Source organism: Dermacentor andersoni, chromosome 4 (assembly GCF_023375885.2).
Source record: "Dermacentor andersoni chromosome 4, qqDerAnde1_hic_scaffold, whole genome shotgun sequence".
NCBI lineage: Eukaryota > Metazoa > Arthropoda > Arachnida > Ixodida > Ixodidae > Dermacentor > Dermacentor andersoni.
Genome location: NC_092817.1, coordinates 144,407,365 through 144,470,798, shown reverse-complemented (window position 1 = coordinate 144,470,798; position 63,434 = coordinate 144,407,365). Strand labels below are relative to the sequence as shown.

The following is a 63,434-nucleotide window of genomic DNA, read 5'->3' as shown; positions in this document are numbered from 1 at the left end:
TGCAGTTTGTTATTGAAGGAGTAATTCACCTATTGTGTATCAGATTGCTGTGCAAACAACACGTTTTTAAATTTTCGCTGTGTCGTTATAGTCCTAATTCTCTATTTACCGTTATCATTAACTTAGGCGAGGCATCAGGCAACAGAAAGCAACGTTGTCATTTAATTATCCATTATTTACTATATTTGAGGCGAAATGGCTTTGACCTGCCACTTCGGAGTCCCATGCGCGGCTATGTTGCATTAGAGCGGTCACTTTCTTCTTGCTTTATAAAAACTACACTACACACTTTATTTTGAAACATCCAATTGATTCAAACCAGTAATTCAATAACGAAAGAAGGCTGCCGACACTTCATGAGTTTAAAAACCTAACGCTAACACTTCAGCGTAGAAGCCTCAAAAAAGTAACTAAGAGCATAGAAAGAAAGACGCCTGATAAACTAGAGAGTTTCATCCGAGCAAACAATGGGAACCATGCTTACAAATCCTTGCAGCGTTTCGTTACTGAAAAAAAATATAAGAAAAATAGAGAGTGAACAAGGTGGTTGTTTGTTTCTTTTTGATTGTCTATTTTCTAGTTAGCTTCATACTTTCCCCGCCGTTCATTTTGGCACCGACTAACATAATTTCACGCGTTGCCTTGCATTCTGCGTCGGTACATGTGTCGACCACGCAGATTAAAGAATCGACGAGAGCACTAAGTTGTTCCAAACCGGATGGCTCCTGTGATTCTCTCTGGTCGTGTACTGCAGTCCCGCTCGTGTTGTCCTGACTCTCGCTTCCTTGAAGCCCCGCCTTTCACACGGCTTGCCGCAACGGGGAGTCACTCATTTGTCTCCCATGGCTTGGAGTAGTTTTACTAATGTGTACTCCTACTTCTACCTCATCGGAATTGCCACAAGTCCAGAATGTTAAATTTGTAGCTTCAATGAGACTATAGCGCGCCTCCTGTGCGATTGTCGTCGTTTCAATGCACGAGGTCATCAGCATGTCACTCGAAGAGATCGACAACAATCCCTTTACAGAAGCCACATTTCTTGGGCCCTGGTCCCAGCCGACGTATTCTTGAACTGCTTTAGAAGCCCTAGCATGCTTTTTTAAAGAAACGGGGCTCGTTGAAAAATCATAGAATGTGCGAACTGATGCGTGCCCCCCCCTCTTTTTTTTCTTGTTTTCTTATCTTTTCTGCCCTTACCCCATCCCCATGTCCACAGTATATATAGCGAACCGGACACTTAATCTGGTTAACCTCTGTGCCTTCTACCTCTTGCTTTCTCTCCTCCTCCTCATTATCTCCAGTGAGAGTTATTACATCGACAGTCTCTTAAAGCGAGTGTATTATACCACATGCGTTCTCGTCGCCTTTGCATCTCTTTTGGCCCACGACCGCAAGCCATGAGTGAATAGCCAATGTCCACTCTTAGTTTCGTTCCAGTAATTTCCTCTGTCGTGCTCAAAGCTTGTCAGTGCTTCCGTTCGGCGTTCTTGACGCAACGTCTAGTGGTGAAGGATGTGTCTGCACTTACGTATCACTCGCATACACCTTTAACGGTATCTTCTCCGCAGTAACAGCCTTTGTGAGGAGCAGCTAGTCCTATTTTGTAGAAGATAGCCTGCGTCCGCCTAATCGATGAACGCTATCACGGCAATGATAAATGTTTTCAAATGTGGTAATTAAAAAAAGAAGTGCAGATAAGATTATATTAGCAGATCGACAGCGTCAGATGCCTGACGCCATCGGTTGCTATAACAGCGCTCAAACAGCAGTAGCTTAACACAAAAACTGATGCTTATAAAAGAAGGATCCATTATCTCACGATTTCTCTGTGGTACACGCACATGCTGAACGCTGGAAATGACAACAGAGGGATACAGAATACCAGGTAGCAACAACCAGCGCCTAATGAAAACTCCCAGAAATGCAGCCAATACATGTGTGTAGGTGCATTGAAAAGTCACCAGTAGTCAACAAGTTATTTAACGTATAGCTAAAATAACTTGAAGGTTGTAAATGCGAATCTAACGAAACTTTTGGCCATCTGAACAGAGCGCAGTCGCAAAGTGCACGAGCTTTCGAAAATCTGCCACGTGTCCACTGTTTGTGTGACACCGCAGTGTCGTTTCCTTCGAAAGCAGAGGCAACGTTTAGACTGGAAATCACAATAAAATCAATTGCAGCGATATGTAAAAAAAAAAAAAAATTGCCATCTAGTCCTAGGTAGTACGAAGCTATCAAGAATGGTCGAGCAATAACTTAAATAAATATCTAGAGTGGTCGACCTAGAGGTCGAACGTAACGACGCTGGTCCCGGGCTCGATCCTTGGATTTTTCACCAATTCCAAGGTTCCTTTTTCAGAAACCTGGGGTGGTGTGCAGGATGCCCCGATTTTCTTGCTCACCAGAGTTTGCTCGATGGCAATCAGTGAACAAAGATAGCGCGGAATTCGCGAAAAAAAGAGCAGGCAATAAAATGTTGAGAGTCAAGAAGGGTGCACCCTCTTCACGCCGTTTCCTCGTTTCAAGCACAGAAGACTGGGCACGGTAACACGCCAGCGCGGCCTATCGTTATCTACTCAATATCGCAATATTACAATACCGTGACCGTCCAACTATCTACCTACACACTCGGCGCCACTCACCTGCCACGCCTTTCTGGGACGCGTCTCCTTTTTGGGACATTGTCTCTCCACCGTCGAATACGAACAGTGCAGACATGGTGCATTCTCCCTTTCCATTATTTAGAATGTACCTACTTGCTCAGGTCATGCACTGTGTTTAATGGCAAACAAACGAAACAAGGCACCGACGGTTTCACGCCGTGTTCCTTTTCGGCCGCCTATAATGCACCGCCCAAATGATGATAACCCAAGAGTAAATCGAAATGAGCAAATAAAACTGGGGGCCTGCGACGGTCGAGTTTTATGTCTTCGTGCCATTAGCTCATTCATCTGAGGACGTCGCCAGAGCTCGCGGCGATACCCAACCTTGCCAAACTCGGACGTGTACCTGCATCGCACCGCTCTATCGGTTTTCTTATCAGTTAGCTGCTGTCCCTCTGCCAAGCGGATTTCTGCAGAGCTGATTAGTTATACATGGTATTCGGCTTTTCGTTAAAATTGCTGCGATAGGCTGGCTGGTATAGAAGCGCATCTTTTTCGATAACAATGGGACGCTGCAGTGATCTTGGGTGCCGCAAGCAGGCGCAACAAGAAAGACAGAGTTTATCTGCTCAGTCTGTCGCATTTGTTTGTTGCTCTAAACTAACAGGCGAACGCGTCATCATATATCAAAAGGGCGAGCACAACAGTTGCGCCTGCCCTTTCGGTGTAATAATTGAATTTTCCAACTCTAATCCAGTGAATCAGCATCTCTGGATCTATTCGCAGAGAAGTTCAGGCGTTTGGAGGGAGAAATTCGTGCCGTTTCCCCGCTTCCATAAAAGAAGCCACGTGACAACTCTTTTTTTAAATACAACAACGTTTTCTTTATTTGACATAATTGGTAATAAAAAAAAAACAGGAGTAAAAATGAATTACATATATACACAACTCAGAGGAATGACAGGAGCAATGCACACAAGTACACTCGTCTCGGCTTAATCGAGTATTGCGATTCTCTAATAAGGCTTAACACATATCGCAAAAACACATGCGCATGCAAATTTTTTTTTCTTTTGCGTACCGATTTTTCTTCGCGGTATCATACAGCGTGGCCGGTTTCTGCGACAGCAAGCAGAGAAATGTTTGGTATACATGTACATCATTTCATTAGGAATGTTCAACGGCACCCGTGAGATACCAAACGTGGCGAGCCCTACGGTGCGTGAACCATTTGAAATTGCACGTGCTCCTATGACAAAGAACTAAAGAACAAAACGCGAAAGGTAAACGACGTGAAAAAGAAGAAAAGGCAAGGAAGAAAATACAGCCGAAAGGTTCTTTTTACAGAAGCATGAACGCTGCAAGTGCCGGCGAAGAACAGGGAACAACAGAATAGATGAATGCTAACGACAAGAGCAGGTCTCCGCAGTCACTTTCTGACTGACCCAGAGTGCTCGTTGTGACAAGAAAAGAAAGTGGGGAAGGGGGTGGGGGCAGAGTGGAGTGGCGCAGCGGAGGGCAGACACTGAAGGAGGCTCGAAAGAAGACTGGTCGTCTGAAGAACCGAGGCCTAAAGACGCGTACTAGTATACAAGACGCATCCCCCTATTCTCGAGTTCCTTCCTACTGGAAGTCAAGAGCTAGCTTTACACTTTCAGTTTATTCTTGGAATGCGTAAAAAAGAATTAACAAACATAACTTTGACTGTGCTAGCAACAAGCAATATATTTAACTAAACTGTTGGGGTTGCGCCCCGGTTTCATAAGTCCTTTTCTTTTTCTTTTTTCCTTCGTGCTTCCGTTTTACAAGAACGCATCCTCGACTTCTCAATCGTTATCATTTCCTTTCACACCTCGTGAATGACGGTCTGTCTGTCGTCCGCGAGTGCGTTCTCGATCAAGAGCTTTGAAAACAAAGTCTTACGAGTGACGTCGACGCGGATAGCTTGAAAATCAAGCAACAAACTGCCAATGGCACTTCTCAATCATACCCCCCATGGTTTCGGGCTGTAAATAACGCAAATGAGTGTACATTCATAATTAAAGGAACACTAATGGCGAAACTACGTATGTAGTTGCGATTGCTTTCTACGGTTGCACAAAAAAAAAGAAAGGAAAAGAAAGAAAAACTTCAACAAATTTGAGAGCGCTCCCTTCCGAGAAAGGAGTACTATTGAGTAATCTCTTTCTCTCCTCACGCTTCCCAACTCTCCACTCGTCGCCGCGACCAGCACTTCTTGACGTCATCACGCGATGACTGCGGCATGGCGCAAAGAGAAAGCGATGGCGAGTGGAAAGTTGGGAGTCTGTCACAGTGTTCGCTTTCTTTCTTGTCCCTAAGTTCCCTGCTGGGGTTGATCCGAACGCATCTAGGGCGGTCGTGGCACTTTCTGGACTGTCGCAGCTCTTTAGTGCCAGCCGTGGCCGCCTCCGTAGCCGCCGCCTCCATAGCCGCCGCCGCCGCCACCGTAGCCTCCGCCGCCGTAGCCGCCGCCGCCGAAGCCGCCACCGCCGTAGCCTCCGCCGCCGTAGCCGCCGCCGCCGAATCCGCCTCCTCCGAAGCCGCCACCACCGTAGCCTCCGCCGCCGTAGTGCGTGTGCTTCTTAATGTAGACTCTGCAAGGACAAATGAGAGAGAGGGGGGAAAAAGAAAACCCTCTCGTTAGAAAGGCTGGTAATAAAGGATACAGCACGGAGACAGTATTATGGAAATCATAACGAGGGCAAATGCAGAATGCAAGAAAAAGAAAATGATTCCATAGTGTGAGCATACACCACCACCCTTTTAGTCGAATTGCCATTAAGGCCCTTTCATCATAAAAGGAAAAGTTTTCATACATCGAGATGTTAGCTTTCAATGGTATAAAGAAATGACAATCAGAACAGTTATCCCTTGCATAGTAACTGATGCGACTTGGCTTTAGTGAAGCATGTGCCGGTTTGCTTGCCTCCTTTACGACATGGATGTATTTGTTGGCAAATCGGTTCTGCCGAATCCCGCAAGGTGGAGGAAGGCTCGTGAAAGGAGAAAAAAAATATATCTCCGGTAGATGACAACGCTTTCTTTCACGAAGTACCTATTGCGCAGCTTTCGCCGCGCTTAAAGAAACGCGCTCATAACATCATTTCTTCCAGCGCAGACGTGAATATGGCGCGTATAGCACAACAGACACTACGTCCCCGTTAGCCTCTACAGCCAGCATTCGGGAACGCTGCCTTCTGCAAGCTCTCTCGATTGGTTGTTTCAGGATGTCGCCCGCACCGGCTTCGGACCCACGAGCATCTTTTTTGTCGCCGTTATGATGAATCCGCCAAGAACGAAACGAGGTGCAAATAAGACCGACGGGCAGTGTACCGGCCCAAAGAAGCCAGTAGAGGCAAGCGTAATGGTAACACATGCCAAAGTGACCAATACACACTCAAATGTATGCACCCGGCCACAAGAGTTTGCGGAGCACGGGCTCTCAGAAAACGCTCAATTTCCAAACAGCCTGTAGCAGTAGCCATTAAAAATTTATGCGACAATGTTATTAGCACAATTCTAGTCGAGGCCCGAAATGCAAAATACCAGGCTGCGTTGTGAGGTTCCGGAGATGTTACGTTCTTTTTTTTTATTTTATGGTCCGTAATATTTTGTGGCCGGGTGTGCCTATGGAGGAAAAAAGGAAGAACGAGCGATTAAAGGGGGTTCTCTGCACGACAAGATCACGGACGTGCTACGTACGCTTCCGCAAGGAAGGAGCACATGACGTGCGTCGTTTGAGAGTCGCACAGCGAAGGAAAGGAAGCCGAGAAAGTTGGGGAGAAAAACTGAAAATATAAAAAGAACACTGTGACAAATTAGCTTTCTCCGTCCTCAGTTGTCGCGTACACGCCATCCTCCGTCAGTATTCTTTATTTTATAACTTGCTTGCTTTTTTTCTTCCTCGCTCGTCTTCTTCGTTGCGTTCTTTCGCTGTGTTTCCGGCCAAAAAACGCCACCATTCCCCTCGTGTGACGCGCTCGTGATGGCGGAACGCACGTCGTCACGCCGCGTGGCGGAGGAAATACGAGGCTGGAGCCAAGGCGGAGGTGCCTGTGGTTGCCGGCACAGCTAGCTAGCTGGCTGCCTTGCAATGCAGTAGGGCATTTCCGCGAAACGCCGGCCGCTGCGATGCGCAAAATGGAACGAAAGAGTTGAGGAGGTTGTCCTGGTGCTCGGCGAGCCAAAAGAGAGCCCTGCACCGCGTAAACTATATATATATATATATATATATATGTGTGTGTGTGTGCGTGTGGTTGTGTGTGTGCGCGTGTGTGTGTGCGCGCTCGCTCCGTCTACCAGAGCATTCATTATTTTCCGTGACGAGGAAGACGTCCGGCGCAGACTGAACCGTACGACGACCAACAGAACTGAGACAGAATTATCGCAACAAACACTTTCTTGCTGCTTTTTAATCCTTGCGTGTTGGTTGAGTTGTTTTCGGAAGTTGCAGAAGGTGCACCCGCGGCAACAACTTATGCTGCTGTAATGTCTCGACCTTGCGACGCTCTGAAGGGGCAAAACTGGGCGTAAAGCTTTGTTGGCATTCAGATGTGACATTCTTAAGTGTTTTAATAAAGCGCTGTTGTTTACTGCAAATACGGAATTATGAAACCCCTTCGACGTTGTTGAGCCATTCGTGTAGGTGCATAACCTTGCTTCGTTCTTTTCCTCTTTTGAAATAAGTTTCTTCCTTCTGAGCGAATCCAAATTTGTACGTGGAAGGGAGTGTGGCGGCATTTTGGCCACGATACGCGCTGAAAGAGAAAATATAATTGCACGAAATTTGGTAGCTGGATAGACACGACACTAACTGGGGGTCGTTTGGGTGTTGAGGATGACAATTCATTTAACAATGGCGCGAGCCCACGGTGGGGTATAGGCCACGCACCGGGTTTCATGACAGTACAAAAAAAAAGTGAGAGAGAGAGAGAAAGAATGTGTGAACGAAGATATGAAAAAAAGAAACTGATCATAAATAAGATAAATATAATCGGTAATGGAGAAGTCATCTTTCCATAAACAGGAAAACATGAATATAACGTATAAATAATACTAATACTTTAGGTAAAATGCGTGTTACACGCACTGGCGTGAGCTCGCCTTCAAATTCACGCTGAGCAATACCCGCTACAGGCCGTAATAAAAACGTAGTGTATTTCAGATTGAAGTGCCACTTTGTACCTGCCACAAAATTGGTTGTTTAAGAACGTCGCTTAATGTCACCGCCACCAGACCCTATGATTAGAACGGCGCATTTCCCGTCGCAGCGCCTTAACTCACATAACACACACCAGTCTAGAAGAAAATCATAAGGTACACAGGCGCGATTCCGCTGTTCGAGCGAAAACGCCTTTTACGAAACACAAAGCGTTACTCGGCGTTTCGTATCTTATAGCCGAAGAATGCAAGTGTGATGAATGCACACGAACGCCTAATTAAGCCTAGCAATTAGCACTACTGTCGCAAGCCGCAAATGAAAGCGAGAGGCTGCAGTCGAAATGCTAAGGCAAGCAGCCAGCAATATGCTAAGGCACTGCGCAACCAAGAATGATTGTGTGTATGGAAATAATGTGGTGGCGCAACATGACGTATGGTTGTGGTGTGCCCAACCATGTGTAAAGGTTTTTCTTTTTCATTAAAGGATGTTGCCAGCCCCGGCGTGACGCTCGTGATCATCACAACGTGCTGTTGAAAATTCCACACGGTTCGCTGCACGAAGGAAAAAAAAAGTACAAAAAACCAACGACCTAATCGTGCCCTTCGGCTAATGGCACATCCGTGAGGCACTGTTCTTGTGAAACTTCGTACGAACTCCCCCCCCCCCCCCCCCCCCCCTCCCGCACACATCCATAGGCGTTGTCGGCATCGTTGCCCCGTCTTTGCACACGCTGAACTGAGAGAACCAATGTCAGCTAGGAGGGCCACGCCTTTTCTTGTACCCTAAGTCACAGTCATGTTTTTAAACACTGGCGCCTGGCGTAGTTCCTAAGTTGGTGCGAGAGGCTTTTCTGCAAGAGCGCAGAGCTCTCAGAGGCTCCAGTGAAAACAAACTAAGCAAGTTTAAGCCGTATTGATGCGAAGAGCACTATAAAGACAGGTCAGTGATTGAGAGAGACAGCAGTTCACGATTAAGAGCGACGTTAGCGTGAAGGTAGGTTAATTCCGGCGCCAGCGAGAAAAAGGAAAGAACATGCGGGAAGAAAAAAGAGAGAACGGAATAGGTGCAAGGGATCTAAACAAACGCGATGCCGTTAATCAGCCAGGAAGTGAACTCGACGGGTTAGTGTCTTCCTCGATACAAACCAGAACTGGCCGGTCCTCTTGGTCATCGAAATGACCAAGAGGAAACGGCAGCTAGAACAGGCACTCGAGGAAGTCGGCGATGTTTTCCGCGAGCTATTTAACGTACTGGATCCTTCGCTTCCACTTGCGAGTCCCGCCCTCTCTCGCGCATACAGTGTACGTCTCCATATAGCGAACCTATATTTGCGCACCGATGTCGACTGACGGAGCGTCCGGACAGCTGGCGTCGGGTTTCGCGAGCGCGATAAGTATCGGAAAGGAGGTCGTTACTAGAAATTCCCGTAACAGAATGCGCGCCCCATTTCTCTGGACACCACGGTCGCTTTTTCCTTCGGGCGCACATACCAGCAGTTCCTGAATGCAAATGCCCCCTCAGTTCCGGGATGCTTCCGGAGTTGGTTCCCGCGGCCAGTCCGGAAGTACGACCGACTCCCCGGCTTCTCCATCGCGTGGTTGGTTGAAGGAAGTAACGTTGTTGGACATTTTGCACGGTGCCCTCAGAGATCGCCGCATTGCCAAAGCATGTTGCGGCAGCTCATGCGAGGATAGCTAAACAACCGCGTTCTAAACAAGGCAGGCCACGATGCAGCGGCGAGTCTTTAGGAATGCGGACAAGAGCCTGCCGGCCAAAGGGGGCCGAGGGCGAAGAGGAGCTCTCCCCCTCTTCGCCACCCCTCACCGCCACCTTCCATCCAGTTCTAGCACGTCACTGCGCATTGTTTTTGCGCGCATTGATGTCGTCACGCGCCAAGGGAGATGCGTGCCTGCGTAGTTTGTATGCCCGTTATGGTAGGCGCACGCTTTCTAGGGAGTATTTGCGGCCGCTAATCGCACCAGAATAGATGCGCAGTTGCGAGGCCCGCAAATACTTCACTTGTTTTCCCCTACTTCATCTTTTATGTATGCCTTCGATGTTCTTTTGGCGCTGGGAGAAAACGGTGTGTATAGAAATAGTATCGATTTGAAGAGATAATGAGAAATTGGTAATAAAGTACAACTTGCACATGACAACCGAGTGGGAGCTATTAAATTGGAAATTCTACCGATGCAAAGTAGATGGGAGTACATTGAGTGGAAGGACAAAAGGTATGCGAGCTGAAGTAACGCCAAGAACACCGCTCCACACGTATCCTTCCGCAGGCTAAGCGAATCTGTCGCATTCAGCGTGTCCGTGCTCAAAGCTACTAATGCGGAAACTTGACTTCTACGTCGGAGGTTGTCAGCGGTCACTGTTGGCGCTGAGCAAAGATGAAATTCATTTCCGTTTAGGTTTCTTCTTTCACTTAGTATGCAATGATGAAACCGCAAGAGCTCGCTAGAATGTGCCACTGATTTAAATAAACATTGCGAATCCAACAACAACCTTCTACAAAATGGACTAGCCTATTTGTAGCTTGCAGTGTGAAGGCACTTATCGAGTGGGTAAAATTCTCAGGTGTAGATGGCAGGGTGGGTTAAAACAGTACCACTGCCGGAATAAAGCACGCGCAATTTTATTCCCCCTGCATCCTAAACAGGACCGCATAACCTACAGACTTCGTCCACACTTTTTTCTACATCAATGAAGTGGCGCGATGCAAAGAAATTGACTTTTGGGCGTTGCTGACCGGTTTAAGAGCCAAGATTTGTGTGCATCGAAAATGACAAAAACACGTGGGCCACACAGCTGCTGAGCCCTGTACCTTCAACCTCACAGCTGGTGTCAGCTGGTGTCACATAGCGCTCACACGTTCTGGACGGAAGTGTGGACGTCTGCGCAATATAAGCTTGAAGAGATGCGCGATCTTCAAGAGCTGTCGTTACTCGACACCCGATGCGAGCCTATGACCCGATCCCGCAGACCGCCTGAAGCTGAACTTAATTCTGGAGTGCTTCATACCGTCTCGTTCTGAACTGCCGGTGTAATTGCGAACTGGTGGTAAAGCCCCGAGATTACTTGGCTGCGCAAAGAAACGCGTCATTCGTCACTCTATACCTCGTCGGCGCATTCTCTCTGTAAATTGGATGGGGAGCCCGGTTACAGCGCGAACATGGTTTCTGTAGCGTACAGGGTGGACGATATAGGACGGCAAGATCTTTCGCGTGCGCCGTTAAACGCTAAAAGCGCGGCAAAGACAAAACGAGGCAATCTGCGCGCTATAGATAACATAAGTGTGGCCACAAGCTGATGCGCCGCGGAAAACAGATCACCCTCGGGTACGCGCTTACAGAATAAAACGCGACGGTCGCGGATCAATTTTGCGGCGTCTTTTCAAGCAACGTCCCACTGGCACCGACGATGCCCCGAGGCACAGGTCCCGAAATAATCCTCGTAGCGGCAAAATCGTTCGACAAAGCCGAGATGCACACTGGCGCAGGGTGGAGAAAAAGCGCGCCTCTCGTGAGCGATGATTAGGATGACAAAAAAAAAAAAAAAGCGTATACGAACGATGGTTAGAAGCAACGTGGTGCTTCGGCATATGCCGTATATAAGAACACGGCGAAGGTACTGCTTTCTTTCTTTTCCCTTTCCGTCCGATGCGGGGCGCAACTATATTACGCAAAGAACCCCGCGAGGCGAGTAGATGATCGAAAAGTGTGTGAGCGCAATGCGCGGAAAGCCGCCCGTTCGAGAAAGGAACGCGACGGTCCCTCGTCATAGGAGAAAGAGTAACAGAAACGGGGACGCCAACTTTGGGGGGTCCGCGCCGTTTCTTTCTCTTCGCGACTCACTTTTCGCGCTTCTCTTTTTCTTTCCTGCGCACACCTTCGGGCATCGAGCGATTCAGAATCGCCGCCCTCCTTTGAGCGGACACCGTAAGACACAGAGCAAGAATAGAAATGCGTGCTCGAGAAGACGAGCAGACTCGCTGCTATTAACGTCTTCGAGACATATTTTCCTCCCTTTCTTTCGTGAATCGCTTACGACTTTTCCTTTTTTGACTGCGCCGGAGTATGAATGTTGGGAGAAAAAGAAAAGAAAGAAACGACAAGTAGGGGACCCGACCTGCTCTGAGGAGCACCTTCAGTTTCTCTTATTTTACGAGGAAACAAGCCGTCTCGAAGACGCGCAGTCAACCATTATGTCGACCATTGAATCCGCGCAAAAGTGCTTGCAACTTGCCGAAAGCAAAAAAGAAAAAGGCGATACTACGCCTTGAGCTTTCGTCTGGCACTATTGGCGGGGCAGACGGCAAGAGCGAGGGGAGCGCTATGGGGGCAGTGGTGGGGGTACGAGAACACTTCGGAAGCGGGAAAAGAGAAACAAAAAAGGAAGGAAAGAGGGACGACGGGAAAAACAAGGTCGTGCAAGCTAACGAACCTAGAGTGAGTGAAAGGAGGCTTTATAGACCGTTCTTACCTTCTTACGTTCGTCCCTTCCATTTCCCTCTTTCTGTCGCTTTTCTTTCTTTAATGCGGCACTCGCACAGTCATAACCGGCACTCTTCCTTCTAAGGCCATTCCTCGCAACAGTCCTTTCATTTTTCCTCCCTTCGTCTTTTGTTCTTGTCCTATTCGGCGCATTTTTGGATTTCGCGATCCACTTGCGGACCAAGAAGGGATGAAGAAATAGCAAGAAAGAAAAGTGGCTTCTCCGCGCATGGAACGACGGCGATAGCTTACTCGCGTTCTGGAACGGCTCGGCTTGGCCAGCGGCGCGTGGTCGGCGAGGGTGGGCCGTCTGGCGGCAAGGCGAGAAACAGCCCCCACTGCTGGCGCCCCTATGAAGCGTCGGTTTGAGTACTACAAGCCGGCGCAGTCATTCTTTAGGCGCCTTCGTCGTGTCCGAAGCGCGAACAACGCGCGTACTAGACGCGCACACAAAAGGAAGAAGTGTGGAAGAGGGTGTGTGTGTGAGAGAAAGGGTGACGGTGCTGCTTGTGTACGTGTATGCTGCGGACGTGATTTTCTGTCCCCTTTGTTGCTCTACTCCGCCGAGTCTGGAACGTGGAAGCTTCCTTCGTGACGTCTTCGCTCCAAAGCACCCGGCCACGTGATGGCGATGCGACGCTCTTCTCGCCAGAAGCTGTACTCTACGAAATCTCCAATGATATGCGTTCTGCATCCACGTTAAGTCGGTAACGCAGCAAAGAAGGAATCACAGCGACAAAAGCGAAAAAAAAAAGACCGTCTGTTCACGCTCTGTTGATTTCTACTGAAACCTGTACATCAGCCCCACATAAGTGCAGACGCGAAACGGTGGGTGAGCAAGCGCTTTAAACGGCCGTACGAACAAACTGTTCATCGTACACGGAAAAGGGAACGTTTATACCCATGGCGTGAGCATACTTATTCTAAGCGGCCCAGAGCTCGCGACCTAAGAGAGCTCAAGCAGCTGCGGCCAGTATTGAACATGCAACAGTGGATGCTTGGATTTGTTGCAGCTGTATTCCTAAAGTTAAAAGCTGTAGTTTTAGAGCGCTCTGAGTAATAGCATTGGAGGTGCAAAATACTTTAGCTGCAGCGCAAATATAGTCGCAGAACAACGCATTTGCTAGAACGAGTAAGTGTCCGGGAAGGCTAACCGGAGGATTTCAAGCTCAAACATTCCAGGCAGTGCAGTTTGAATTAGGCAAAAAAAAAAAAAAACAGCAACAACAAGAACTTTTGTCGGCGAGTCGTATACAGCAATTTTTAACGCAGGAGCGGATGCGGAATCGAAGTGGACAGAAAGCAGGAATGACATGAACATTAAAAGCAGTGTTGTTAGGCTGTGATAGCCCACCTGATCGAACGCATACAGCCATTGTCTCTGCCTCTCTTCGTCGAAAATCGCCCGCGCACGTGAATGAGTGGACCTCAAACAATAAAGTTAAATTAGCTTTGAGTATGCCAATGCCACCTTAAACGTGGGTTGCCATCCCGGCTCTTCGCTGTCGGCAAGCTATGGAAGTCCTAATTGCAGAAGCTGTTCATTTGTGCAGTGAGATACGTTGAATACTTCGCATTATTGCAGCTTCAGCCAGGATCTCAGGTTAGCTGCCAGTCGTGACACGTAAAGCTATAAGATAAATGGAAGAGGTTTAATCTCGCGGCTGCCAAATGCCAAATTAATCTTCCAATAACTACATTTTCAGATATTTAGAAAGTATCATGTGTACGAGGAACTCAGTCTGTCCAACTCGCAGACCTGTCCATAAGAACGCGAGAGCTGAGCAAACAAATCAAAACCGCATTAGAGAATGCGGAAGTGGCAGGGCAGCAGGGAAATAAACACATAAAGGGGCGTCCTGATCTCGCGGTGCGCTGTGGTGTTATTGACGATGATATGTTGAAAAGTTCGAGTCCTGTCTAGATGATCACTGCTTCTCTGTTTTGGAAGAAAACTGCCTGTGATCCCGCTGTCCTGAAAAATTCGCGCTCAACGTTGTGCGAGAATATACAATTGCAAAAAACGATGATGCCATTTTCCTTTGCAATTTAACATTATGAGACAAGCTCATATTGCGGTCATCATTATTATCATCTGCTGAATAAATCATGGCACAAAACGCATAGATGTTCTTCCAGAGCTGTCTAAGCAAGCCTGCCATGAGTGGAGATCCTGGTCGTTTAATACGGAAAACACAAGTTCATGACGCAAACCGTCAGTAATCAACGCAGCCTTGGTCTAATAACTTATGCCGCCTTGCTCGATCCTTTATTTTACTTCCCCTAGCCCATCCCCGTTTTCTGAAGTTTTTTTTTTTCTTCTTTAGACGTTGAAACAAAAGAAAGTACACATTTTCCTCCACTTCCAGGATTTCGCCCCACAAGCAAACACTGTGAAAAAACGCATGTACTGATTAGAAGCGTATTTTTCTTTCGGTGATATCAGTGCACCTGTGCAATACGTGGAAGTAGTTAACGGTGTTCGTTTCGCCGCCAGACCTTGGATGTTTATAATACAGACGAATTCACTTTGTTGATAAGATATGGAGGACTTGTCCACCTGACGCATGAAACGATTAGCCTTTAAGGTTCTAATCAGGCGGCACTCAAGCGCGACTGCCGATTCAGGGAAAACCGTGGTGGTTAATAATTCCGTGGTCGCATTTTCTTTTAACAACCTCGAGGCGGTGGCTTGAGTTCTATAGGTCTTTCACTTTTTCCTCCTCTGACCCCAACTATTCCTTTCCTCGTTTCTTCGGTCTGCTGCTCAAAGCGCTGTTCCACCCGTCTCATGCAAAACGCCGAATAAAGCGGTCTAACTGGTTGAAGCAAAACATGTCGTGCACCATATACAGACGGCGCGCAGCCAGCGTCTGTCAACCTGTGACGCGTCCACTCTCGCGAAAATTTTTTTTCTTTGATGCTTCTCAGGCGTCGCAGTGAAATCGCTCGAGCCGAATCTTTCGATCTCCTCAAAACGAAATGTAGGCCGCCCTGAAGACAACGCGGCGCTCAGTAGCGTACAAAACTCGCACTTGCTGTCGTCGTCGTCTTCAGCCTAAGAGTGTGGCTCTGTGACAGAAAACAACGCCTCCCCGCAGTGCGACGCTTGTGTTCCATAACCCTGTTGAACGCGTGCAGATTGTCTGGCGCAGCGCGCGTTCTTTTTCATTTTTTTGTCTTTCGAGGTCACTTCGCCGCCAAGGCACATTACGTGCGGGCCTCACTCTCTCGACAACGAACGAGCGGGCCTGGAGAACCAGCCAGCGCAGCGACTTCAGCTCGACGCAGTCAAGTTCAAGGACGAGGCCGATCGCTCTTTGCGAGAGTTCGCCGTTGACGGACAGACAGCGTCGTCGTCGGCCGCCAGACTCTGGCGAGGTATATCGCCAGAGATGGAGAGGGCCACGCGGTGAGCGACAGACTCTGTTCGAAGGGGACAGCCTGTCTCTTCTCCTCCGGCCACGGAGGGCCCGCCGGGGGCCAGCCGGCAGGCCGCTTTGCTCTCTGCGAAACGAGGTCGCCGATTCTCCCGCCACCACGCAGGCCATGCACGCTCCACTGCTGCGAGACACGGATCGACACACGCCAAGATGGCGGAACGGCCGCCCCTTCTCTTTTCGTTCGGAGAGCTACGCGATGCCGACTCTCTGTCGTGTCCACCCACCCGACTTGGCTAATACGAATGTTCGCCGCGTATCCCCCGCTGCTCCTTCCACTCTCTTTCCTACTTACTCGCTCTCTCGCTCGCCCGCCTGCCACACACCCACTTGCAGCGACGTCGTCTTCTGCTGTTGAACGACTTCGAAAGCGGAGGGATCAGCCGCGAGAGAAGTCGCGTTTGTCGGTCAAGGGCTGACTGACCCTTTCTGGTCGCTGCAGCGAGTGACCGGGAGGTCCACTCTAGGCGCCCCGGGCGGCGGCGTCGCTTTCTGCTTCTGGATTCCATAGCCGTTATACACGCTTCGCGCCGCTGCTGCCGGCGTTACCTCGCGCACATCCGCGTGCCTCGAGAGCCGGCAAGCGCGCGCTTGTGTTTCGCTTTTGAGCAGGGTCCTGGAAGCGTACGGCTCAGAACGCTCAAGTTCGCGCGGGTCGAAATGGAAAAGACACGACTTCGCCTCCCTCTTTGAAGCCGCCCGTTGCTCCGGCTGACCTACAACGGGCTCTTATTGCCTTCTCTGACACTAACTGGAGTCTTCTTACTGTGGAGAGCCTGGCTGTGTTTAGGGTGGCGGGAAAGAGAGAAGTTTGTGAGAGGACGCCGATGGAGAGAGGTAGAGCAGCGCGTCGCTCTTCTGGAAGAGACGTCGGGGGCAGAGGCGGACCTCACGGCAGCGAACTTTCCCAAACGGGGACGCACGAGAGCGCCGAACAAGACGACGAGAGGCACTCACTGAATGACGGGGCGGACGAGGCTTGCCGCTTGTTTGAAAAGCGGATCGAGAGAACCGTGTAGTGGGGACAGCGTGCAAGTCTCTCGAGAGGCGGCTTCTTTCGCTGCCGAAACGTTGCGACGATGACAGGCTGGGGTTCGCGTGGCGGGAATGGCGACCCGAAGAGCCACTTGTCTGCACGACGGCGGCAGAGATACAGGCAGTGGTGACGCCCCACCTAATATCGAGTGTTACAACAGCGAACGGCGTCCGAGGTGTGATGTGTGAACAGGCGGCGTCGCTAAGACATTTTTCCTTTACTGCTTAGACTCAAGCTAATAAGAAAAGGAAGAAAAAGCGAACGGTATCAATCACTTCCATTGTGCCGCGCAAGAAGATGTTTCAGTGTGAGTGAACCTAAATACGGCAAATATAAATCGCCGCGAAATTCGCCTATGTAGTCCTGTGAAAGAGATGTTCCGATTTTGAACTAAGAAGATTTAACAGTATTACCAAGATTTCATGTTTCCTACCTGACTTGCATGGTGAGGTGTACCTCACCACGCATCTAGACCGCTGTATACGCCAAATAAATGAAAAATTACAGAAAGTTTCTGAGCTTTTAAGGCAATACTCGACGTCTTTGACAAGGGCTGTGTTGCAGTCAGAGATTCTCCACCGCGTGGAGTGTGGGGATGTGAATGAGCTTTCCTAGTGCCGACTGAAAAGAAACGTTCGTTTAGCCAACACTGTGGTCATGCATTCTCGAAACTCTGGCGGGATCTTACAAAAGTCTTCAAATGACTTAAGAGAAGTCAGACACGTAGTTATATTTGTCTTACGACACGGTGCAGAAATTACGGAAAGCAAAGCTAGAAGGGAAGGTGAAGAGGCTTACTTAGTGCCCCCATTGAGCGCTGTAAAAGTCTGGTAGCTTTAAAAACAAGTATTGGATATAGTAAGTATTCAGTAAAGGTTCTGGCTGTGACTACAATAGTACCAAAGCCTAGAATATGGTGTTCGCCTGCTGAGCAACTAAAGATTCCGAAAAGATTGTCGAATGACCCGAATTACACCAACTTGAACAGTTCTTATCGTCACGGCTTTAGATCAACAGGCAGCACGGCGTACGTGACGGCTCAGTCTTTCTATCTTTGACAACCGTCGTTCTATCTATTTTTAGGCGTGCGTTCATGCCTCAAATACGGTGCAATGTGAGAGAAAAAGAAACAAGAAAGAAAGAGCCAAAGAGTGAAACCGTTCGTACCGGTACATCGACCGAGAACGTGCGCGAAACAGCAAGCAGAAACACTACGAAGCACTGACCTGAAAGGGAAGACCTGGGAGGATGCATAAAAATTCATTTCGCGTCGCGTTTCATATATCTGTCCGTGTTTCGCCTTTCGACTCTTTACCTCCTGAGGTGGTATACTGGCTTCTTTTAACTCTCAGCTTAGAGGAGAAAAGCATTCTAAGGAAAAAAAAAAAAGAAGTGAGAGAGAGAGAGTGTGTGTGTGTCCTGAGTCAAAAGGAATCGGGCACGTCATGCATTATTGCTGCCACGTGGTGCCACTCCAGAGGTGGCGCTCGAGTCAACGAGCTTCTGCAGTCATTGACCCATAGAAAGGCGACGCTGAAGGGTGCGCATGCCAGGTCCTCGCGGAAAGGGCGGTGTTCGAAGAAGCGGTGCTTCAAGTTCGGCAGTGCAATGTGACTTCCTCGACAAAAAGAAAGAATAACATCGACTAGGCAGGAGGACATGTGAAGCGAAAGGAGAGACGTTACAGAACCGAACTGCATGACAGGTCACAATCGCTGGCGTGAATTTCTTCCATCCCCGACTGAGCGCAGTGTAGAATCCGCAAACTCATTTCATCCAGGCGCCCATTTGCTGTATGTGACGAAGACATGTGAGTGACGTAGGAGGTGACAGGATCGAACACGTGCTGCAGCCCTTTCAGACCTGCTTTTCAGAAGAGATCGCAGACGTGCTGTCTCCTTTTCTTTTCTCCCGTTGTAGGAAAAACAGATAAACTGGTTCTTAGTCGATCTATTCGCAGTGATCATTCCAAGCGCGTCTGCATGACTTTCTAGGCCTGCTTGCTTTTTTTTTTCCCCTTCGTGTTGTCGCTCTCCGACGTGACGCGTATATATATACAGGACGCGGAAGCAAAGCGCCACTGAAAAGGCCGGTGTTTGCATCGCCGTAGCGGTGGCTGCTGAGTAGGATGGAAGGGGGGAGCGGCCAAGCTCATACGGGGCACGGCCGCCTCTAGGAACGGGTTCTTCCGTTTTCACTGCTAAGTCGAGCAGCAGCACAACGACCCTATCTGTTGCTCGCTTCCTGCTTTAGTTTATATTTTTTACCCCTCATACGCGGTTTGCGGGAGTGCCCGCAAGCCGGAGCAAAACATGACCTAGACGGTAGAATGCCGCGTATGTGAGGGAAAGTGGAAGTCATTTCACTAGACAGCTTTGTAGGCATAACGTATGTCGTCACTGTGCCCTTCTGTTGTTGTTTTTTCGTTGCTCTCCTAGTGATACATTTTACAAGCGTACGCAAACGTGCAAACATAAGCGTTTTCTCCACATTTATGCTTTAGAATTGCATTAAACGTAAACTACGTACCTGTGGTCAATACGAAACAGTAGTAATGCGACGCGTACCACACGTCACGAACCACAGCGCATGTTCACAAACTTTCCATAATCTCCATCAAGGACAGGGACCCGTATACGGAAGCCATCGATGCGGCTGTGGTGCTCAGTGAATATTGCCATATGCGATCGTTTAGAGCAGGATACCAGAGAGCCATCAAGCAAGCTCCCTGGTACGGTTATTGCTTGAGCGCTGTTTTCCCTCCAATACAATTGCGGCGCCACTATGCATGAGTAAAATTATACATTATTTCGGCAGTTGTAACGAAGACTTTCGCTTTTCGGTGTCTTTCCACTATTTTAATGCACCGTCGCACTTTCGCCTATTGGCAGTCTGTCACTTCATAGGAGACATCTATACACCAAAATAAAAAAAAATGACAAGTCGGGTCACTGACCAAGTTAAAACAAAAATGCGTCTTGGCGTTTCGAGCGTCATAGGGAAAGCGAAACAATGACGCCTGCTTCCAGGAAGTTCTTCTTTTGAGTTGGTCAGTGGTTACAGCAATTTTGCTCTTCACCTGACAAAATATTATTCCGTCAAACGCTCGATTTCCTCATAATCATAGAAAAGTGCACCGGTCATCACGGTTCAACAGCGTAGGTAACAGTGAGGTCTCTTTGTTTAAACACGATAGTCTGCCTACCTCTGAGAAGGAACAGGACGAGGGCTTGCTAACATACCCTTATGTGCAGGCGTTATCCTCCCTACCGACCGAGAATGGCGATAGCTCTTGGGCTGGGGTCATGTTTACGGGAATCAAACACACTGGCTCTAAAGCTAAGTCCCAATACAGAACGAAGGAAAGAGCCCCGAAGCGACAGTCAGTGAAAGCGTTCGCGGTTTCCTCGTCATTGCCACCAGACTGAAGTGATCATGGGTAATGGCCTCGCGTTCTCAACACTACTAATCAAAGGACAAAAAGAAGAGAGAGAGATAACGAAAGGAAAGGAGTGAGGATGACAGAAAGAAAGGACCGTAGCACCCGACACAAGCTCGGTGGAACGACGGCTGTCTGCTGTACCCTCGCCGGTGGCTCTCCTGAAGGGCGGTCGTTTGCTGCTTTCAATGACCGTCATTAAAGGCCACCAAGAAGGAAGATTCCAGCCGCGGGACGGGAGAAGAGCCCTGATCGCGCTTTGCACGTTTTCTGTTTCTTGCCTTGCGGAGGAGTCCTCCGTTGTCGCTTTCTCGAGAGCAGCGGCAGGCCGTCATAAATGCGAGCGCGGCCGGCCGCGTCACAGAAGGGGAGTCACGGGGTCAGGCAATCATTGAGACCCGCCAGAGAGGCCAGAAGTGCCGCTCGGGCAGCGATCTCTCTTTCTGTTGCCTCAGAGATGCTGCCCAGTCGGGAGGAGAGAGAATCGGCGTGTAGACCCAAATAAACAAGAAAAAAAAAGAGGAATGGAAAAAGCCGCACTTCGCGTATCGCGGCGCACGTGTTGCTGTCGTTCAGGGGGAAGAAACGAATCGGACGGCTAAGTCACGCGCCAGTGGTCACGAGCCGTATTTGCAATTGGGGTGAACAGCGCGTCAAGGACCTCTCGTGCTTTTCGACGTGACCACATGTCTCGTCTAACTGTGACCCTCGCCTTTCTTTATCGAACGCTTAAACGCTATACTCGCGACGTTGAAGCGACAGGTGAGAACATCTCGAGACGCGCCTGCACACCATAAAGAACGGTTAATTTCTGCACCAAAATTACACACAGAGTCCGTGAAATTGCGAGTGCGGTCTGGTCAAGCGTTCGCCTGTAGGCGTAGGTGCGCCAGAAATTACTTTAGAGGTTCTGAACTTAAATGAACAAAAAAAAATTCGGCAGAACCCATCTCACGATGACAGTCGTAGGTAATATGTTTGAATCAATATAGCGACGCAGCCTATTGACACCGTCCAAACGCGTTATGTATTATGCGTCTACTGCAGCGGGACTCTTCTCTCGCGTTTCGCTAAAGACACTAGGCGCCATCTAGCACCGCCGCCGCGAAGCCCGCATGTGGCCTCCGAAATGTGTGCCGATGCGCGCGAGCACTTTTAGGGACGCGTTGTTATGCAGCAACCACGCTCCTCCCTCGCGCTTCATTGTGGACACGGTGCGCCATCTAGTGGCGTTTCTGCAAGACGAGAAGCACGGCGCGCCGTGCCTGGGAACGCTCGCTTGCCTCGCATCCAGCTGCACTTAATCAGTGAGCCAAGATTGCAAGAGGCTCATTGAAGAGGGTATACCCCAGCGCATTCATGGCGCCGCTCGCTAAAGCGCTGGCGTGGAAGGCGTTCATTGAAAAGCGGCACATACCCAGTCCCGCCTCTACTGTGGCCTATGTCGGCATGCAAGAGGCTCGTTGAAGAGCAGCACATACACACTGTCACATACTCTGAGATCCAAGTTGTTCCGATGGTCGGTTTCGAACCCTGTTTCCTGAGCACAGCAGCCCGATGCGCTCCCCATTCGAGCACGAACTACGCAGTGACCCAGGTAGGCAGGAAAATTATTAGACACAAACTAAACATAGATAGAAACATACATAAATGTGTACTTGGCCCGCGGAAACTGCGTCGAGTACCCTGATATTGATAACACATTAAAACGGTCATATTACTATTACCCCTAAAACGTGTGCCCTATCCTTAACACCGAAAAAATTGTTCAACTATAGGACTTCAACATTTGTACGAGGAAAATATCAATCGCTCTGCGGACGGCTATTCGCCGCAGAGTCTTCAGCAACACTGTTGGCAACAAGCAACATAAACATCAGTTTTTTGTTCCTCTCCTGAACATAGGACTGAGTACAGGTTCATCAGGGGCAGAATTCACAAAGATTTCTGTCCGTAAGCGTTCTTTCGCATTGGCTGACTGGCATCGCTAATAATATGTCTTGAATCAGGATTGCGTGAAATATTTCGTTAAGTACAAATCCAACGCAACAGCTTCTTTTTTTTCTTTTTTTAAATACGGGCCTAGTCTGCGAGTGAACAAATATTATTTAATTTAATATAAAAGAAGGCACATAAGCCTAAGCGGTTCTAACACTCAGGAGATGTTTGTTCAGTGCGTAGATTCAATCTACGCTGTCTCTCAATGCAAGTTTCTTATCCACAAAGGTGCCAACAAACGCTACGAGGTAAAAAAAAAATGAAAGGAATTTAAAAGTATTTAAAGGCACTTTGAAGGCATTTAATTTATTGGTGAAGTGTTTCTATACTCGCGGACCAACTTTTTGTGGCAATGAAGGGAGAGCTAGAGGGGCGGAGCTTCTGCACCAGTGTTACTGCCTCAAGTAGTCCAGCAGAGCTTCACAGCGTTTTCGGTTTCTTGGAAGAGCTAACAAATCAAGCGCAGCTTCCACGTGCGACGATTTAGAATGGTGCAAACGTGGGCGAGAAGCAGAAAAATAAGTCAGATCGAACACTCAGTGGCGCACTTTGTCTTATTTTTGCTGTTCTAAATAAGACGACAATGCTTTCACTTCGGCAGCTTCAGATAAAGTGGATCACAATTTGGGACTTTTCTTCAAGAGCGCTCCTATTTCCGCGTGCTTTGGCTTAGTAGCTTTCTCTTCGTTGGCACAGAAAGTTATCCGCGACTATACATATGGACGGCTACGAATTTTCTTATACTTCTTGACAAAGCTAGATGATAATCGCCTGGTTATATTAGTCTGTAGGTGCGCAAATGTTCTAGAACTGGCTCAAATTCTCACTGTTTGCTGCACAAATGCATTGTGAATGGTACCGAATAATAGCATAAGAACAAACAAATAAACATAGCGTCGTGATAGATGACGCACAACAGGCTTTATAATATCTTATGTCGCTTCAGTGTTCGAGTTTCTAAGAAAATAATTGAATAAAGCCAAATTGAGCAACAGGAAAATTCCCGGCAGCAAAACTATGGGAACCGTGAATCGGTAACTGGTAGCCGTAGTTCTCGATACGTTGCAGCTTGCATGTCACCTACATACCTATCTACACGCGATGAGGATACAAAAAGGCGCGAGTTTGCATGAAGGGCTCAGAGCGTGCATGAGAGCGCGAGTGATCAAAATCGGGGCCAAAATAAGCTCAATGAACACAAGCCAGGGCAGATGTTATCAGTAGCCGATTCAGATGTATTACTTCATGCCTCAGCTGCTAACACAGCCGCTGCAATCCGTGTTTATCTCGGGGAGTGTGTGACAACTTGGTCCGTTCTATAGCAACGCAACGCCCACGCAAGGTAGAATCACGCTCGAAACCTTTAGACAAATAAGGAAACAGAATGCTACAGGCTACAAGTATCCCCGGCACTTCAACATTAGACTTCTATCCAAGTTAGAGTTCAATCTCAATTGGCATGTTAATAAACAGTCCACCTCAAGTTAATAAAACGGAACAAGTGCTCGATCAGAAAGCGATAACGGTAATCTTTTCACATGCGCGCATTAGATACGAGTGATAAAGGAAGTGCTCAAGACCATAGGATTGCCTATTCATTTGGTGCCAAATTTCCGGGTAGTCACTTCCGTACTCGAAACAACGGATCGATCGTTGATAAGATCACCAGAATCTCCCATAAATACTCGCAGCGGTTCAAAGGTACAGTGGTTACTCACGGGACGGGCACTTCGACGGGCTTTTTGACGATGATCTCCTTGAAGACGGGCACCTTGACAGGCACAGCGACAGGCCTGGGAATGTGGATGACCTTGTGCACGGGGACAGGCACCAGCTTAGGCACCTTGACGGGCACCGGTACCGGCACGACGCGCGGTACCGGCACGTGCTTGTAGATGGGCACCGGCACGTGCTTGATGACCGGCACTGGCACGCCTACGCTCACGTAGTGCGGCACGGGCACGGGCTTCGGGATTGGGATGGTCTTGGCCACGGGGACCAGCTTGGGGATCCTCTTGATGACGGGCACCTTGACCGGTACGGGCACCGGGTGCGGCACGTGAACCACATGTGGCACGTGGATCACCTTAGGCACCGGAAAGGGTTTGGGCACCGGTACAGGGTGCGGGTACGGGACCACCTTGTGGACCAGCTTCACGATCTCGTCCGGCTTCCAGGGCTGGTGGTAGCCGGCTGTGGCCGCGCCCAGCAGGCAGGCCAGCACGCCCAGACACGCGGCTGCGCTCCTCATCTTCTCAGCTCCTCCTGCACGAGACACGGCACCCAGCACGGCTCAGCAACAGAACGTCGTGGCACCATCAGCTCTATATCCTGCTCGCCAAAACCCCGCGGCCGAGACACCGCGCGGACCCGTGGTGGGGGCCCGCGCGAGGTTCGAGCCACAGGCTCGCACCCCTGGCTGATCCCCCGCCCACCCAACCCCCTCCCGCTGGCAATCACTTTCGCTGCGTCGTCGTCCCGACGTGTATATCCAGAGGGGCGCTGAATTCCGAGACGGTCGCTGCTGCGGAAGGGGCCACTCACCGTCGTCTGCGTGGCCGGCTGTCGAAACTGACTGTTTTTGTGTGGCGCGCGCGTGCTGCTGTAGTGCGCGGTCGGCGAGCCAAGACGTGAGTGCGCTGGCCGAGCCTTTGCCTTAAGTAGTCCCCCCTCCGCGCGCGGCCACTCGGCGCTGACCTACATCGGGATCACTGCTCTAATCCCGATAGGGCAGCCACGGGCGAGGGGCCCCCTCCGCACGGAGAAGGGGGTTGGGCCCCCTCGCTCGCCCACCTAGGCCCCCTCGGCGCATGCGCACACGGGTCAGCCGCCACGAGGGGGGAAGCCCGATGTGAGGGGGGGTTCGCGCCGGTGAAAATATTTTTGGCCGTACGCGCCAGCAGCGCACAGCCGCGACAGCGGTCCCAATTCCTGGAAGCGCGGTGTCCGCTGGTTGGCTCCAGAAAAGCCGTGGCGAGGAGCCCTCGCCTGACCCAGTTGCCCAACGCTGCAGCTTAGCCCAAGCTGTAGCAGCGTTGTTACTTACCCCCTCCTCTTGCGTCTGCCCCCCCCCCCCCCTCGATAGGGGGATTGAGGGGCTGTGAAAAAGCACGCCGCGGCGAAAGTCGCTTTCCATCTCGACGGCTTCCGCCGGATCTTGCCCGGTCGGCGCGGCTGGCCGGTCGGCTCGCAGGGAGGCGCAACCTGGCTGCTGCTGTTCACTGATTCACGCGCTGCCAATATGGCGGCGCCTCTCTCGGAAGCGGTCATTGTGCCCAGCTTGCCCGGCGGCAATCCTTTAGTCCGTGCGCCGTTTCCTCGGAGAATGTTCTGCCTCGACAAATCTTAACTTCTCATCAGACGCCGATCCTACGCGTCGATAATCGGAACAAATCATTGCACATATAGCGTAACCCGAGAACAGGGATGTAGAAACAACTTTGTAGCCGGAACTACGTGAGACGAATTATGCATCTTCTTGAAAAGCTTTTAGGAGGTTTAACTGAAATGTCCCGGAAAAGTTCAATGGTTTTGAACTCAATAAGCCACCAGATGCGTCAAAAAGGACTTTTGCAGTAAATAGTGTAGTTAACCTCCTCCGAGTCACGCCAGAAACAGCATGGAACATTTACGCGTCCTAATCTAGAGCACGATAACCTTTAAAAACCGAATAGCTAGAATTCAACACTATAATCTCGAGTTTAATTCTAAAAACGTTGACCATTCGATTCCTAATAACACATTTGAGCAATCGTACATCCCTGCATGTCTTACCTTTTCTAATGGTAAAGACGAAAACGGAAAAAACACGTACAAAAAGTGATTAGCAAAATAAAGGTGATTTCTCTGTATCTAGCTAAACAGAATCAGGGATACAAGTTGTTTACGACGCAATGCTTTGCGGTTTAGTATTCCAACACGCATAGATATTGAGCGCGTAAACATCCCGTGGTGATCCCCACAAGCAGTGGCTCTCAAAAGCTCACAGCAATCAGCTTCCTAAAACCATGTCAAATAACAAATTATGTGGTTTTACGCACCCAGACCATCATCTGATTATGAGACACGTCGCAGCGGGGAGACTCCGGAATAATTTTGACCAGCTGGAATTCTTTCATTGTCATCATCACCACCATCAGCCTATTTTTATGCCCACTGTCGGATTGCATTATCTTAGCATCTCCCTGCGATCTTCAGTTACTATCGTGTGCCCGCTGATTCGAACTTGCGGCTGCAAATCTCCTAATTTCCTTCCCCCTCCTAGTTTTTCGCAGTCTTCGACTGCGCCTCCTTTCCTTTGGCACACCTTTTGTAACACTAATGGCCCATCGGTTATCTAGGCTACGCATTACGTAGCCTGTCCAGTTTCATTCTTTTTCCCTCAATGTCAGTTAGAACATCCAAGTGTCGGCCCATAAGTAAGCACAGGTAGAATGCAATGGTTGTATACTTTTCTTTTCAATGATAGATGTAAGCTTCCAGCCAGGACTTGGCAATGTCTACCATATGCACTTCAACCCATTTTTATGCTTCTGTAAATTTCCTTCTCGTGATCAGGGTCCCCTGTGAGTAATATGCTTAGATAAACGTACTCATGTACAGCATCTAGAGACTGACTTGCGATCCTCAATTCTTGTTCCCTTGGCAAGCTATAGAAAATTAGATTTCTCTTCTGCACATTTATATTGAACCCCACTCTTACACTTTCTCGCTTACGGTCTTCAATTATTTGTTTGAGGACTTAAAATGGAAAACGTAGTTCTTCAATGTGCACCGAAATCTAAGTACACGAGCGTTATTGCATTTCGCTCTCATTCAAGTGCGCCTGTGCGGTGGGGATCCAACCAGCGAACTTGAGCTTCACATCTGCGCAACTAAGTTACCTCCGTGGGTTGCCCCGAGAACTATCATACGGAACCACACCACTATGTGCAAGGCACAATGTGTCGCCATATAACATTAGTAAATATACGGGTGATCAATTTGCAGCGAAAGTAAATTTTTCGGCGTCCGGCAACAGAAATGGACTTAGCTATTTCTAACAAACCCATACACCGTGGGTTTCATTGTTTCCTTTGCGTGTGGACACGTATGGGTGCAGTGCGGTGGCGCTGATGTCAATATGCGGAACAGATTGGAATGCTCGCCGTGAAAAATCGCGTTACGCCAAGGTTACCGCACTATATAAGCAGGAGAGGTATACGCGCTAAAAACAGCTGTGTTATCGATGGGGCGGTCACGTATAGTTCGTACACCCGGAGAACAACATGCGTACGAGGAGCGCCGGAGAGAACAGCAACGAGAATGTAAACAGCACTGGCGCGAAACGACCACCGACGAAGAAAGTTCCCGCGATTCTGAGCAAACAAATGACAACCATTTAACTCTGTGAAGATGTAATTGCAGCGAAAGCATTATGCTTTTCACTTGAGAGTTTTGTCAGCTTTCGCTGCCATTCCATCGTCGCAGAACGGAATGGTTGTCGTATTTTTAAGTTTAACGCAATTATTGATATCGCTTGTGACAGACAGTTGTTGTCCTTAATCTGGTTTATTCCAAGAGGTGGACATTACTAGCACACGAAATCGATACACATATTCAACAAATTATTTAAAAATTACTAATTAGGTTAATAATTTACTTTACGGCAGATCTTGTAATTTACCAATTGCAGCTGGTGAATCTGCAAGACGTCTCCACTTGAAATTAATTTACAGGATGAAACCTGTGTCGAGATTTTAATTCCAACGTATGGGACGAAATATCTGAGTGTTCCAGTTACTTTTGTGCTTCTGTACATAAAAGTCTTTCCCGCAACAAAATTAAAAGGAACAGTGCTTCTACAGGGCGAATTTGATAGCACATATCTCCAAACTGATTTAATTCTGGAAATTTATTCCAAGTGGGTGCAGCACACTTGTAGCCGGTGCGCCTTGAAAGCTCACCGGCTACAATTCGTATATTGCGATGTGTACCATAAATGAATTAATTAGGTTGCTAATTAGTGAAGTTGTACGCCTTTTTTTTCATGCTCCTGTGCTGCCCTCTGCTGCACGCCGCTGGAAACGTTTTGGAAGGGTGCCGGGGCTTTCGCCGGTTGATTCGTGTACCTGCGTCCATGTTGATTACGGGTCGGTTGTTCGTTTTCTGGATCACGATTAATTATTAATGGCTTCTCCGAACCTGCATGTCATTCCTAGAAGTCATATGGCACTCACTGACTACTGGGTGAGCAGGCCTGAGTGCGCTGTTGTCCTAAGTCCGCGCTGAGTTCCGTTTGCCGACGCGGCTGTCGCTGATGTCGCTGATGTCGCTGATTTCTTGTCGCTGATGTGTGCGCGTGCAAGTCACTTTTTGTATTCCTTTTACACGATTATTAGACGTTTCACATATTCAAGAAGCCTTTGAACGCAGCCTTGCGCGTCGTATTTGCCAAAGCGGCACGTTTGTTTACATCGACATCTATAGAGACACAGATCGTTGTTATAGCTTCGGATATTGTGGAAACGGCGCATCGCTGATATGAAATAATGTCGAAACGTAGCAAAATATAGATAACTGCGCATCTGAGCCACGTTTTTCCTCCCCGAGAAGACTCAATATGACCGGCCGAGCCACTTAAACAACGGCAACTGTGATCCACACACGTATATTACGGGTTGTTATTACCGATTCTCGCTTTTCTTTAACTTCACCATACTTACAGTTTCCGCGTGCCACAAATTATTATTGGAGAAAACTGTGCTCGGCATGAGCACTCACTTATAGGACGTGTTGTTCTCTCGCGAACAAAGCGCATGAAATTGCTGATACCATTGGTAACCGAGCAAGCCGGTTATTTACGCTGCTGTACTGAATGTATACGCAGATGTAAACAGTGCTTCTCTGGAATTAAGAAATGTGCCAGCGTAACACCTACATACCCATCCATCTACGTAGCGAATGCGTCTGGCAGGCTTTGGGAACAGTGGCGTACAAATGTTGGCGCAGCGCTTTGTCGCCGGTGTCGCCGCTTGCCGCGTATTGTGTACGCGCTGTGCGAAGTGAGCAGTAGTTGAAATCAAGTCGCTATATTGACACGAATGAACCATAAGATCAGTTTCCTTCGTCGTAACTGCTTGATTTTAAGTTCAAGTCCATCGGTAGCAGCTGCACGAATTCAACGGGGCCGGGCCTAACCTAAGTTTCGCTAAACAGGATCAACATTGGCTCAAACTTCAGGTGCACGGCTTGAAAGGACTGAAGCTTGTGCATTTCAACTTCGAAGGCAAGTTTCGACTCATATTGAGCCCGCTTAAACATGCATACAAGCGAAGGCTCCGCGGCTATCGCGTTGTCGGTTCGACGGCCGATCGCGTGGGGTTCAGTCGAGCGATCATGCTCGGCACGCTGATTTTGTCGGCACGCTGATTTTTTGGCGACGTCGTCGACAAGAAATCCCGTCGTGCTACGACAACTCATGCCCATCGGTTGCGCCGGTGTCGCACTAATTAGGATAAAATGGTCTCAGCGACAGACTGTGCAGAACAGCTGGCCGTCAGCGTCTTGTGGGTCTCGTACCGCCCCAGTGTTACCGCGACTTAAACGAGTATGTAAAGTCAGGCACGCGCTGCCACCACCAGCAAGAGAGGGCCGACGCTGCAAGAAGACTTCGTCAGCAACGTGATAGTTTTTTTAAGCGTCGCCCAAGTGTAACGCAGGGGTTTATCGATAAATTCGCTAGCCACCATTGCAGGGCGGCAACCACGTGGTTCACGGTGCAGTCCGGACGCAGGCCTGCCCGCTTTCAGTTTTTAAGTGGAGTTTACTCTACGCACGTTTCGGGCACCGCACCGCGAGTTCCAACGGGGCAGACGGCGCGAGTGTTTGCTGCGGTGTACGTTCGCGCGCGTTTTTCTTTTTTTTTTCGGGGGACTTTCTCTCGATGCCAGGCCGCGTGCGTCTCTTCCAAAACGTTTTCCGACTAAACCACTAGCGGAGAGCGCATGCGCCGTCGCGCCGTGATAACAGGCGATTATATTTTAAACATGCGATTAAAAAAAAATTCCTTATAACTTAAAAATGACCACCGCGTATAGTAAGTTCACCTGGAGCTGCAACATCTTCAGTTTCAACTTGGCGGCATATTAAAGCTTACGGTATCGTATTATTGAAGCATAAAACACAATAGTTACTGTAAAGGTTGTGTGTGCCCTGAATTCAAGTGCCAATAAACGGGCTCTGACATATATATATATAATTCAAGGAAAGGTTCTGTAGTTCCGGTGCATAGGAATGTGCAGAAGCGAAGGAGCACACTTAGGCAAATTGCATTTATAATGTTTTAACGTTTCGGCCGTGGCACGGCTTTCGACATCGGCTCTCTACATCGGTTTCGACCAGTTAATCAGAGTGTACCCTTGACTGGATAACATCAATTGATACATAACATCGAGGGTATCACGGCGACAACGGGTATTCTACGGTACGTGTACCTTTCGCCATTTGAAGAGACTTTTTCAAGCCGACCACACCACCGACGCGCTAGGCCAGGTGATGCTTGAGTGTGGCAATTGGAGGTGAGCCAGACATGCAAGTCATGAGTAAAGGGGAACTACCTCCTGACGAGTGCACTGAAGAGTACGGATGTCAGGCAGCCGTTTCTAGGCGAATTTCGATCAGATCCCGCGTTGGCTCGAATTCAGCCGGGGCTAGACCGCGTATGGCTACGCCGCCTAGAACATTTGAGAACGGCACTGTAGTCACGAACAGGGCCGCCAGGCCATTCCGCATGCCCTACATGCCCAAAGATCACTTTGAAATCACACTAGACCACACGGCGGACTCAATATTAGCAAGATTGGCTCCACCAAAGTATGTAAAACCATCGTTGAAGCAGCCGGCTTGACTTCGGATCACATTGCGTCAGACAACATATGCCCGAACGTCAACCAAAACATAATTGTGGCTAGTACGCCAGAACGAGAGAATGCTGAGAAATATGTGAGAATAAGGTCAATTAACCTGAACGGATGCAGCTTCGAGAGCAATGCAAATGAGGCGGCACCACACAACACGTGCAGGGGAGTGATAAGGAACATTGACGTAGCAGATGGTCCGGCGCAGCTGGAGAAGAACATAGTGAATCCGAGAAACCCTTTGGCGCTCGCCGGTAAAAGAATCAAGAATACCGCTATGGTGATCATCGCCTTTGATGGACACAAGATTCCGAATTTCGTCAGATACAGCCCGAACCTTGTAAGATGCTCACTATACAAGAAACAAGTCGACGTGTGCTACGCTTGTGGCCGGCTCGGTCACAGAGCTGACGTGTGCACGTCTCCAGAAGAGAGAATATGCAGAGGCTGTGGTGCACTTAATCCGACTGAGGAACATAAGTGCCAATACAGGTGTGAACATTGCGGTGATCCAAACCCAACGGCGGACAAAATGTGTGAACATCGCTATACGACCCTATATGTGGTCCCAAAACGGAGAAACGAAAGAGCAATAGCAACCAAAGATAACAAGGACTGGAACGACCCGCAGCCAAGGTCAAGGTCCCGCGGCAGGTCCCGCGGCAGGAGAAAGGTAATTTACTGATGCAGAAGAAATAATTTTTCACTTTAGTGTCCCTTTAAGGATCAGCCCATCGAAACAGTCAGCAAGCAACTAATGGGCAAACACCTACCAGTTAAAAATGACCAGGATCAACCACTTCCTTCATAACATGAAGTCGACCAGCCCTTCACCACATCTGAAATCCGGAGGGTGTTAAATCAACTAAATTGAAAATCCGCCCCTGGTCTTGATGGAGTAACAAACAGATCACTCAGCGATCTCGATGAACCGTCAATTAAACAGATTTCATCAAGGAAGCATGGAGCTCAGGCGAAGTCCCAAAAGAATGGAATATCTCACAAGTCATACTAATACCGAAACCGGGAAAACCCCCAGGCTTGGACAACTTACGGCCAATAACGCTTACATCATGCGCGGGAAAGATCACTGAACACGCAATCCTTTATAGGCTAAAAGACCACTTAGAGGGCAATCTAACAACATGCTGGGTTTTAGGTCCAGCTGCACTTTCCGCGCAGGATGCAATGAAGCAAATCGAACACCACATACTCGACGGATATTCTAATGATACCAAAGCCATACTCGTATTAGACTTGGAAAAAGCGTTCGACAACATCAAGCATGTGCACATCCTCAAAACGATAGAAGACATAGGACTTGGGTTGAGGATGTTTAACTACATCAAATCCTTTCTCGAAGCACGCACGGCGAGGATAAAGGTCGGAGACACAAACTCGGAAGTGGTTCAGCTCGGAGATCGAGGAACCCCCAAAGGATCCGTGATCTCTCCCGTCCTTTTCAGTCTGTACGTGATTGGTCTTGTCCAGAAAGCTGGGCAACATTAATGACATTGACCATATCACATATGCTGATGATCTCGCTATATGGTGTGCTGGTGGTGGTGAAAGGCACATAAGGGCGCGTTGACTGAAGCGATCAGGACGGTGGAGGAATTCCTGAGACCCACTGGAATCAGGTGCTCCCCACATAAATCGTAGTTGCTACTTTACAGACGTGAAAAAAGGGGCAGGCCTAAGGACTCTACCTAAGGGGTGGAAACCTCTATGGAAAGCGATATACACCTACTTAAAGAAAATGGTGTCAATATACGCAGAGTCAATGTGATCAGCGTACTAGGCTTCTTCGGTGATGCAAACGGTGGAAACCATACGGAGCTCAAGAAAATCACCCTTAATACAGGTAACGCATGCAGACGTGATCAAATGCCTGGAAGCAAGACACAAGGGCATGAAAGAAGATAACCTCATCAGGTTAATCAACTCTTTCGTACTTTGTAATATTTCATACACCGCCTGCTATGTACAACTGGACGCAGGTTCAACTCAAGAAGCTTGACGCAGCTATCAAGAAGGTTGTCAAAAGTGCATTGGGACTCCCATTTCGAACCAGCACGGAAAAATTGCTCAAGTTAGGAATACACGACATGACTATGGAGATCTCGGAGGCTCAAGAAATATTGGAAATAGCGAGAGTATCTACAACTAGCACGGTAACATCAATCCTACGAATTATGGATCCAGCACAGTACACCAAAGTTCATCAAGAATTCGCAGACCACATAATTGTCGCCCCGCTACCCCAGGATTATGCACCCAACACTTATAACATCAACAGGAGAGTTGCACGAGCGAGGGCGTTAATAAAGAAAATGGATAAATTGAACAGAGGAGCCTCCTGTTGATTTGCGTGCTTACAAGGATCAAACTAAGTTCGTGGCAGTGGTAGTGGATCACCAGGGCAAAGCACCAACTGCGCCACGGTTCACACGAGCAAACCTGAAGCAGCTGAACAAGTTGTCATTGCATTGGCACTAACAGAGGATAGATACACAGAAATATATATTGACTCGAAAACGGCTATTAGAGCTTTCAATAGGGGGCAGATCGCCCCAGAAGCTGCGAGGATAATTTACACAAGACAAACAAATGTTACACGTTACATTTATTGGTTCCAGGAGCACCTTGGTTCTCTTGATGACATTACCATCAATCCGAATGAATTGGCCAACAGTGTCACCCACGAACTTACAGACCGGGCCGATTTTACATGTGGCTTTGATTCTGCTGGATTGGCGAACCTAAAGAGCGATGCGCTCATGGCGTACAATGAAATAATAAAAAAAACATTACTACATGGGAAAGAGGGAGGTTGCACCCCCTCACTATAGGCTAAACAGAGCACAAGCAGTTATGCTTAGGCAATTACAACCACAGTTATATTATTCACCTACACAAATTAAGGAATGGTATGACATTCCAGACATGAATATTATATATGCAAAGCATGCAGAAAGGAGCTGTGCAAACTTGAGTTTATGCTCTGGGAGTGTGGGTCACTTGGCCCTGGCATTTCCCGGAACCGATATTCAGGAATGATTAAATCCCACGATGATATCCCTCAAGTCCTGGCTGTCCAGTACGCCCGTGGTAGGGCTAGGAGGCTTGACCTCTCGGTCGCGACATGGGACTAGCCAGGCAGGTGGCAACACCTTGTACAGGACCTAAATAAAGTTTTTTCCTTTTCCTCCTCCTGCCCTTTTTCTTTAGATCTATGAAAAGCGCCTAATTCCGTTACATTACTATAATTACGTAACTATGGATATAATCATTCGCAAAAGGTTTAGGAGAAATAAACAGTCTTGGACAGTAAAAATTGGACTGGAGTTCTCTCCTCAATCAACTGATGATCTAGAAAACTGATCTCGATGCAACAATGTCATTACCAGAGGGATAAAGGAAGACGCGCGCGAAACAGAATAGGTATAAAGAAAGAAGGTCAACGACGATATTTTAATGCTCTGCTGGAGCTGAACAATGATTCAATGAAACGGATCGATTGCTGATGAAAGCGGCGAGAGGGCAAACATCACCCCATCAGGGTTGCAGATTTCGGAGATAAAATGAAAATCCTGAAAAACTGCTTTAAGCTCCGCGCTAAGGAAATCAAAATCAATGAGCATTTTCAAAACAAATTGTTCAGCCCCGCAAGCACCTGTGGGAGTCTAAGTGTTGAGGAGGGAAAAAAGAGGGCAAAGGTGAAACTTTTGAGAAAATCAAAATAGATAATGTAGTCTATTTTTGGAATGAGCCTACTAAAAACAGTTACAGAGTTTTTTATAGACAGCCCAAATGAAGTTCTCGTTTTGCACGTGATACGCAGTGTCAGCTTGTTGCCGTAACCACGCGTGTGCTAACATTGTAGTGTTTGCACCCGTTTACGGCCCGACTAGTCGACAGCATTTCGTTCCTCACAGGGAGACCACGCAACTCGTGTACTTACTCGCTAAGGGCCCAAACATGGTCAATCCGCCCGTCCGTTCTGCACCTCGTCCGCCCCCGTACGGACGTCCAAAAGGCGGATGGTGTCGCAAAATTCGGTGCACGCACGAGCGGATCGCACACGCACTCTTATTGGGCGGCGCGGCCTCTTGACAGCTGGCAACCATTCGGCGGAGCAAAGGTGTTCAAGGTTGGCAACTACTTTTGACAGCAGACATCGCCTCCTTTACATAGAGGAGGCGTTGCAGCAGACGACGCTGGCATATTTTTGCATAGGTGATTTCAAGTATCCACGTCCCGGTGAAAGTGTGACTCTAGGCAGTCACATTCTGTTTTGTAGCCGCATGTGTTTCATTTGCACGGTCATCCCTCTTCGAAACACTGCACAGTCGTCTTATCTGCGCCACCTATTACAGATGCATTGCAATCGCATCACGTCGCAGCATGCGACGTATTCTCGGACGACTACTTTCAGTGCGCGCTGCCTTGGCTGGTTGAACAAAAGCTCTCTAATTATCCAACGTGTTGCGTTCTACGTCACGCGAAAATGATAGTCTCACCGAAAGCGATTCGTCCAAAATCCCCGTGTTCGGCGCCGTGGCGCGGTTTCTGTAGTGCTAGTGGCAGCTTGTAAGAATACGGAATACACGCACATCTGTCGCGGAATACAGCTGTGTAGGTCGCAAACACACACCTCTTTACCACTGTGCACGCGTGTGAGGCTCCGAGTACAGCTTGCTGATATGCTTGCATTTGCTTGCTCATGCTCTCTTTCCCACTCTGCTAATTTTAAGAGAGTGCTTAAAGCACTTGGAAGCATGAAATGCATTTTCCCTTTTTTACATATATAAAGCCACCAAAGACGAGGCATCAAACATGCATATTAGAAATTTAATACTTGATGCTTGTAAACATTCCAAACAAAATATAACCTTAAATAATGTGCTCTTCGATGAATGAAGTTCTCACTGTGTGCAAAAAAGTTCTGTGTAAGTGGTTAACTTCATACAGCCAGGAATTGAAGGTTAAGCAGTGAGTGCAAATTTATTATGACTGGCATAAAAGCAGGGGCGCTATACCGTAAATTTATTCCAAACTTTTCTATTCCAATTCTGCAGTCAGCCCTCCGCGAATGGTGAAAAACTTTTTTGGACCACCCCCACTTCCCCTGTCTGTCAGGCGACGTCACGAAAACCGCGATAGCTCCCAATCTGATATGACGTATGGGCACTGATTATGCATAATTTGACCGAATAAAAGAAAAAGAGTTATTTCTGATTCGACCTCTTTTCGTCATTAGCCCTCGGCTATTGATCAAATGTTTTTGGGCTGCACCGATTTCACCTGTCTGTCACGCGACGTCACAAAACCGCAAGAACTCACCTCGTCAAAATCACGTGTACGCGTTAAAGATGCAATAATATGCCGAACAAACTGAATTTTCTTCTGAATAGCCGTAGGGTGCCCCATTCCGAAAGGAATAAAAGATGGCTGCCGCCGATCTCTCAAGCACTGGCTACTCGCACCTACCGAAGAGCATGGGCTTATTTGCGTGTAATAAAACTTTTTGCGCGGCCGGGTAAGGTTTTCGAGCACTTTCGGCGCGTTTACAACCTCGCTGTGCCAACTCTTCTTTGCTGAGGATCCGTTTTAGCGTCAGTCTTGGGCTTCCGTTGCATGCCAGCGCGATTGTCGACGAGCCATCGCAAGCTAAGTAAGGGAAAGCGGACCAGTCACAGACGCTGGCACCACCCTCTTCATCTGGTTATCGATTTTCAGTGCAGTGGCTCGGCTCCTTCAAATCCCTCTCCACAGCAGCGTGCTCCTCGCCTCTTGCGAGCCAATTAGATAAGACAAGCCGCTCAGTGTAAGCAATGTTATTCGTTTTTCAAACAAACAAAGGTGACCTCCTATGAACGAGAAGAGCGTTTGATTGGTCTGTTGATACAACCCTGCGGGTGACCGCCCGATGCTTGCGTCGGCGGTTACGCAAATTTGACGTCAGGAGATTGGAATAAAAACATATTGGAATAGTTTTACGTTATAGGGCCCCAGTATGTATGTATAGCGGTGACCTTATGCAGATACATACTGATGAGATGTTTCCAAGAGGAGTATTTTTAAGGCAAATAATTTATATTGCTGATAAGAGAACTTATTTTGAGTGAAATAAAACAATTGCATTCTTTCTTGCCTGCCTGGGTGGCCAATCTGTTGCCACCTTACTACTTAGACATACCTAATTTAACCTTTTGACAATGTACAAGACATTACCGAAGTGCATAAAATTAAGCAGTACCATGATGGGCATGCTCCCTTTTTCCCCCATGGCAGCAAACAAGGATGATCAACTTGAGGCTGTTTGGTACTATCAGCATCATGCATACGTGTTCTATTTGGATTGCTCTACATATAAAAAATAAGCTCACACAGGATGCACATGATGCATGAACTATTGTAAGCTCTACTCAGGTTATTTGAGTTAGTTGGGTATGGACTGCATGTTGTTTATGTATTTATGCAGTGACAACCTAGCTAGCTGATGCACACTGCCATATTTTAGGAAAACAAGAAATACATAGCATAACATAAACAGCTGGCCAGTACCTGTAATTTATTTGAAAGCAAACCGAGATTACAAATGACTTGACTTAGTAGTGAGTTCAGTGACCTTTTGTGGTGTGAAAAGGTGGATGTAGTTAGTGGTTTTGTGTTCGTATTTCTTCCTTAGTAGCTGCTTTAACATGCGCATGACAATGAAAGGAAGGCTCATATGGCAGAAGACAGGGTCGCACAAAAAGTGAGAAAACTCATTATCATTTTTTTATTTGCATGACAAACCAGCAAATAGTTCCTTAGGTTCAGTTTTGTGAATAATGCACAAGGTGTTCTGCGTAAAACGGACAGATTGTTGTGTTCCATTATCTATTCACTATTCGGGTAGCCAAATGAATGATACTCCCATTAGCACTGTGAGAGCACAGAAATTTGCAGTCAGGACGTCAGGAAAGTCAAGAAGAATTTGCAGTCAAGAAAGTCAGTCAAGCCTCTGTGCCAAATGTAAAATTGTTCCAGAAGAAAACACGCATACTGATGAATTAGTTATGCATTCAGGTGTACTATTCAAATCCACACATCACAAGTAATCTTTCATTCCTTGGCGCATTGCTCACCATTGTAAAGACTTTGTTTCAGCGCTGTGTGTGTGTGCAGTAATATAACTTGGTAAATCAAAGCTGTGGCTATTCAATACACTGAAAGCAACTTTGCGTGTGGGTTAGACATCATAATGCCCCTACAAATGGGTCAGCTTAGTATTATTAGCCACTTTATTTACTAATTGTTCGCTGTTACGCCTGGACGGTGCCACTGGACAATTCTGTATTCCTGCAGGCACGCTAGAACAGCTTGGTTATGCACAAACAACCCTTTACAACGCACTTAAATTAAGTTGGTGTAGATTTGCTGTAACAATGAGCTTATAAGCATAACTGCCGAGCATTAAAAAAAAGCCTTTAAAATGTAAGTGTGGATGCTCAGCTTTCCACGCGTGACATTTTACATTTATAGTGCAAGGACACATTGATGCACAGTAAGGGTACCACACAAATCCTCGTGTTGTGACCTTGCAGTCACAATGCAAGTAGTTTTCTGTGGTTTTTAGCTATAAACATGTGAAGCAATTTGTAAATTCAAAACTGTATTAAGTAAACTGAGACACCATGAAAAGCAACATAACACTAAGGTGCACCCATTTTCTTGCCACATCAGCTTTTTGTAATGCAGGTCAAATATGTACAGGCGCTATTTGTAGCTGAAACGAGCATGCATTTCACATTTAGAGCTCAGAATGTTCAATGGAAAATATTTTTAATGTGTCAGACATACATATGGTACCTTGTCTAATTCTTTGCACACAGATAGCTATGTTTGGCACAGCTTGTTTAGCACAATCATAGTGGGCTACTACATAAAAAATGTTTTGCATCTCTCCTTTGTTATTCTACCCTCCGACACAGAAGTACAGAGTGTAATTTTTCTTTATGTTAATATTCAAAAGGCAAACAGGTTTTTGGCATCACAGGTCTCACTCTTCCACACATGGCACTTATTGCATGTTTTGAATGTACATTAATTGCCGGTGGTATATCTTCTAATGTGAAAATAGTTTGTTCGACATAGTTTTACCTGTATATTTTTGAACTCACCCATAAGTTCTCTGCTCTACTTGTATATACCTCCTTCATTACTGGTATCTGTGCTGTGCCTTCAATAGCGCAGTAAATGTTGTGAAAGCGGTTAATTCATAAAGTAGGAAGCCTACACAATATAAATAAGAAACTTGCAGGCAAGGTAATCATGACAAACCAGCTGAGATGGTGGCACTATTCTACTTGTTTTCACTTGTGATAGCACAAGTGATCGCCATTTGATCTGCCGGATGGTTGTAACCGATATGCTCGCGAAGGCTTGGGTCATTCACATTTCAAGGGATGAGTAACTGTTGCATACGAGCAACATCTCCCTTTGCCTATATCGATGACCTAACTACATTTAGCAGGTTCAGCTGTGTGATTATTGGTGAGACTGAAGCGATGTAACAAACACAGTTTCCGCACACTACCTGATTGGCGAAAAGCATGGAGAAATTGTTCTTTGAGTAATTGGTTCAGTGGTGGCTTTCCACTAAACTGACTGTTGCAGAGGCAGATTTCACTTCATCGAAAGGCCCAAGTGAAAATGAGCCTAGAACTCATGACGCCAAATACAGTCGCCGTGTATGACTGAAGAACAACACGTGACAGAACGATGAGCAGGGGAATTCATCTCACTAGTATACAAAGAAGGGCAGCTGCATTCAGTATTTCACTGCTGGTATACCAAACACAAACCTCTATATGATTTGTTTGGATGGCATAATCAACAAGATCCCTCTAATAAGCGATGGCAAAAGGTAAATAAGAAGCTGTTGCTTCAGGTGCTGCACTGGTCTAAAATATGCACTCTCACATGCAGCGGATACAGTCCATAAATTGGTTTACATACAGGTATGAAATGTTGTAAGTGTACCATGTGATAAAATTCAAATAAGATTAGCTGAATACCACATACACCATCTTTGATGGGGTACAGTTTGTGCAACGTGCCTCGATATTAGAAGTTGTGCTGTTTTATTTACACACACATGCACGTAAATGCAAGGTACACATACATTTGTGTGTACGTGTTACTGTGTGCATCAAATGAACAGTACAACTTATACAACAAGACAAAGACAAATAATTTTTTCGTACCAGTCTAATTCCTATTAGCTATGCAGGGATTTTTTTTTCTCACTAGGAGCAACTCAACTCTGTGCATAAGTTAAGCTGATGTTGCTAATCTAATACCCCTGACACACGGGCAAAACTAAAGTCCTTTCCAGTAAACCCCTTTTGTTACTCTGAAGGACCCTTTGCAGAAAGGAGTTGCGCCGATGACACACGGCACCGCACTGAACTTCTTTAGGTAGTTCCTCAGATGAACGCCGCAAGAAAAATAGCGCTGGCTGTTAAAGCCGCAAGAGAGAAAACATTCTTAAAAAGCTGCGTATTTAATTACACTTAGCTACTGTAGAACCTAAAAATATTTTTTTTCATTGTTGATGGCTAATAATGCTTATAGTCGTTTATTTTATTCGCGTTTTTGCGTTGTTAGCAGCCATTTAACTTGGTCTAGCAACTATGTGCAGCCGGTGTTTTGCTGTGCGTGCTGTTTATTCTGGTGATGCCCACGTTTCTGTCGTCCTTTTTCACGTCTTTGTCGTCCCTTCCTTTGTGCGCGTAGGCGTAACGCGTTGTATTCAATATGTTATTCCAACAACTGTGGTTTCTTCTGGGTGTTTCCTGCGGGTGCTGATTGTGCAGTCTCCATCTCGCGACGTGAACACACCACATGCGCGCAGCCAATGCCTCCTTTACTAGATGCCTGCCGCGTGAGCTGAGAAGCTGGTTCCTGCCCCTCTCCTCTTTACTCTTCCCGACCCGGGTTAACCCGGGTCGGCTGCGAGCGCTAGCTGCGGTGGCCGCTGCAAACCTAAATCACGTAGCCCAGCCTCCAAGATTTTAGCGGCGTCTGTTGCGATCCCGGAGGCATAGGACCCACGGTCTCTCGTCAAGCCATTGGTCGAGCGCGCGCCAGCCTAGTAATCGTCACTTCCTCCGCAACAGGAAGTGGGTCGGCTGCGAGCGCCGTCTCTCCGCGACTACCCTGAACTACGGGAACCTCCGCTCCAATGGGAAGACTAGCGACGCGGCAGGCATCTAGTAAAGGAGGCATTGGCGCAGCAAACGACGACGACACTGCCGGAATTCAACATGGCGGCACTAGCGACGTTATGCGAGCGTTTGAGAGTATAGCTAGAGGAAATCTTCACTATTCGACAAATTGTATTACCGCTAACAATTAAAACATTTTCGCAAGGTAAAAAAAATACCTATGGGCACCGTAGTTGTGTGGCAGGTTTCCTTCTATTGACGAGTTGTGCACGCTGTGTGCGAGAGTTACTCCTTTTCCGCTCGAAAAGTAGTTGCGCGATCTCCTTTCCCGAAAAGGAACTTTGCTGTAAAGGAGATACTCATTTGTCGTGTGTCACTGCACTTGAACACCTTTCCGGTAGATGTCCCCTTACCTAAAGGACTTTAGAGTGCCCGTGTGTCAGGGGTATAAGCTACAGATGGTTGTTATTTCCAGAATATAATAAAATAAAGAAGTGACCATGAGTATGGGTCTAAAATTGATGGTTTGAAGAAGTGACCATGTGTATGGGCCTAAAATTGATGGTTTGACAATATCCTATCTGGCTGGGTAGTAAATTTGTGTCAAAAAGATAAATGCAGCACACTGACAAAGCAGTGTGGCTAACATAATGTAGGGTGCCAGCAGAGTCGCTTGAAAATTTTGCCAGCAGATCATCCTCCTTGGCTGGCTTCGATCTCATAACTATTGTTAACATAATTGTGAAAATTTGTGTTCAGGATATACTCATGACAGCGAATAGGCACGTTTTACATTGTGATATCAGCTGACTTCTCAGGGGCAATGCACTGTGGCCATGAACATGCCAAAGAATGACGAGAGGCGAGGCACCTCTTTCCATAATCTGGCAGCGCAGCTGAAAATGGTTCATTTTAATGAGTGGAACCGTGGCCTGTGCCAAACAAAGATCAATGAGATAGCCACTTATAGCATCCAACATCCTACACCCACGAATGATAGGTAGCAGTAAGCTTACAGATAGATGAAAGTGCACCGGAAAAACATTTAATGGACATACTTTGCAGGCCCAAGTCAGTTTAATGCACATTTGCCAGTGATTGTTAGCAGAATGAACACAAAGATAGAAAGTAAAGCACTTATCAGGCACATAATGCTGGTACTTGGGTAATTGTTTGCTTTAAACTGAAGGCTCATGCCAAAACAGGTGACACGAACCAGATAATCAAATAGGGTAGATATACAAAGTAGCAGCAAACTTTCGCTTACCCAATTCTGACTGCATTATTAACGTGACCATAGCTAGCCAGTGAGGAAGAACTCTAAGCAAAATTTCATTCACGCATTTCTGCCGGCTGCTAGCTGAATATCATATATCACTGTAACTGCGACACTTACTTACTTGTTACTTGTTATTAGTTGTCTTACGTGTTGATTTTTACATTCATATTGCTTTTTGTCAGCAAATGTAAAATTTGTACTTAATAGGAAGGAAGTACCCAGTTCTTACCTATAACGTATTCATATACCATGCCACTGGTGTTATCAAAACAGACTGTGTTTATTCACCAGCCAAAAACAAGAAGTTAGGATTTTTGGATATATGTAAGCCGCTTGCATCACAAAATATAAAGCAATTTACTTCGTGAAATGTAGAAATGCTTGCTATTCACACTAATGTCCACATGATAAAAAGCAAGGCTTCCAGAAATTTTCATTCATGACATTAGTGCTGAACACGAGGTCGCGGGATCGAATCCCGGCTACGGCGGCCGCATTTCGATGGGGGCGAAATGCGAAAACACCCGTGCACTTAGATTTAGGTGCATGTTAAAGAACCCCAGGGGGTCGAAATTTCCGGAGTCCCCCCCTATGGCGTGCCTCATAATCAGAAAGTGGTTTTGGCACGTAAAACCCCATAATTTAAATTAATATTTAATTTTAATGACATTAGTGCTGTCAGGCGTGTCCACTTTTCAGGACAAGGCTGTGTCTTGATGCACGTAACTATTACGATCTTCCCTAAACTCCCGCACAATAGAACCACCTTCAAAAGTGCAGTAACAACTTCCGAAACAAACGATACATGCACGAAGCAGAAAAAGCCGGTGTGATAGGGCTTATATGTAAGGGTACTAAATATCAAAACGCGATCAACAACACTTCTGCACAGAATGCACAGTTCACTTCTGAGCACATGCGCATCGCGTAGAACGAGCACTTCTACACCCAGCAACGCTGCGACACATCGCACATATATATCACGATTGGTAGCTTGCGAACACATCTCGTAACAGCAAGAACACAGCTCGAACGTCGCGGTCACCTCGGCGCATCGCAGCCGGCAAAACGGCTCACACGCTGAATGGCAGCGATAACGAGGCAATAAAAACTTATCTCTACTCATCGTATGATTACTTCGGAAAGTTGCGAAGAGCTGGCGTTCACCACTTCGCGGACGAACCGCATACACAGAACAGATACCAATCGTGTTCACCGGGTGCGACAATCGGACAGTATAGTTGTGTTCTGCTCAGAATGCACGTGTATGTGATGGACTTCTCGTTTTTGACGCGCACGCGTAGCATGTAACAAAAAATCACAAAGTCGATTGCTTCAAATATTTCTTCCGACGCTCTCGTAAACACAACACACTTTTTGTTCTCCGTCTGTTTCTTTTGGCGATCGCATGCACTGACGAGGCCTGGAAGGGCGCACCGGCTTGCTGCCTTCGGTGACTATATCCATGGGTGCCAGATAAATCTAGTAAAAATTATTAGAAGGAGAAAAATAGACTGTTTCTGACGCGGCTGTAGCTTAGGCCTCGCGTTCCCGCTTCGCTTCGGTTCGAGCAAGCGCCATGTTTGCTGTGACGACACGCGACACCGTCCGCCTCGGACCAGCCAATGAAACGAGCAGGCGTGCGGACGGGAAAGTTGCGATCGTTCGTCCCTCTCCACTAGAGAGCCATGCTCACGTGGGCGGACAAGGGCGAAACGGACGGTGGATTCACCATGTTTAGGCCCTAACTCACGCCCCTACAACACCATGTGCGCCGCCATGCATTGTGGGTGCGCGTGGGCGACCTTGTGTGACCTTCGTTATGGTGGACTTTCTTTACTTCGAAATACGCATAGCATAAAGCGCAAGCGTCTATAAAGTTTACTATCTGTCTCTCTCTCTCTCTGTCTCTCTAATAATGCACGAACGGCAATGTTAAGCAGTCATACGCTGTACTTAATAACATCCGACTTACGTAAAATATTGTCGTATGCTACACCAGGAGTACCAGGATTTCTACGCCAGGCCGCACTACTTACTGGTCTTTGAGACTTCGCGCGCCAATGTAAAATTTCTGCGTAAATCCCGAACAGCGGGCTGGATTCTACTACTAGAAATCGTGGTCATTTCATTTCCATCAGCGCCTCGCAATACATTCTGGCCAATTGTCAGACCCTGTAAAAGTTGAGAAAATGCAGCGTCTTGCTTCCACTTTTATATTTAATAAATATCGTCAGTGTTACTCTTCGACTGAGCTATGTTAACTCGCTGAGCTTCCAGAGCTAGAAGAACGAACCGAATATGAGAGACTAAAATGTCCCTTCTTAATGATCCACAATCAAATAAAAATAACGTATGATAAATATTTGCCAGTAAAGACTGATGAAACATCCAGGCACCGACACATTACACACCTATCCCTCCTATAGCGCGTACCCACTGCTTTAAAGATTCTTTTTCCCCACCTTACTGCAAAAACCATAGCCTTCCAGTGCCTTACAGTGTGAATTCAGCGTATTTTGACACTGGATCGCAGTGGGGACGCTGGCGCTCGGCAAGAATCACTGGGTATGCCGGCGATCGAGATCGCTGGAAAAAAACTGGGTCGCACTGGACGAGATGCCGGTTTCACTGCTTTGACGCTTGGACCCATGGAACACGCTTTAAACACGCTGGCTCTCGCTGGAGTTCGCTGGCTCGTACTGGAAACTGCGCTGGTTGCGTTTGTGGCGGACTAGTTCAAGTACACAAGGAGTGTAGGTGCTGTTTATTATTAAATGCTTGGTACAATCTTCTCGGCAGGTACTAGTCGCCTGTCCTAAATGTATATTGGTATCATAAAAGTCTATTTTGTGTCGCAGCATGGAATAAAGGTGCGTGAGCTGCTTCGTTTACGCATGCATATGCGACACTGAAGATCACTTTCATACTTTGCATTTCCCTTTTGAATGGGCGGATAGTTATATTCGTGAACGAAATTACGCAAACGCAGATAATACCTCGTTTTTTAGTAGGTTGTACACAACCAATGACGGCGACTTGTCGCCGTTGTCCCAGTGTTGGGGAGTCGACACGAAACCACCCAGGAGTCGTTCAGACGCATTCGAACCGACCCCCACGAAGCCTCTCGCTGGTAGATATTACTGCATCGATAACAAAACTAAGGCGATTCGTGCGCCTCCATTTTACTTCGTGTACTAAAATATTGCCTGTGGTTTAGTTCTGGTTAAACCTAGTTGAATTGCGAAAGCAAGAGCTGCAAAAGTGGTCTCTTCCGCAGTTGAAGAGTCATTCCGGGACGTGGCACGACTTCTTCTAGTCGTATCTTCGTTATGACGCTTCTCGAGTCGTGCGGCGCGTTCTTCTGGCGTCTCTTGAGGGCGTTGTCTCTTCCTCGCTTCGTTCTGTCATTGTTGCGTCTCTTTCGCGCTCTCCATAACGACTAAATACACCGAAGCGAAGCGCATATATATATATATATATATATATATATATATATATATATATATATATCCCCGCGAGGCGACACCTCCTCTCCCTCTACTCCAGCGGACCACATCTGGAGGAGCGAGCGGCGACGGCGGCGCCATCTGTTGGAGCGCGGCTGCGGCGTTGATAGGCAACGGCTGATCAAGGTCGTTCGTCGGCCACGGCATATGGCATACTGCACACGCCGCGACGAGCCGAAATCGCTCGCTGGTAGTAAAGCTTTCGCTTTAAAAATAATGGTTGAAAGGTTCTGAGGATCAAATACGCAGATTTTAGCATTCGCCAGGCCACCGCCACTCAGCTTGTTCCGTTCCACCGAAGGTAAGGCATAGCGTGCCCGCCGAGTCCGTCTACGCGCTATCGGCCCGTCTGGACTCAGAAATCAACAAGTCTAAAGGGGATAAATCTATATTTCAGCTCTCGCAAAGGTGTTCTTAGATGAATCATTTTTCGTATCTACAATGCCAGCACAAGAAGCGATGGGCACCGAAATGACACTCTTTGACGCGTTGTTATACGTGCTGTCACCGAACGCTGCCAGCCACACTAACCGACGCTTCTCTGACGGAGACATGTGACTACACAGATGCGTCGATTGAAGCGCATTGCTGAACTAAGAAAATTTCGCATTACCCTTGCGCGAAGAACAAGAAACTGTTATCAAAATCGGCAGTAACAGTGTCAAGAGTCGGCGGTTTATTTAACACTTTCTGCGAAGCGAAAATACCAATCACAAAGGAAAATCAGTGTTGTGGAACTTCGAGGCATACTATAGAATACGGATATTTTTTTAAAAGCGAAAGCTTGACTACGCCAGCCAGCGAGCCGTTTCGGCTCGTCGCGTCGTATGCCGTATGTGGGCAGCCGTATGTCGTATGCCATATGCCGCCGTGGCCGACGAACGATCTTCAGCCGCCGTTGCCTAGCAACGCCAAGCCACGCTCCAACAGATGGCGCCGCCGTCGAAGCCGCTGCCGTCGCCGCTCTCTCCACCAGATGTGCTCCGCTGGGGTAGAGGGAGAGGAGGCATCACCTCGCGGGGGGTATACATATATGCGCTTCGCCTCCGTGTATTTAGTCGTTATGGAGAGCGCGAAACAGACGCAAAAACGACAGAACGAAGCGAGGAAGAGACTGCGCTCAAGAGATACCAGAAGAACGCGCCGCACGACTCGAGAAGCGTCGTAACGAAGATGCGGCTAGAAGAAGTCGTGCCACGTCCCGGAGTGACTCTTCAACTGCGGAAGGGACCGCTTTTGCAGCTCTTGCTTTCGCAATTCAACTAGGGTTAACCAGAGCTAAACCACAGGCAATTTTCTTTCTGAAGGTGCACCCACACTAGCGGAAAAACACGCGGCGCGCCGCCGCCGGCAAAATGCACGCCGGGAAAGCTGCCTCGCGGCAGATTTCTCGTGCCGCGAAGGGGATCGGTCCTGGACCGATCCCCTTCCACGGCTTTCCACGCAGCAAGCGAGCCGCGACCCGGAGCCCAATGAGAGCGGCCCCTGCAGTGACGCATGCGGGGGAAACTGGTGCTACGTGGAGCTGCCCGACCACTCGATTCGTACTCGTATGTGGTATCAGCCGGACCGCTCGTTTCGTACTGTCCGCTCTCTGCTCGCGTCAGCTCTTGCTCGCGGTTGTGTTGCTCTACTTGGTTTGGTCTCGTTCGCGCTTGTTTTGGTTGGCATGGTTTGCGATTGTTTTTTACAACGATGAGTCTGAGCCAAACGTCCCGGTGGAAATGGTATTGGAAACAATGCGCGATATCCGATTCTGCACGACGAGACGGGCTTTGAATAGAAGGCGGCACTCAATACTTCATTCTCCTTGACTTTCGAATGCGGCGACGCGCAACAGAAGGGAGCACACCAACATGATTATGATCATTGGAAATGGCATCATCATCTTTCTAAGACATTCGTAGCTTGCGTTCAGAACGAAGGACGAGGAAAGTAAACAACGCGCCGATCTGACAGCAGACGAAGGAAGAAAGCACGCGACATCTCGCACCTACACGCAAGAGCAAAAGAGAGGAGCGAGAGTTTAGTACTGTCACGTGACTGCCGCAGCGACTCACCGCCAGGTGGTGTGGCCGCTCTGTCGCAGCTGGGTATTGCGGCCGGCGGCGGGACGTGCGCGTTTTCCCGCTAGTGTGTATATAGTTTCGGAGTGGTAGCGCGTGTACCATGCCTGCGCGAGACATGTCTACGCGAAACTGAAGATGCGCCTGGGTATTGACATGGCAAGTTATTCACAACTGGTCATGTGCCGACATTCGGCTACCCTTCCTGTCAAAACCTGTTTAGAAAAACATTGGCTGACAATCACGCTTCTTGGTAATGTCTTTGAGCGCAGCTGCTGCCTTATTTCAACAATAGGCAACCGCATACAGAAGGCGCAGTGCCGAACGGAGGCGATTCTGCGTTTCAAATTGGGCAGCGCACACCGCGATCGGCCTCTATCGAGCCGGCGCTCTGGCGACGCACCATCGCGCCATTTTATAGTGGGTCACCGCCGCGGAGAGGGGGAGGGATGATTAGCAATTATTAGTTAATTATTATTCTGAGGTGGGATGAGGAAACGGATGAAGAACAGGGGTATTGAGTAGAGGTCGCAGACTCATTCACTCACAGACATGCCTTAAAGTGGCCGCACAAATTTGGGATGGGAAGTAGAAGGGGACGAAACACTATAACTATCTTTCGAGTCACGGCACTGTACCAGGTAAGGGGATTTATAGGGCAAGAGTGGAGGCGGGAGAAGGACAGCCAGGCGTAAGCATTACCACAGGCGACAAATGCTACTGAGGAATGCACCCCGCAAACGGGAAAGCGAGAAATACGGCGTAGAACCGTATAGCCACGCGACGCGGAGACGGAGGAGCGCAGAGCCATGGATCACGCGCGAGGCGGCAATGAGTGCCCGCCGCCGGCAACGCGGGCGTGCCGCGACCGCGGGAGAAGGGACGGTGAGGGGGGAGTGGACGGTAGCGGCGAGTCACCGCAACGCCGCTGGGCGGAGGAAGGGGCCGAGAGGACAGGTGAAAACACGTGATCCGGCTTTGGAGGACCAGGGGGGAGCAAGACTCGCACCATACGAGAGAGATGGCAGCAGGAGCGCGCGCAGCCGGAGCAGCGAGCGGATGACCATGGTTACGGCGAGGCCGACGGCGACGCGAAACGCGGGAGCGGGTGCCAAGGAGCTGCGCTCTAAAAGGGGCTGTTTCGTGACATGGTCGACTAACTGCCGCTTGTATCCGCATGCTGAAACGCTTCATTACTGTTTTGTAGATTGTAGGGATGCCGTGTTATTCTGGAACATTCATCAAAGAACATTTAAACAGGATTTAGTGGTCCCACCACACACAATTCGTTTCATACCTTTTAAAGATCCCTTTATGACATCTTCATGGTACTTGGCTACTTGGCGTAGTTAGCCTCTGGTGCAGTAGAATGTGTGGCAGGCACACTGAATCACCGCGAAGCACTCGGCCGTTTTATCAGGAATCTGTTGCCTACGTTCGTAGTGTTTATGTTGCACAAGAAACAGCGCTGGACTAGATGCCTTTATTGGGCACTTGCACGTGTTTGCCTTACATTTGAATGCATTTTCAGTCGCCATAAATTTCTGTAGCACTTTGTTTTTCTTCTTTTGAATAGTCTGCTCTCATGCAGTAATATAAGGGGAAACAATGAACCGTGTGGCCTAGTGGTAAAGTACTGAGCTTCAGAGCTGCAGCGCAGGCGATCGAATCCTGGTGGAGGTACTTTATTATTTTCTCGTTTCTTTATTATTTTCTATTGTTTTCTTTCCTCATTGTTGTAGAACGCGGTCTGTTCCTTTCTGTATTTAAAAGAAGTATATACGGTAGCCAGGTAACGCGTATTCCTCGCTCTAGAGCTGCTTTTCGCACCAGTATGCAGTGTCTTCCAGTATGCCGCTCCTGTCCAGCGCTCCAGCATGGAGCCTGCTACACTGAGCCCATAATGCGGCATGACACTGGATACTAGGTTTTGCAACAGGGTAGGGCCACTAAACATTGCAATTTTTTGCCGGACTCTATTTTCACATCAAATTCTCCGAATACCCCGACGATCTATCATAAACGTGCCATCATGTTGAGTGTGGAATCCTTGCTTGTTTGCTTTCTCCCTTGGTTTGTTCCTCCGCGTGTTGCTTTGCGCGTATTCCCTCATTTGCTAGGTATAGGAAACGAATGTACTTTTTCTTATCTTTTTGCAAATGCACTTCTTTTGTTTGTGTACGCTATGCACTCCTGTAATAGCTAGTAAAAGGCTGACAGTATGAATAAATTAAGTGAGACGAAACGGACCTTTAACCGACAGTCTTGCGAAAATACCACAGAGTTCTGTTTTATCACCTTTGTTATTTAACCATTTTGTAGAGATTCTTAATCGAGCAATTCATAATAGTCATATCTATGAGTATGCAGCTGACACTTCGATAATCGCAAGCAGACACACTAAGTGGTCCCGCCGCCGGCCGGCGACTGGTTGACACTCGCTACCTCCCTGAGCCATTCCAGTCGAGTGTTCAAGACATATGTCTTAATAATCGCGATACATATTATTTAGTTAATTCCAGATGACGCAACAATATTGATGGCCTGGTTTCAAGCTAGTTACACAAAAGCAAACTCGTCTATACATGCTTCCGTAATCATTTGCGATCGATTAGCACAACTCTTTCCAGTGCATTTAACTAAATACGGCTACCAGACCTTGATACCTTTTTTTTCGTACTTCTGGAACAGCGTTGTTCATCAGTAACGTCTAACAATAAAGGACTTGCGTAGAAATGATTCGCACATAACTCCTTTCACAAGACGACGTTATGAAAGAGGTCTCAGACGATATTGCATTTCGTCAATTTTTAACTTCCCAAGGGCAGTATAGATAAAAGAAATTGCGGTCTGAAATGAAAAATTACAGTGACGTTTCACTTCTTGAACGCGGGTTAAGGTACGTCCTCACTTGCAGAAATAAGTGCGCGCAAGGCGGCGAGCTTAAAAACGCGCGCCGCGTTTTGAAGGCCACACCACTGCACCTGCGCGGTCACGGAGAGCGGCGAGCAAGCGCGACTTCTCGCCCTCTCTCGAGATGCCTCGGGAGCCTGCGAGAATTCCCTAGCGATTCAGTCGTTGTCCCTCCCCGGCTGCTGGGCTCGCCGGCAAGAACAGACTTCACCGCCCACGTGACGACTTCGGCGCCTGTGATTGGCTCGCTCGGGTTTGCGGAAACGCGGCGCCGCGGAAAAATGGGTTTGGGCCTCATCCTCGCGCGGCAGAAAATTCTTGCCGCGAAAGTGCCTCGGCGCGCGTTTTTAAGCGCGCCGCCTTGCGCGCGCTTATTTCCGCAAGTGAGTATGCACCTTTACACGCAAGCATATGGGTGCCATTCCTATGGGCATTCCAGGCTCATTTCTGCCGTCGTCAACGCCTCGGTGTTCTGTACAAAGTCCAGGAGCAATAACATCGTCCTAGCGCGCCGTATGCTGTATGTACAAATAAAAGCGTGCGGCACTGAGCCGACGATCGCGGCTCAATCTCGCGTGTGAAAAAGAGGAAAGTGCGGAAGTAGTAAGCGTTGCACTCCGCCAGCAACAGCGTATTCTGTGGCCACGCGCGCGTTATCTTGAACGTGATCTGCAGAGTGTAGGTTTACCGACGCTGCCGACGGCTCATAGCTGCATGGGCACTGTGTTCTCGCCGCTGAGTTGCCGTTGAAGCGATATGTTGAATTCCAATGGCGGAGTCGGAGCAGCCGACGGACTCCGCGAGCGAGCACTCGACTCTGGCGCAGAGCAACGCCTCCAGATCCGCGAGTGGAACACAACCTGCGCCGCCGGAGCAAGGCGGAAGCGGAAGTTCTATCACAGAGTTACCCAGGATACCTTGCGTGTTGTCATTTCCTTCCGCTGTTTGCTCCCAGCACCGCCGCACCGGTCACTTGTCTCTTCAGCGCCGTTCACCTGTTGTTTCTTTAAAAGTGCGGAATGAATATCTCGCCAAGCGTGCAGCAGCTTTCGCTTCCTCGCGAGTCGTGACCGGTGGCGCCTCCCAGCATACAAACGTGGTAAAGGAAATACGTCACGCAGAGTTCCGGTCCACTCCGCCGATTTTGGCGGAGCATCTTTTTCTGCTCCACGGACCGACTCCAGCTCTGAATCCCCTCCGACTCTCTCATTGGAACACCTTACTCCGGCCCTCACTCTGCCATTGGAACAAACTTGCTTCGAAACGAGCAGAAAAACTTGCTCCGACTCCGCCATTGGAATTCAACAATAGACAGCGTGAAGGTAACTTCACTCGCTGCTGCTGCGGCGCTTCCTCGCGGTAGCCTTTTGACAGCGAGTGTACGCGGTCATCGAGTGTGACACGTTGATTCAGCCTGCGCGCACTGACACCGTGCATATTAATTTAGTCAGTAGGCGAATGTTTGGCAGTTTATACGACCGATAAAACTACTATTCTTACTTCGTACAGCTGTCAACTGATTTGCTATCGCCATCGATACATAATAATTGGCGTAGCGCTTGCCGGTTTAGCGCAAGACACGGCCTTCGCTTCCAAACGGGCTTCACGCGGTTGAGGAGTTTCTAAGCTGCGGCGTCTTGCCTGATACACCCGCATTGTCGCAACCCGCCTAGCACGTTCCTCGGGAGTCTCCTGGACAGGCGAAGCCAGCGGCTTTTGCCGGACTTGTCCAGCTTGCGCCCGGCGCTTGGCGACGACTTCGGGGTCGTTGGACTCGCCCTCGTCCAGCCGCCGCTTGCGTTGCTGCTCCGCCTTCTCACTTGGTGCTCGGCCACTCGATCACGAGACGAACCCGGTACCTCCAGAGCGCTCACACGACCCGTGGTAATTGCCAGAGGAGGTCAACCCAGCGCTCCTCCACAACGCTTTCCCTCTTTTCTCCTCCCCCCACCTTCGCTCAACTTTACCTACATTTTCCCCTAGGTTGCGTTACGTTGCCGCCCTGGCAACGCACTCTTTCGTACTTTCCCGGTTCGCGATTCTCTTTACCTCCAGGCGCCTTCCTCATTCGCTTCCTTCGCGGCTTCAAACATACCTACATTCACCAATTTCTCTCGCTGGTCGCTTACGTTTGCGCGTAAAAACACTTTACTTGCTTTGAATTCACCCATTGTGAAAGCGTTTTTATGGAAAGAGCTGTGTAATCAAAAAATTACACGGGTAGCGTTTACATTTTATTTTAATGTAACTAATTACAACTGTGTTCTGATTACTGTCACAACTATCGATGTGCAATGTTTAAACAAATATGTATTTTTCCGTGGTGCCAAGAGTGCACATACGTGCGTTTCTTCTCAAACTCAGATTCTGGCCTGCTCTCGAGTAATGCCGTACAAGCCATGCTAGGCTTCGGCAGCCCCGCCGAATCACTGTATATATTTGAAGAATAAATATAAAGATTAATATTTTTGTTGTACTTCAGGAGAGTTTAAAATCCTGAATAATACCGGTGCAACCAAAAAGCTTGTGCTCGCGACGGCTTTCGTTAGTGACCTTCTTTAAAACTTCTGTTTGCGCACATGAACATTTATTTCTCGACTGTCGTTCAAGTTGCTGTGTGCAATATAGACTTTTAGAAGTAATTTATTTTTATTGGTAGTTTTCGAGAACTGCCTGTTTTCATGCCACTGTCGCGAATCGCTGATCTCTGTTGATTTGACGTGTTTTGTCAAGCCTATTAAACTTCTCTTTACGACTCAGCAGTACCCAGCAGCCAGGCAGCTCTATACGTGAATCCCGGGAAAGTTGGCAAAGAAAGCTTCCCTTTAATAAAATAAACGTTGTCGCTTTAAAGAATTAGACAGGTGTGGCGCAACCTACACTAAATCGTACAGCTCGCTATTGGTACTGAAAATGCTCTCGAGGGCTACGTAAATAATTAATGTGAAGTTTCTTTTTTTTTCATTTTCTTTCTTTACCTACACTTGCTGGTGTGCTGTGGCTGCTATTGGCGGGGGGTCAGTATCTCGGCAGATATATCTGTGGATATAAATACGAAGATTATATGTGCACCGCATGCAAGTATACAGCCAACTGGGAGAACAACCCCTGTGTGCTGACGGACACAGTAGTGTCACTACGCGCACCTCTTCCTAACCTGGACATGCGACGTCGGCTCATAGATATCTCCAGTGCACACCTACATCTTAACGAAATTCCACTGCGGATTAATTGGTAATAAATGAGCAGTATATACTACTGAAAGAAGAGAGAGAGAGAAAGGAATATAGGAAGGTAGGGATATTAACCAGTCAAGAGTCTGGTTGGCTACCCGACGCTGGGGGAAGGGAGAAGGTGAAGACAATGAAAGGAGAGAGACGTGCACGACAGTGCTTGAGTTAAAGCCGCTCGCGCAAACCAGACGTTCCAAACCAGACGCAAACCACTGCCTTCTTAGCCGAAGTTCGGTTGGGACGGGGCTCTAGTACTGTGTGTTCACTCAGAGGACGGTCATCTAATTTCCTCAGTGTGTTGCACAAATATTTTCTTTGTGCTTGAGATTGAGGACAATGGCACAATAAGTGGTCAATGTCTTCCTCGCATCCACAAAAATCACATGCGGGACTATCAGACATTCCAATTAGTGCTGAGTAACCAATAATACAAAAGCTGGGAAGCTGTTCATGGCCTGCATTTCCTATTAGCAGCCTTTCTACATCGTCTAAGCAGACGAAGCGTGTACCTATTTGTTAGCAGCTATGACATACGTACAATCATGTCGCCCCAGAGATCTTTTGCACCTCGCCGCGTACAGCCGCAGGCGGTGAGCAATCTCAGAGGCCATGTTGAAGATTCACGCGTCACTTCCGGCAAACCATGATAGCAACGTTTCTTTTTTTCTTTTTTCTTTTCCCCGAGAACAAACGCGCTTGCTTTGCGAGCCTTTTGCGACGCATCTACTCGGTTTTCGAATGTGAAATTTGGCACGTAGTCTGTTTTGTATCTGCACTATCTCAATCTAGGCTTCTTACGTGGCCCAAAATCTCGCTGCGGTTGGTCTTTAATCGAGCAACAGTTTCTTTGCTTTGATCAATTTTCCTTCCTTTAGCCATTTGGAATGCCCCACTGGGCGCGTCCGTTCTTGGCCGATTATCCGTAATAGTTATATGCCACTGTGACACAAGAGGTGCAGAATTCTGAAATCCAACTAGATATATGCACTACTTCTCTGTGTATACACCTGTCATCACATACTACGCTCGACAATCGTGATAAAGCGCCTTCCTCCTAGTGACATCGCCATGCATTCACCTGAGACGGCCGCTTCAAACGGCTTTCTGAATTCTGGAGATTGTTCATTTTTGACAAAATATTACGCTATGAATGCAACAATTCGCAATAATCATATTAGTGTGTGGATTTTGATGGGCGTCCGTGTTTCGAAATTAAAGATTGCTTCGACATTTAAGCCGGTAAAGTCAGATAAAGCGCAGTGAATAGAACCACAAAAACGTCCACAGTCAGAAGCACTAAGATCATAAAAATGCATGCACTGAGCATCACTGCCATCCAAGCTCAACGATCACAGCGCCAGTGTTCCTTCTAGTAATTCTACTAATGAACTATGTTTTGTCTGACCGTACGCCTAGCGTGCTGCTCAAGGCGGCGAGGGTGGTAATGATGTGGCTCATTTACACAATGTACACACGTGCACAACATACACCAGCGCATAGGCTGACAGGGAGACAAAGAGAGTAAGAGCACCTTTGTCGCGCGCAAAGCACTGGCAGTGCGCTCTACTTTACTGGGCCTTAGTGTCGGCCTTAAATAAAGTTTTTTTCCTTCCTTTCCTTCGTAAGCTAGTGACCCTTTTAAAATGTTGAAGGGATAAAAAGACCACCTTGATAATGTTGGTGTCATTATGCCCTTGAAAGCTCAAGACAACATGGTAGCGAAAGGAGCTGCGCAAATTCGACACAATGAAATCGGCCGGTCATCAACGGTGAAGATTACGGTATGACGTCGGCACAACGATGGCAACGATGATGACGTCACGACAACGGCCGCGTGAGAAAAACAATGGCACGATGACCACGTGACCATCAATGTTGGCGACACTTTCTTTTATACTTACCACAGCGAGATTTTTTTGTGGGGAGAAAGCCGGTAGTGACTGGTGCGCTGAAAGTGTCACCGCGAAGGACCGCGCTTTATATATATGTATAATTTAGGGAACCAAGCATGCGCATTTAATTTGATTTTGCGATTTTACTGAGCGACAACTTCCGTACGGCGAGGATAAATGAATGTAATGCGAGTATATACCTGGCTGGTTCAAAGTAATGGCTTTATTACAGTTGTGTACCTTTTCATAATTTATTTATTATCTCCATTTAATGAGATGGTGGTGCCTGAGCATAGCTGCGCCTATTTCTTGAGTTGGCACGTATGCTCAAAACGACGTTAATGTTTGAAGCAAAGATAAAGAAGTGCATTATTCACGTCCCAACGCACTTATAGGAAACTACGCGAAGCGAAGTTTTATGCAAGCGCTGTGTATTAAATCTGATAGAACTAGCACGCCGACGTGTAGCACTTATGTTTACTTTCATCCTATGCAGCGTGCAGCCTATGTAATGTGTTCGCTTATCCACCAAAACAGTCACAACTTTATTCTCTCGCACTCTTATTTATGAACTAATATCTTACGCAAGCTTGTTACAATGTTTACTAACTTACTCAGAAATTAGTGGTAAATTGCAGATTTGTGTATAATACATCACTTTTGTACGCTTTAGATGAATTATTAGGTGCAGTTTACAGAGCCATCATATCGCTTTTCATTGGTAAGTTACACAAGTTGTATACATGATCGTTTCTTCTTTAGGAATTTTGCCAATTTCAACAGTCTTCACGAAAAAATCCATTTTACGAATAAAAAAATATGATTACTGCAGTCTCTGGATTCTTATAAGTTCTTTAAATGCAACAGACCTCAGAAAATTCGATGCAGTGGTTGCCAAGAAAAATTATTTCTCCGCCGCCAGGTATTTTAAAAGAAGGCTCTCTGAAAACCGGAGCGAACTTTCCGGAATAATCAACATTTAAAAAAAACGCATTGAAAACCATTCGTGAAACACAACATTAAAGGTTTCTTTCCCCCTTTGCATGAATGTCGTCGCAAATGTCACAAACGGCGTCAAGCACAACGCACATACCTTGAGATCAGACCTGCGACGTCCGATGTTCGCAGGATGAAGCGGCGACGTCCTGTCGGTCGCAGATGCGTTCTCTGTGCCTCGCGCGAGAACGTGGATTGTCAACCGAACCTTCACGTACTAAACCTTTCGTTTACAGAGTGCGGTGGCCAATCCAGTCACGTGACAAAGATTCCTCCGCGTTCCACTCGTCTCTCTCTTTGTACGTCCGCCCTGACACGCCTTCCAGTTGCCCGTTCGCTTCTGAAAGTCGAGGGTTACCCGACAACACAAGGGAGGGGACTCGCATCCTGTCCGCACCTGCACTTGGAAGTCCCACTTGAACCTTACTCGCCGCCCTTCAAATAGATCTTGTCAATCACTTCGACTTGTTCACTCATGCTTTTCGAACTATCGCTTAGGGCACCCTACAATGAAGTTTGCCTGTACATGTCGCGCCACCTAGCAGCGGCGGTGAGCACCCGCGGGTTGGCGCTCACTGTTATTCCGCCATCCTCCGTGGTGCGCTCAGGCCCGCCCGAAAGCCTGCTTTTCCAATTTTCTAATGGATTCACCGCGGCCTTTTGGCAGCTTCTTCGTGAGAAGTGGGAACAAAAAGAATAAGCGCAGATACTGCTGCGTTAAGTATTGTCACAACCGCGAAGGGGATGTTGGAATCAAATTGTACCGTTTCCCTTCAAAACCGGGGGATGCAACCCGGCGGCTGAAGTGGATCGTCGCGGTACGTGTCAGTCTTGCGATTTTTTATTCAACGAACTAAGATGTAAATGCAAAAACAAGAAAGAAAGAAAAAAGAACCAGCACCAGCATTCGTAATAGCACACAATAACGCATCAAGTGCGTAAAAACGCGTGATCCGATTGCCGCTGTTGTAAATTAGTTTGTATAGATAGCTCGTCTTACTTCAAAACAAGCACGCAGTGGTTGTTACGTGTCAAATATAGCTTCGTAAGCGCTCCATGCTGGAGCTTTGTACGCGCTGTGCTTCTCCCTGCGCCAAGATCAAGACGCGACTGCTGGAACCAGGCTCATATATGCCGATGTTTCACAGCAATATTTTCAGTGACTTTGCTGTTGCTGATTACACCTGCTTCAGGAACTTGTCTGTATAAATTTGCTCAAAGCAAGTGCCCCTCTGGCACCCAGAGTACTTCCAGGGGAGGACTCGGAGACGAAGCTCTTTCGCGAACATAATTTACATTTTGTAAACCTCACGGAGCATTCATAGAACCCTAAAAGTAACCCAAATACGTAAACTTTACGGAGGATGCGGGATTGCAGGCATGTAAGGATTAGCTACAACGTGGCTCTGATTTGCTCTAAATATAAACTCGGTGCTCGGCTTAATTCTTCCAGGCCAGCGGCCAAGCACTTTATGTGACTTGCAAAGCGCGCGTATAACGCTTTGGAAGTTTTTTCTGTGATATTTACTGTCGAAGGCCGCAATAAGTCTTCACATTCGAAATTTGGCTGCGCACCACTCATAGCAGCTCCTGTTTCCACCAAATAGATAGCGTAGAAAACACGGCGGTCATGACACTTCCGGCCCTGTAGAAAGGGAAGGTTTATTTAGAAGGAAAGGGGAGAGGTAGGCTGGAGGAGCGTGTCTCTGACGAGCTACAGCACACTGAGGTAAAGGGCAAGGAGAAAATATGGGAAAATAGAAGGGAATGAGGGTAGGGTGCAAACACTTGCGTTCTTTGATTTCGGTGCGCGTTATAGGTGGTCAAAGTTAATCCGGTGACTTCTCATAACCGGAATGTTAATTTATGACTTCAAACCGCAAACTTAATTAATTATTATGAGTATGTCATCAATATAAGCCCAGTAAGTTGGCGGGTTAGCAACCGTTTCTTTTTTTCAAATGGTTCGGTGTGTTCCCTTACTGCTAGTATTTTGCGCACATTGTGATTAAAGGAAGTAAAACCAATCAAATCTTCTAAAATTATGTCCGTCGTGTTTATTTCTATTTCAATTCAAGAAAGTAAACGTTGCCAGACTTCATAACCGAAAAAGAGAGATTACCAAAAAGTAATTATTTTGCACAATTCTTTTGCTTTAACTGTTGTAAGCGAGAATGGGTTCCAAATACATTCACCGTTTTGTCTCCACTACAATGACCTCCGTAGACACGAACTGGCAGGGGACATCCACGCAGAATAAATCCCGTCGCGTCACGGAAGACAAGCCGCAAGTCTCGGACCGTGCGCTGACGTTTTAGCGCGGAACTGCGGTGTATAATTAGCCCGCACCATTGTTCCCGTCGCGGCATCGGGTAGCCAACAGCAGGGCGCCCTAATTTTTATCGTCTCGGTGCCGGCTTCCGTTGGGCGGCGATTTCGCGTTTTTGTCCACGCGTCGACTCTTCCGACAAAAACACAAACCACGCTTAACCGCTCCTCGTGAAACTGATGCCTGGCTTTATTCTGTAGGACAAACGTTTTTTTGTGCGAGGAAAGCAGTTTTGACAGTTCCGCCTCCCTGTACCTATTTATTCAGTCGCATATGCTCTCAGTCTATTCCCTCACGTCGACCATAAAAAGCCGGTAATTCTCTTTTTCTTATTATTTCAGTATGCAATTAGTAGAATAGCTCCGGTGAAATAGTGTATGCCCAGAGGAGAAAAAAACAATATTTCTTTTTTCTTCTGCTCCTCGGAAATGTATGTTTGAAAGTAGTAGTAGTTCATTTCACAAGTCATCTTGGAGTTACACGTCAAAGAAGTATAAGAGCCTGAGGTCCCTGAGCTTAGAAAAAAGACTGACAGGGGGACCTCCATTTATTAAAAAAATAGGTTAATTTTACAACGAGAACAAGTGGCAATAATTAACAAAAATCCAACAGATTTCGGCTTTGTACTCATTCCCCTACAGTGCAGACCGCCATCTTATTCTTGATTGTAGTTATATTGGCACTAACTTCACGGTGAGAGGTCGATTACTGGAGGGGAAAGAAATGAAGGTCGAGTTTTGAATTTTTCAAATTTCGCGCTGAAGTCCCAGCTGTGCCAAGTAACTGTGACGTCACGCGTTTGGAAGTACTACTTCATCATATTTCATTCATCGTGGCGCAGTAAATGTTTTGTGGACTTGCTAAGTTCAGTCTGCACTCCATGTATTTCACGTTTACCTAGAAAACATTCGATTAGACATCGTCGAAATCATTGACGTCACGGCATTCTGGCGCAAGAACATACGAGGCGGGGTCACCCCCTGTGTGTGTGTGTGTGTGTGTGTTGTGTGTGTTTATCTTTTTTGGCGTTTCAAGTCTGTTCTTCAAGATAAGAGTGAATTCATTGTAATGTAGAAGAGTAATTTACTAACAAAGCATGGCTTATTTTTTTCCTTAAGCGTCCTTCTAAAAGAGCACGACAAGACTTAGAGGATTAACTGGTAAGTCTCTGTCGGATGAACGTGCCATCCCGGCGCATTCATGTGACCCAAGATCAGACCTCTCAAATCCTGGCAGTCCAGAGGGCTCGCGAGAGGGCCGTCAGGTTTCACCTGATGGTCCCCGAGTGGGCCTAGCCAGGTGACGTGGAGTTTACTTACGTCTATAGTGAACCAAATAAAGTTGTTTCACTCACTCACCCACCGGAACAGCGAGGTGGCGTGTAGAGGTGTAGCGCTGAATCATTCACGAACTCGTGTGACGTTTTCGCATTTCAAAAACCACGCTGGCGCAATATGCATGTACACTCCAAAGGCCTACAAGCATCCTCAAGGCACGAGCGTAATCAGATCAAGGCAACGTAAAGAAGTTACGCACGAAAGTGTTAAATATAGCGATAATAGCTGCCAGATTTATCCAAGAGCGTAAAGAAAACGTAATTATAAAAATTATAAGGCTATGCCAAACATAATGCGTGGCTTCTAAAAATGAAAATTTGAGAGACAGTTCCATATATGTTTTTTCCTGCGATACTTTCTTGCCTTTCTTTTGTCATTAATAGAGGTTTAGATTCTAGCATGCGCCAATATTCTGTTTTGTTAGAACGAATTCTTGATACTGATTCCTGTTGGCACCTGCTACAATAGCTAACACTGCTAGTACTACTGCCTGAAGTACCATCAGAAATAATAATAATAATAATAATAATAATAATAATAATAATAATAATAATAATAATAATGCAAGAGCATGGACTTCAATACAGCTTTCTCCAAAGGCTTTGAAAACGCCACTTTAGCTTCGAAACTGCTCGCACCGTGAAATGCCAGCACTAGCATCACGAAAGCGCCTATACTTGGACAAACCTCGCAAAATAGGAATGAAAGCATCTACGCCATCCCCTTGTACACTTCACATCATGCATAAGTTCGCCCGCGATGCTGCGACGACATCTAAAGAAAAGAATACGTCAACAAAAGGTGGCGCCTCCTTAAAAAATATTGCCACAAACGTCTAGAAGTGTGCCATTGACACTGGCTCCCTCGTTGTATTTAGACAGCATAGTAAGTGCTCAAAGCGCGTCGAATGGTATTTTAGAAAAAGTCGTCAAGGATGTTTCCGAGCACTGCACGGACCAAGGTGTTGAAAACACATTCTGAAACCCTTTGCCCCCTTTTTTTCGGAAGGACTGAGCACACTCACACTTGACACGTTCGTCTAGGATTTACTCCCGGCGCCGTACCTCGACCGGCGTTGAGCACCACAGCCTCGGCAACCGCCCGAAGGAAGCGCTGGAATGCGCCCGAGTGCTGGGGTTCTGTGTGCGTGACTAGTTCTTTGAATGTGCTTTGACTGAGAAGAACGGGCCTGCCTGCTCGTTGCTGTCGGTTCTCGAAACCGCTGCTGCCGGTTCTCGCGAGACGAATTCGGTGAGCACCCATCGGCAGTCGACGGCCGCGGACACAGGGTGTTAGGGACACGGGGAGATGTCGCAAGCGCAGCTGCGATACCTAAGAGACATTCGCGTTTTAGACCCTGTCGCATCCTCCCCTTTGTTACTTAGCGCGCACGCGTCTTTGAAGGCAGGCAACGTCGCTGGAATTTGTGAGTCACTGGCGACCGAGACGAATGGCCGTTTCAAGCGGTCGATGAACGGTCGAGAAGCTTTTTTTCGACCAAGCTACAAAACCGAAGCACGGGTGTTGCACCGCCGCGGGAAATAGTCCCCTAATTTTGTTGGCCTTTTGCATTGGCGTAGGCAGAAACTTTTTTTTTTTTTTTTTGAGGGGGCCGGCAGGGTTCTCCGCTGACAACTACCACTATTATATATATAGCCGAAAACGTTAGGTAAACACGTCTTACTTTCAAAAGGTTCGTCGTCTCCTTCATGCATATGTTACGTCGGGTCCTGCGTGCTGAAATTTGAAGGAACCCCGCTATATATATTATCCTATCATTAGCCCCTGAGTTAACCCGCTTTCTTCTCGTTTTTACGTTACGAGGGTCTCGAATCCGGCAACATTGATGCCTTCAGGTAGCATGTGTCGGTTTATTGACCAGATGCCTCCACACTGAAATATGCTGCAGAAAGGATGTTCCACATTCACCGTTAAGGTTTGTGAGTGGTGGGACTGGCTAACACGCCCAAGGTTAGTTCTAGCAGTAAAACATAAATACACAAAAAGTGGAGGGGGGAACAGCGCCGCGGTAGCTCAATTGGTTAGAGCATCGCACGCGTAATGCGAAGACGTGGGATCGTGGATCGTTCCCCACCTTCGGCAAGCTGTTTCTTCATCCACGTTCATTCCCCTAAATTGCTTTAATTCAATTAGTAAGTACAAGAAATTTCCCCTATGTTCACCTTGGTGTCCTTGTTTGTGCATATATATATATATATATATATATATATATATATATATATATATATAAGCAAACTGTTGTTTTGGCAACGCACAAGCGTGTATCCTTGGAGTGCTAGGAGTTTGCGTTGTGTACGTATATATATATATATATATATATATATATATATAAACATACACGTACACAACGCAAACTCCTAGCACTCCAAGGATACACGTTTCAGTGTTTCATTTGCTAAAGCGTGCCGCCATATCGCATCAAATTATGCTATCATCCTTATGCCATCTTTAAAAATGATGATATCAAAAAAACTCGAGAATTTTGTTTACGAATTGATGCATTTATATAATGTACGCCGATGACCTAGCTGGTACATGACTTGGAAAA

General features: G+C 47.5%; 1 protein-coding gene across 1 annotated transcript; it reads right to left on the bottom strand.

Moving 5' to 3' along the window:
- Positions 1-3,462: 3,462 nt before the first annotated feature.
- Positions 3,463-24,858, bottom strand: LOC126537867 (uncharacterized). Its single transcript, XM_050184964.2, has 3 exons — positions 24,739-24,858; positions 23,913-24,459; positions 3,463-5,218 (listed from the first exon to the last, which is right to left on the bottom strand). The coding sequence occupies exons 2-3, from the start codon at positions 24,443-24,445 to the stop codon at positions 5,011-5,013; spliced, it is 741 nt and encodes a 246-aa protein (XP_050040921.1). The 5' UTR covers positions 24,446-24,459; positions 24,739-24,858; the 3' UTR covers positions 3,463-5,010.
- Between the last annotated feature and the right edge of the window lie 38,576 nt (positions 24,859-63,434).

What these genes read in the sequence shown, in the direction of transcription:
- LOC126537867 (XM_050184964.2), bottom strand. Translation starts at nt 24,445, where the DNA reads ATGAGGAGCGCAGCCGCGTGTCTGGGCGTGCTGGCCTGCCTGCTGGGC. An exon ending in CCCGTCGAAGTGCCCGTCCC is followed by an intron (nt 5,219 to 23,912) that starts GTGAGTAACCAC and finishes TTGTCCTTGCAG; the next exon opens with AGTCTACATTAAGAAGCACA.